This window comes from Alligator mississippiensis, chromosome 1 (assembly GCF_030867095.1).
Source record: "Alligator mississippiensis isolate rAllMis1 chromosome 1, rAllMis1, whole genome shotgun sequence".
NCBI classification, from domain to species: Eukaryota; Metazoa; Chordata; order Crocodylia; family Alligatoridae; genus Alligator; species Alligator mississippiensis.
In genome coordinates, this window is record NC_081824.1 from 256,245,970 (window position 1) to 256,317,484 (window position 71,515).

The 71,515-nt window shown below is 45.1% G+C and overlaps 2 protein-coding genes and 1 long non-coding RNA gene across 4 annotated transcripts; 1 reads left to right on the forward strand and 2 right to left on the reverse strand.

The window, feature by feature from the left end:
• Positions 1 to 757: 757 nt before the first annotated feature.
• Positions 758 to 23,669, reverse strand: LOC109280316 (OX-2 membrane glycoprotein). 2 transcript variants are annotated; one of them, XM_059720523.1, is made up of 7 exons: positions 23,410 to 23,668; positions 22,415 to 22,753; positions 20,357 to 20,671; positions 15,183 to 15,279; positions 13,381 to 13,464; positions 11,277 to 11,397; positions 758 to 4,667 (listed from the first exon to the last, which is right to left on the reverse strand). In XM_059720523.1, the coding sequence occupies exons 1-7, from the start codon at positions 23,489 to 23,491 to the stop codon at positions 4,503 to 4,505; spliced, it is 1,203 nt and encodes a 400-aa protein (XP_059576506.1). In that variant the 5' UTR covers positions 23,492 to 23,668; the 3' UTR covers positions 758 to 4,502. The 2 variants fall into 2 exon arrangements, with proteins under 2 accessions (XP_059576506.1, XP_059576507.1); XM_059720524.1 differs by lacking the exon at positions 13,381 to 13,464 and having other exon boundaries at positions 23,410 to 23,669.
• On the forward strand, positions 20,801 to 37,810 carry LOC132247700 (uncharacterized). The gene is made up of 4 exons (XR_009459012.1): positions 20,801 to 21,045; positions 23,014 to 23,060; positions 28,899 to 29,115; positions 34,111 to 37,810. It is a non-coding gene; the product is annotated as an uncharacterized LOC132247700 (long non-coding RNA).
• Positions 37,811 to 41,653: 3,843 nt separating this feature from the next.
• LOC102571194 (OX-2 membrane glycoprotein) lies at positions 41,654 to 61,057 on the reverse strand. Its single transcript, XM_059724316.1, has 5 exons — positions 60,979 to 61,057; positions 51,517 to 51,852; positions 43,238 to 43,543; positions 42,782 to 42,804; positions 41,654 to 41,758 (listed from the first exon to the last, which is right to left on the reverse strand). Exons 1-5 carry the CDS (start codon positions 61,055 to 61,057, stop codon positions 41,654 to 41,656), a joined length of 849 nt encoding a protein of 282 aa, XP_059580299.1.
• Positions 61,058 to 71,515: the final 10,458 nt, after the last annotated feature.

Consider the following 71,515-nt stretch of genomic DNA (forward strand, 5'->3'; position numbering starts at 1 on the left):
GAGTCTATGCTGACTTGATGTGTTTGATATAGGCACACCCAGACATATCTAAAAAGTAAGAGAGGGGCAATGTGCAATGCCATATTAACCCTTTAGTGGGCCTGAGGCAAACAAACTTGTGGGCCCCTACTTAATACTGTGTGTGTGTATATATCTCCACTCAATAATTATAATAAATAAAACGAGCACAACTAGGCCCCTTCTTCACTTAGGGCCCTAGGCATATGCCTAGTTTGCCGATGTGTTAATCCGGCTCTGGCAATGTGTAACCATGGCAGAGAGGAAGACTTAACACAGCATGAATTTCTGGCCACAGCAAATAACACAGCCCTGGGCTCTAGGCAGTGCTATATGTATAATTCGTGAAAAGACAGAGCTGTGCATAAACAGTCTTAGCCTTCCTGTTCTGGTTGTTTTTTTCCACAGCTCTTTAAGATAAAATATAGACACAATAGTCTGAAGAACCAATGGTAATATAAGAAGCTGTTGAGAGTCCAGACAGACACGAGATGGCAGCAGGAATCACACATCTCAGCCCTGAGCAGAAGCTCACAAGACCATGTTGTGAACCTAGAAATAAGAGCAGCAATGATGAAATAGGTCAGCTGCTGCTGGTCATTTAGGCTATTTTTTTTTGCTTTTTATTTTATCTTTACACTATATGCCCAAGTCCTGGGCCTGGGGGATTCACCACATGCCCTCTCCCTCTCAAATGACAGTCCAGACGCAGAGAATAACATGCAAACCATGGTGAGACTGCTTTTAAAATCAGTCTTTATTTTCATCAGATCGATACAATATTTACTGCTTTTTATTTATTTTTGCTAAACACTCCTCTTCAGAAGTGTTTTTATAATTTCTAGTGACATCCAAGTCTCGTCAAGTTTACCTTTACAGCACACTAACATAGGCTAACGCACCCACCCAAATCCCTTATCTTGGCATAAGACAGATGTAATACCTGCAAAAATACACTTAAAACTGCTTTTGCTAATCCCTCCTCTTAAGGAGGAATTTATGGGCATTTTTTACACGTGTTCCCAACATGGCACTGGATACTTTTAATTAGCAAGCTATGTTAATTAAAAGCATCTGCATGCCATGTGTGTCATAGCACAGCATGTTGCTGTGCTGAGAAAATGGCAGCAGGACACTTTGAATAAAGCATATCAAATGTGTTTTATTTCAAAGTGAACCGCCGCCATTTTTGCAGTGTGGAGACACTGCACCATTGATACATGTGATATGTGAGGCTTCCAGAGCATGTCAATTTACGTGCTCCAGCAGACTCGGTTAATCAAGTCTGTTCCGACACGATGGATTTCCAGAGCATTGGAGCGGGCTGCCCGCATGTGTCTAAGTGCCCTATATTTCCTTGTCCCAATTAAGTATTCAGTGTAGGGTACCAGAGGCATGCATATCCTCTTCATGGATCATTCCATATAAAGCAGCATTTGCATCTTCAGCAAAATGAACAGCGTTTATAATCTTTACATCCTGAACTCAATGGGCATCTATAGACATGATCTGGGTGTGGGAGGGGGGCACTGAAATTAGAGTGGCTCCAAGAGTGGCTTATTAAACAAACTTTAAATAAAGTGCTCTCGCTGGCATCTTGAAGCACAGGGATACTTCAAGACAAAGTCTGGTTGGAGCATGGCAATGGACCATGCTCCAGTAGACCTGATTAATTGAGACTCCTCCAATATGCTGTAATTACAGAATATAAAACGCTTCCCATGCACAGCTCAGTACAAAGTTCCTGAATTGTCTGGTTTATATACTCATCTGTCCAGTTCACACACACATGCTTTCCTTGCCCTGGTGCAGCTGGGACACAGCCCACACAGTCTTCAAAAAGTGCCTCTCTCAAGCAGTATTTCATTATACCATAAAAAGAAACATGCATAAGAGTTTTCATGAAACCCTTACGTTCTTGACATGAAATAGGACCTGTTAGTCCTATCCCTAGCATTCTTCTAAAAGCCCCATCATTATCTCTTGAAACATCAGGGCTAAGTACAGACAGTCAAAATACCTGAGGCAGAATTGATTCAGTCTTTGCAGGTTAGTCTAAACTGCAAAGATTACATCAAAACAGAAGTGATCAGGTATTTTCCTTTGATTCAGGAAATGTAGCTACGCACCTACAGTGGTTCAAGCGAGAAGCCAGGGGACGCTAGCGCACAGTTCTCTGGCGCACAGCCAGCATGGGCTGTGTGTTCACTTCCTGCTGCCCCTGAGGTCTTATCTGTAGCTCTGCTTCCTCATCAGCATCTTCTTCCCACTCAGGCTCCAGTATAAGGCCACTTCTCCCAAATCCTCAATGTCTGCTCCAGGAGTCGGGGTCTCCGGCTCGCAGGCCTGCTGCTGATGCACATTCACATGGACTTCCTGATCAGGTTCAGGCAGCCTTTGGGCTAAGGGGCTTCTCCCCTCACTGCACTTCTCAAATCTATCGCTATGATAACACCTTCTTTGCAGGGATATGATAAGTCTTGGTGGTGAAGCAAGGATGAGAGGGTACAGTTTGAATGAAAGGCAGACCTGGTAGCATGCCACCTATTACTAAAGGCTGCCAGACATTTCCCATTGTAAGGAATATAGTTGCTAACAATCACTAAACTTTAACAAATCAGAGTAATGTCTAATGCGTTGCATATCTTCCTCTGATCTGTGGTTTTGGAAGAATTCAGCCAAAAGAGCTCAGCTGTTTCTGGGAAGAAAGGTAGGGACAAACAAACTGTGTTTCAATCCCCTCACCCCCTGTGACCTACAGGCATGAGGCTGGACTTCCCCCTTTTGACTCTAAACTTGAGAGCAGGGAACTTGTCTTTTTTGAGCTCTCACTGACATATCCCCTGTCCTTCTGGCACTGAGATAATGAAGCCATATAATTCAATACAGAGAGCCAAGGTGCACTGTGGGCTTGGAGTGGGCAGTAGATTGGTAAAGGAGTATGGGGCTGAATTGGAAGCAGAAGCTGGCAAGGAAGGAAACCAACTGAGGGGGCAAGGAGAGCAGGAGAGCAGACAGCCATAACCTGGAGACCCCATAGCCTGGCTTGCTGGGGCCACATGCCTGCTAGGGCAGAGAACCAGCAGACTTGCTTCACATATGAGACAGAGGAGCCTGAGAGCCCATGTGTGATGGGCCACACGTTGTTCTAGGAGTGTTTCCTCTCATTCTCCAAGCAGTATAAATGCCCACACAGCCTTTAAGTTTCACAAGTAAGTTGATAAAAACTGTCCCATCCCCCACCTGTAATTTGCCTTGATCAAAACCTGGCTTTGCCCCCTCCCCCAGTGTTGCCCAGGGGGCAAGGCAGCTGGCCAAAGGAGCCTGCTGAAGGAAGAATATGGTCAGTTAGCAGCAAATTAACCTAAACGGGGGTGGGGTGGATACTGGTAGAACCAGTAATTTTAATAAAAACTGCAGGTCAGCTGGGGATGGGGCAGGAATCCCTGCACACACTGGAAAATAAATTAATTTAGTATGATGCCTCTCATTTTGGACCTAGACTGTTTGGACCTGGGGAGTCCTGAGAGCGGGAGGGGACCATTTGCATTGAAGGGCAAATGAAAGCACTCCAAGGTGCACTCCTTAGGTGACCGAGCAGTTATTCATTCTTTGATGGAACCAGGGGTGAATTATGGGGTGATGGCGCCACTGTCAGTAAGCACAGTCTTTGGGTAGTTGCAGGCAGCAAGGCACAGGGCGGGGCATCCATGCCAGGCTATTTTGGGGGGGTGGGAGGACGATGACCATGCAGGCAACTGTAGCTTGGTGTGGGACAGCTATGGCTTGCTGGGGCAGGGTGGGTGTGAGTGTTCTTGGAGTGAGGGGATTACTGGTTTGCTGGCACCCCCTGCTGTAACTGAGTAGCAAAGAGATCATCAGGATGGACTATTATATGGCTCTCCCTAATGGAATTTACAGGGAATTGTACACCAGGCTTAATTCATTTGAAAGCCCTGTATGTGCAAACACTGATGCAGTGCTCCAAAATAAACAAGTTCAAATGTTATAAACCCATTTAATTTAATTAGGACTAAACCTATAGCATGTACAGGTGCCCTATGGTACTATTCAGGTTATGTTCACAAACACTCATATAAGTGACAGAGAGAGGCACCTCAAACCAAGTGACAATTACTTATGAGTTTAAAAAGTAGGTTGGTTATAAGACTTTGAAAATCTGCGTTATACCATTGTGATTGCTCTTTGTTATTTTTAAATTTGGTTGCTCTGAATAAGACAGAGCCCTTTCTGACTGATTACTGAACATCAAGATTGTCCCCTATTCCCTGGGTTGCCAAAGGATTGAGTTTGTCAGCAGGTGGATGGAATAAAAAGATTATGGGCAAGAAAAATAGCCAAAGATTACTGGACATTTCAGCATTTGTACTGATCTGAAAGTCTCAGGATTTCAGGAGCACTCTCAGCCACCTTTTGCTCATTTTCAGTAGTTAAACTTCACCCCTGTCTTAATTTCTTAAAATTTAATCATCTATTTCTTTAATACCCTCCAGTGAAGTGTCATGGAAATTGGCCTCCTCATTCTTTTTCACATCTTGGACTAACGCTCTACACACGTTTCCATTGTTTTGACTCCTATTTAGTTTTTGTGCTGGTGTCCTTTTCCGAAGAGGTGTTGGGGTTTGTCCCTGTAAAGCAAGCAAAACAGTAAGGCAACATTGATGATGGTGCTTTTTTTTTTTGGACAGGGAAAGATACTGAGGAATAACACTAATAGGAAACAAATGGATAGAACTTTCAAAATCAAGTAGCTCGTATGATAAAATGTCAGGGAGTATAAACACGACTGATTAAGGAACACACTAAGAAGGCTGATGCTGCTTTCAAGATGTGAAAGTTGTATAATTACATGAAGGATACTGTCGGCCTCACTGGAACGCTGATTAATATGTATGCTGCATGCACAAAGGCTTGGCTAAACTGTTGGCCAGAGTAAATCTGATCAGTGAACCTGAGTGACGCATGAACTCTTTGCATAAGCAAAACTTGGAATGTGGCCCAGGTGTTTACTCCTGTCAGGAGATAGGAGTGGGAGATTGCTGGACATGGTGTAGAATAGACCAGAACCAGGATGATGAAGCTGGAATGGGAACATCCAGTTCAGGAGGTGGAACAAGCCTATGGTACAGGAAAGCTCAAGATATTGAAGGTATCGGTGGAGTATAGTACATAATTTGTTTGGATCACTGTATAAAAGGAGCATTAGAAATTATAGGAACTTTGTTTTGCCCTTGGGGAGTCTACATGGAGTTGTGCCAATATCTTGTGATGAGCAAACATGTGTTAACATGTTGTGTGTCAGGTCACAAGTGTGTTGGGTCCCTGCGTTGTAGACAATAAAACTTGCTGAGCTTTTGCCACCAAACTGAGACTGTGGTCATTCTTTAAGACAGGATTGGTGTTGGGAACTCTTGGCTGCGATCCTTTGCTGGCATTGCAGTCCCTGAGATTTCAGAACTGATGACAGATCAATTACATCTGACAAAGAGAGCATCAAAAACAAATGCCAGTACACATGTTATAGTAATTCAGAGTGTTGTAGCTCTGATGGTCCAGGAGATATGAGAGAAGCAAAGTCTGTGGTAATACTTTTTATGAGACTACTTGTATAGTTGGGGAAACAAGTTAGGCAAGCTAACTTTGCTTCTTTCCTAGACCTGTAGAAAGGCACTTTGTGCACAAAACCTTTTTTCTCAAAACTATACAGTGGGTCCAATAAAAGATATCACCAAAAAAAAAAAAAATGCCTTGCTTCTCACACTAGTCACATTATCCTTTTTCCTATCTATGTAACCAAAAGAGCAGAACAACCATTTTTGAGAAAGCAACTGTGGGTGCATCTAGATATGCCATTAAGGCAATGTGATAAACTCTGGCACAGTTTGCACTTGAGTCTATCACAGTGCCTTAGTGGCACATGTAGATGCTCAATCTGCTGCAGTCCAGGGCGTATATGAAAATGCTACAGCAGTTTGAGCTGGGGTGAAGCAGCCCAGCCTGGCAGGCAGTCAAGGGGGTCAGCCAGAGGCTCCAGGAGTCCAGGTTGGGCAGCAGAGGTACTAGCTGGGGCACAGGAATACCCCAGCATGCAGACCCATGTGGCTAGGCAGTAGGCAGGGGTCTGGCTGCCTGCTGACTGGGCTGATAGGCACAGTGTACACCCAGGTCCACAATGTACACCCAGAACCCACTTGGGCTTACACACAGTTCTTTTTGATGTCACAGTAATTTTTTCTTGACAGTACTATCTTATAGATGCAAAGATTAGTTTGCTCCAGTCTAATAGTATTACATATGTAGACTAACACTTTACACTGCAACAAATTAGTCTACTGTGCAGTTAACTACACATGTAGGTGCACCTGGTGATGCTAATTTTTAGTCTCAAATGTACACTCAACTCCTCCTCTTCTAATCTCTGGTTTTCCCCCACTTGCATCTGTTTTTTAGGAAAAGAAAGCCCTTTCAGGCTCAGCCTGCGCTTACTCTCCAATCCGAACTGTGACGGTGGTACATGTCAACACCCTCACAATATGCCTTACCTCACTCAGGAAGCTGCGTTAACAATGTCAGAGCACAGGCTAGCTGCTAAGGACCCAGGCTCATGGATGGGTTTTTACAGCCTCAGTTGCAGTCTATGTGCTTCAGGTACAATACTATGGATATCCAAGGGACTTGGGTTTGCTGATGTTAGCTTAAATCATATGTCTAACAGTAATACAGACGTAGCGTATTCAATAGTTCCGTCAGGACACAACAGACAACCAATTTCCTGGATCTTGAAAAAGGAGCCAATGTGCACCACTGAACCAGGTGATATCAGAGGTAGTTTCCTTTACGTGCTCTGCTAGTCATTTGCTGTGAAACCTGGGACAAGTCACTCACATTTCCACATTTTAAAACTAGGATAACAACTTTCCATTGTGGCAGCATGAGGTGTGCTACCTACACAAGGGCTTTCCATAATCAAAGGGTTCTCTGTTAGCCCTGAGCCAACGCTCTGATGCAGGGCAGGCGAGGGTTAGGAAGAACTATAATGAAGGGTTGGGAAGAACTACAATGAGAATGACTTGGGTCAATTGGTGGGGGTATTCCCCTCCCCCACCAATCAGAAGACCATAGGAAAGAGCTTGACTTAAGGGCGAGGTGAAGAAAAGGACCTGAGGGGAAACTAACCCCTCAGGCTTTCCCATTGGTCCATTCCCAATCTGGGGGTGGTGCCTCCATGAAGAATAAAAGCCCACGTGCCCAGCACATGGGCAGCTTCAACAAGGGACAACGAAGAAGGGCTGCAAGAGAGCTGACCAGTGGGGCGGAACAGTTGCCCTAGAAGCATCCTGAAGATGCATATACCGAGAGGAAGTAGCAGCATCAGTGCACAGATTGGTGCAGAGAGGATCCAGGGAATGGACATGACCTTGGTGGCTGCATGAGGCAGTGCAGGTCCCCAACTCTGTACAAGGCAGGAGCCCTCAGTGCATGGAGTGGTGCACAGGGGTGGAGAGCTGAAGGGATCACCGTGGCTGCACAAAGCAGTGCAGGTCCCCATCCCTGCACAAGACAGGCACCCTTCTGGTGCACAGGGCAGTGCACAGGGCTGAGTGCACAGGGCTGAGAGAGGGCTGACAGGCCCAGTGGATGCATAAAGCAGCTCGGGCCTTCCTGCAGCAAGCAGTAACCGGATGGGTCAACCACCCCAGAGAGGGAGGACGCCCACATCCAACCCACAGATAGAGACAAGCCTAGCCCTCCAAAGATGCATGGAGTCATGAGTTACCCAGGAAGAGGATTTCCACAGGGTAGACGTGGCCCTCCCCACTTTGGGTGATCAAAGGGAAGCACTAACAGGGAGGGGGACCATTTGCCCTTAGGTGTAGAGAGAAATCAAGGGCCCCTGTTTGTTAAAGGGTGGTTTCATGGTTACAGGGCCTCTCCTAGTTGTGTGACCTAAGAAAGGGGGATGGTGTTCCTTTAAGGTAATGGTTTCCTTTTCCGGGTACCATTTCTTCTTTGGGCACAGCTTCTGTGCCATTGTTGTGTCCTGGTTCCTCGTGTTGTTGGGATTTTTGGTGTAAACTTCCATCCTTATTATTGTATTATGAGAGGATTGTAAGCTTCTCTATTTAGCCTGCTAGTAGGGTCTGCTAGCTCAGCCTCGACTCTATATCTGAGTTCATTGTATTGGTTATCTTTATGCATTTGTATCTCATTTGCTATAATCTCACTGTGTATGTTCAGTTATTGTCCCATCACTGCCAGATTTTCCTTTGTTAATTTGCTGTCTAACCTGTGTTTTATCATCGAGTGTTCCCTTGTCTGCTGCCTGGAGGGCCCTATTGAGGGCAGGGGCCTCATACTAACCAGAAGGCCACAGAGGATCAAGGCCTGCGCCTGAGTTCAGAGTTAATACAAGTTACTGTCTTTGTAAACCTATATTTGTAACTAACACATGTGTGTGTGTATTTTATATATAAAATATGTATATAAGTATATAATATAGTACACTTAAACCTGTAAATAGTTAAGTATCACTGGGTGTCCCTGGTATCTGCTCTGCTCTGCTCTGCTCTGCAGGGAAAGGAGGTGAGCTGGTCTGCAGCTAAGCAGTCACGCTCCCACAGCATACATGCACCCACTGATATCCTTTCAATTGAAAGAGGGAGTACCAGCCACATACCACCAGGGTTACATGAAAAAGAAGCCATTGTGCTCCATTGAACCAGGAGATATCAGACTTTGTTTCCTTTACCTGCTCTGCTACTCATTTTCTCTGAAACCTGGGACAAGTCACTCATGTTTCCATATTTTAAAACTAGGATAACAACTTTCTACGCTGGCAGCATCACGTGTGCTACCTAGACAAGGGCTCTCCAAGTCTCCATAATCAAAGGGTTCCCTATTAGCCCTGAGCCAAGGCCCTGAAGTAGGGCAGAGAGGGTTGGGAAGAATGAGAGCTGACTGTCTTACTTCTGTTCTCCAGTTCCCAGGTCAGATCCGTCCTATATCTCAAAATAAGAGTTGTGTGAAAAATGGCTTAAAACCACCTGCTCCCTGCTCTCTATTGCTGCCCCATATACTGGGATATAGTAACAAAGAATCAGGTTCCATGCATCTTGCCCCTTCCTCTCCCCATCTTTGCTTCTTCCTCCTCCACGTTTTACTGAAAAGAAATAGTTACAGTGATCTGAGATAGGTACAGGACAGCTCAAGATATTTAGAATATCGGTGGAGTGTAATACATCATTTGTTTTGATCACTGTATAAAAGGAGTATTAGAAATTACAGCAACTTTGTTTTGGCCTAGGGGAGTCTACATGGAGTTGTGCCAATACCCTGGGAAGTGTGATGAGAGCTCACTGTCTTCCTTCTGTTCTCCAGTTCCCAGGTGAGATCCCTTGTATCTCAAAATAAGAGTGGTGTAAAGATGGCTTAAAACCACCTTCTCCCTGCTCTCTATTGCTATCCAATTTACTGGGATATGGTAACTGAGAATCAGGTTCCATGCCTCTTGCCCCTTCCTCTCCCCATCTCTGCTTCTTTCTCCTCCACATTTTATTGAAAAGAAATAGTTACAGTGCTATGAGATAGACTCATATGTCTTGAGTGACCGGAGCTGAAGTTTAAGCAGCCTGTCTAATGGATACTGCTACAGCAGGCTGCATGACTCAGGGAAAGGGACACTGGTCCAGTAATCAAACACTGTGATTTTGCCTGCCAATGACTCACTGGGCAATATTGGCCAAAGACAGCAACTTCCCCAGGCCTAAGGTTCCCTAACTGGTGATAAATGTTTTTCCACCTCTTGCACCCAGAGAACTGTCAGTGAGGAGCACTGGGCACTAGCTGCCTATGGAAGGTTTGGGGTCTCTACATCATAAGAGAGGTTAAAGTATGAAGCAAACGTAGGTATATTTTGCTTTTGGTCTTAATCATCACTTTGAAATGGACCAAAACCAGCTTGAACTTCATTTTCTTAATATTTTTTTGCTCTGAAACATTATCACTATACTCACAAAGACCATGGCAACTTCTTTGTTGACCTGATGTTACATGAAGATGTAACCTAAAGTTACAGTTTCTTGCAACATCACTGCAGGGGATTACCAGTCTGCATGGAATTTTTATTTTTTTAATTTGGTTTCAATCTACAGTCCCACATGGGTGGCTCTGGAAGCACAGAACTCACTTCTTTTAGGGTATGTGGCCCCTGGGAAGCACAAATATTTGGCCAGATTTGGGGCTGCAGATCAGGCTTGCAGAACTTCAAGTTCCAGTTCTCAGCTCCACAACAACAAGGTTGGGATCACTGGGTCTTCAGGCAGGACTTCGGAGCATCAAGCCTGGAAACCCTGTCTACCCTTGAACAAATGGCTTCCCTTGAACCACAGACCTTGAACCTTGTGAGTGCCTCACAGAAGGCGGGCAGGGTTCAGGTGATATCCTACGTCTGAGTTGCTGAAAATTCATTGAGCCTGAGGTGTTCCAGATGAAACTACTAATTTGTGTATAAGAAATTGGCGTCTTTTGAAACAAAAACAAAAAACCAACCAAATAATTTACAACAGGCTCTAAGCACTTAATTTCACCCAGAGCACACTAAAAACAATCATGTTTCCTTCACCTTTAAAGCCAGGTACAGACATTCAAAAAGCCTGAGGCAGAATTGGTCTAAACTATGGTTTTCTGTAAGTGGCATAGTTTAAATCAGTAGTGCATATAACACATTCACCCTTTGGTGAGGGCATGGGGGGGGGGGGGGCACCATTTTTTCTCTTCTGTTCCTGGTATAGACTGTTTTTGAAAGCAAAACTTCTGTTCTGTCACAGATATAGACTGATTTCCAAACACTTCCATTGGAAAAAGTGTAATGTCTCTAGCTGACCTAAATGTCTTCCTAGAGTTTTCCAGCAAAGACAGGAAGCAAGGTCTTGATTTTCTCTTACATTAAATGCTATGAAACCAATGGACAACCCTCTACCCCCTTCCAGAAAAAAAAAATTAAAAAGACCCTAGTACACCATATGCAAACAAGCTTACATATGATAAAGGAGTGGTATTTTTTTTTCACTCTACATCTGTAGAATATACCAGTAGATAATGAAGTCAATTTACCAGTTGAAAGAAAGTTAATTTAAAATTTTTAAATGACTATTTTAATGAGGACTGGCATATTGCAGCTATGTCAGGCACCCACTGGCATATTCTTGCTCAGGTGTTTTCTTTGTTGAAATTATTACCTCATTTTGATAGGAAACATCCTGGTTCCATGGTGTCTGCAGGTTCTGGGAACTCTTGACCTTGTCTTCATTAAAAAATGCTTCCCTTGCAGGAGTGCTGGCCATACTGGAAACTTGGGACCTAGCATATTGAGATTAGACATTTATAAGTGACTGGAAGTATGCTACACATTTAACAAAACATATTGAAGAGGCATGCCTCTTGTATCAAAGGAATTTAACATCTAGATAGAGACAATGAATACAGTAGGCTGATAACAATAGGGATAATAAAAGGGAATTAATCTCAGGACCCCTCTTTTGTTATCTAGTAACACTTCTTACAGAGGTGTTGATTTGGACTGCCACTCCCAGAAACCCCCAGGGGCTGGGGGCCAAGTATAAAGGGAAAAGGAAGCTTAAGGCTGGAGTAGGGGAAGAGAAAGCAGTGTGCACATGGCACTTGGTCAGCCCTGGGTGGCAGAGTGCACAGTGGAGCTGGAAATCTCACTGTCTTGGTCAGCCAGGACTGTGGACTGAAGGAGCTGGACTCAGACTTGTGACACTAACCCCTATGATTTTCTATATAGAAGTGGGACCTCCCCTTTGCTTCTTGTGCCAATTTGTGGGACTGCAGACACAAAACGATGTGCCACAAATTGGCACAAGTTAGTGACAGTTGTGGGATACTGAAGGGGGCTATCCCACAAGTGAGGCAAAAGGGAATTGGAGGACACAGGCCATAAGGCTCAGGGCAAACTGCTTCAATGAGAGTATAGATGTTGTTTGTTGCGTGGGCATTTAATCAGGGCAGATGAGTTGCATGGAGGGGGGGGCACCCCCCCCCACCTAGTGTCTCAAGGCCTACCTTCAATCCAGCTCCCTCTAGTGGGGAGCAACAAGAACGGGGTGACAATTTGAAATGGCAGCTGAGTTAAATGGGTGGAATGAGGATACGAAGCCAAAATTCCTGAGTCCGTTGCTAACAGGGAAGGCCAGGGACCGCTACAGTAGGCTCAGCGGTGAAGCCAAACAGGATTAACAAGCACGTGACAGGGGCCCTCAGGAATGTTTTGGGACCAGGCACAAGTCCTGTCTGGGACCGTGCAGCTTTCTTTAATTGTAAGAAGACTTCAGTAGAACATGCATTATATTCAGGTTAAACTGTTTGGATTCAGCTAGATCAAAGCAGATAAGAAAATGAGAGTTCTGTGAGAGAATTACAGAAATCCAGGGACAGACATTTTATACATGATTTTTTAAACTTATCAGAACTGTTGGAAATCTACATATTTCCTATCTGACCACAGTAATCCAGGAGACTGGCTCAATTACGCACTAAAGGACTGAAATACTGAAACTAAAGGCCTAGAAGGAGCCTCTGACTTTTCCTGAAAGGAGATGAAATACTGATAAGCACTGAGACTCTCTCCAGTTTCTTTTCAAGATCTGAGGAAATCCAAGTGACACCTATTGCGGTTCGCTGTTTCCCAAGAAAATCAGCTCTGAACAAAAAGAAGAAATGCAAATATTTGTGTGCGTGCCTGCACTTAAGTTTAGAAGTATGAATGTCATGCACAAACTTTTTCACACATAGCAGATGCTTTAAATCAAATTTTCATACCATGTACCTATAGGAAATAAACAGAGTAGAAGCATCTAGAGGAGGGAGGACAAATTTAATAGTGAATTCTTTTAGTTCTAAAAGGCACTTAAGAAGTATTTTAAGTGATGTTACTATCTGGGGAGACAAGTCCAGTAAGTGTAAAGAAGGAATAGATTGACAAAAATGGTGACAACTCTGTACTTTCTTATGCACATTGTGACATAGCAGCAGGTAAGCCCTGCCATGAAGAACTGAGAGATGAACAAATCCCTGGAGGGGGAAAGTGTCCACGTGATCAATCTAAGTGTTATAAAGGGCATGAAGCCCAGGAATGTAATTTTTGGTGTCTGCTGTGGCGAGGAGTTGCAGTGGACTGGAAGTTCCACTGGTAGGGACAGACAGACAGCTGGGGTGAATTTAAACCCTCCTGAAAGGGGAGACCCAGAGGGCTGCACAGAGGTGCAGTGTATGTCTGAGCTACCCAAGACTGTGATAAGTGCTAGAGCAGAACTGACTTACTGAGGGTGGGGCTTCCTGTGGCACAGCATCCTGGAAAGCTTAGCAAGGGTCCCATTGGTGAGCCAACTTCCCTGGGGTGGTAGTCTGGAGGAAGGAAGTAAAAGGGGGAAGTAAACACACAATCAGTCACATGGGAGGCAGCTTCCCTGAGAAGAGGGAGTTAAGGACTATGTTACTTAGGGGACTATGCTGGCTAATATACGCAGAGCCTGTCAGGGTGGTGAGTTCAAGTGAACTGATGGACTTGAGGACCTGAAGGAGAACTTGAGAGGAGAGTGTCCCAGGGTTATGCAGATTAAGTAACATTGAGGCCAAAGACACTGAGACAACTTTTTGAGCATGACTAATCAACTGAGGAAATTCAAAACTGCAAAGTACATTGGTCTGGATGGTAGAAGACTGGATTTAGGAAGAATGAGGCTTGTAATCTGAAGGCACCATAACACCTGGAGTGGTAAGGGCAGGGGATGGCGATGGAGGAGACCTACAAAGAGAGCAGGTGACCAGTTAAGGTGCAAAGAGGACCAGCTGTTCTCCCTCCCGAGATTTACATCTTTCTTTGGCTTTCTTTCTTTCTTTTTTACATAAAAGATGTGGCCAGTGAGTTCCAAAGATGGACCAACTGGTCCTGGCAAACTAACTGTAACTTACTGCTTGGAGGAGCAAGGACTTCTACATATGTAAAGTCACAGGTAAAGTCAGTTAAAAAGTCACAGGATTATAGGAAAATAGGGCTGTGAGGGAACTCGTGGAAGCTCTAATCCCTGCTCAAGGCAGGATCACCCCTGGCTAAACCATAAGTGCTGGCCTACGTAACCTTCTCCTAAGAAATTCTGAGGGTATTCCAAAACTGAACCATCATCACTATTAGAAAGCTCTTCCTAACATCCAAGCTCAATTTGTCTTGTTGCCATTTAAGAAAGTTACTTCTTGTCATGTCCCTGCAACTGCAAAGAATGTTCTGTCACCAACCTGCCTGTGACTGCCTTTCAGCTATTTGAAGACTGTTACTGTATCTGTGAAGAAGCCTTCTCTTCTTCAGACTAAAAAGGCCCAATTCTTTCAACCCCTTGTAAATCAAGTTTTCTAGACCTCTAGTTATTTTTATTGTTCTATACTGGACCCTTACGATTTAGTCTACATCCTTGCTGAAGTGCAGTACTCAAAACTGCAAATCGTACTCTACGAGAGGTCTCACCAGTGCTGAGTAAAATGGAAAAAAAACATCACTTGACTTGCAAGCAACACTTATTAAAACAACCCAATATGCTATTTCACCTTTCTATTTTGCAGTGTCTTACTGGTTGGTTTATTGCAAGGGCCTGTTTACTGAGCCATTGCAGAATAATGTATGGAAGCCAATAGTAATTACTAACACAGCATTCAGGATTTTGAAAACTCCAGCCTGGGAGTTTAATTTTGGGTAAACTCTGCAAAGACTTGTCTACATGTTGCAAGCTGGTGCAATGCAGAAACATATCAGGTAGTTTTGTGCATGCCACTCCTGAGACAGAACCAGGATAGCCATATTTGTACAATGCAGTGCCTGGGTTATTTAGCTCTGCTGAGAGGCTGGCCTCAATATTTGGGGTACAAAGCAATGTGAATACAGCTGTACACCTACTGGGAAAGCTAGCTCAACTAACACTGCACTTCACCGACTTATTTTGGATAGAGCCACCAAAGTCCTGAAGAGCCACAATCTTGGCCTGTGCCTCATGACACAAGCAAGCTGAAGTGTAGGAAAAGGGATTGTAAGCAAGCTTTGTAACACAATTGTATTAAACAGTCATTTTACTTACTTTTTCCCATTTATTTTCCTTAGTACTATGATCATAACTCCTAAGCCAAAAAGTGTAGGAACTAGAAGAAAAAGAATAATCTTCTCCCCAGGAACACCTGAAAAACATTTCAACAAACAGACAAAGGTCACTCATAGCCCCCCACCCGCTTTCCCCCTGTGGGATGCCACGGCTTCATGGTGGCATCTACACAGCCCAGAATTGACAGGGTTAGTCCTGTGGCAGTCACTGCCAATTAAGGGTTTTGTAGCCTTGTTCTGCCACCCGTTCTACATCAGCTGCCATGTTCACCTGCAGATGCTGGCCGTAGGTGTGGCTCATGGGACTCCTGCCCCGAAACTGCACAGCCTCCAGCCCCCCACCAGGTTTGCCTTTGGGGGTGTCTGTGCTGTGCAAGTAAGACTCTGCCTTCCCCTCTGCCTCCTGCACTCAGTGCCACCCCCTCTGCACCCACCCCTTCACTCTGCTCAGAAGGCCAAAATACCAAGCTATGTTCCTGTTATAAACCAAACCTGATTTCATAGCATCATAAATAAAAACCTGATAGTCAACCCTGAAACAGCACAAGACACAACATCCTTTTCTGCCACAGGTAAAACAGGGGGACCATGGCAGCTTGCAGCTGCAAAAGTTGTTAAAAATATGCTTCAGACTTCCCAGGAAAAGGGGCACACTCCTTGCTTTAGAGGAAGGTCCCCCAGAGTCCATACTAATTAGACCAAATATTTCTTCCTGACCACAAATATGGCAACAGCTCTGACCCTGAGCCGAGGAGCAAGACTCTCTAGCTAGAAACCTCTGGATTTAAATCCCATCAAGGGCACTGACACACCCTAGACAAAATCGCTAGCCATGGCTGCAGCCACCACTCACTGCCTCTGAGGTAGGCATAAAAAAACCTTGACATGTGAAGCAGCAGGGAGATAAAAATATCCCTCCTGGCCTCATGCAGCAACCAGCAAAGCCCAGAAGCTTGGGAAATAACCATAGCAGACCACAGGCATAGGTCTGCCTAGATCATCTTTGACCAATGCCTGTGCAACCTCCTCTTGAACACCTCCAATGATGGAGGGTCTACAACTTTCCTAGGCTGTCTATTTTGCTGCTTCACTTTTCCAGCTGTGAAGAAGTTTTTCCTGATATCCCATCTAAACCTACTTTGCTGCAACTTCAAATCATTGGTCCATGTTCTACTCTCTGCAGCCAGAGAGATAAGATGTTTCCCTCTAATTTATGGCAGCCCTTCAAGTATCTGAAGGGTACATTGCATCTCCTCTTCAGCATCTTTACCACAAGCTGAACATACCTACCTCCTTAAATCTCTCCTTGTATGACTTTCCTCCCTAATCCTTCATTATTTTTGTTGCCTACCTCTGAAATCTCTTTAACACTCTACAGTGCCAACAAGAGAGACTCTATAACCTTCTATGTCTTACACGCAATGCTTCTATGGATGCATCCCTTTTGTGTGGCTGCATCACACTGCAGATGCATATTGAGTCTGTGTTCTAGCTAGACTCCTAGATCCTTCTCTGTAGCACTGCCATCCAGCCAGGTGTCACTCATTTGACATTTGTATTTTTTATTGTTCCTCCTGAGGTGCTGCACCCTGGATTTATCAGCATTGAATTTCATTCTGTTAACTCCAGCCCAGCTTTCTAATCTGTCAAGATCCTTCTGAATTGCACTCCCATCCTCCAAAGTGTTCACAAGCCTTCCCAGTTGCTTGTCATCTGCAAACTTATTCAAGAAACTTTCTATAGTGGCATCTGCATCACTAATAAACAAACTGAACAGCACTGGGCCCAGAACAGACCCCTGTGGGACTCCACTTTAAACTTCCTGTCATTCTGACATGGAGCCACTGATAACTGGATCTTTGCCCTTTGAGACTTTGCTTGAGACTGTTGATCCAGTTCTCTATCCACTTTACAGTAGTTTTCTTCAGGCCATATTTCTCCAATTTGTTTATAAGGGCATGCAGCACCATTCTAAAACCTTGCAGAAATCCAGATACACTATGTTCACAGTATTCTCCTTATCCAAAGTAGTTACTTTGTGAAAGGAGATCAAGTTTGGTTGACATAATTTGTTATTAATAACAAATCCAATTCCCTGGGATGAAGTTCAGCAAGCCCTACTGACTTAAATTCATCCTTGTCACGGGATGGGGGTCCTGCAGGATGGCCATGATCTCCCCAAGGCCCCTTACTGTACCAAGTTGGGCCAATGGGCACCCTCTATTCTTGCCCGCCACATCTTTGATGGTATGAATGATAGGGAGGCTGCCTCTAAGTCCTCTTGGACATGGTCTTGATCAACTCTCTGGACTCCATGGGTTTCCGGACCCCTGGTGCATCCCGCTCCAAGATAGATGTCACAATGGGTGTTTTGGGGCACCCTAGCCTTATGGGGTATGTGTGGCTCCAACCACCCTCTTTACTACGCCCCAAGCCTTGCAGATGGTACCGACGTTGTTTGGTCTGGGCCTTGTTGTAATTTGGCCCCCTTGTCCTCCCTGGGCCCTGCACAGCCCTGTCCTGTTCTGCGCCTCCCTGGTGCTTGGGCTCTCCACAGCCCTGTCCCACTCTGCGCCTCCCTGGTGCTTTGGCTCTCCGCAGCCCTGCAAAGTGCTGTACCCCCTCTGGCGCTGGGGTCTGTGCACCCCAAATGCTGCACCTGCTCTGGCGCCAGGGTCCCCATGCTGGCCGTGGCCCTGCCCCACCCCACCGCCTATGAGGCCTCCTCCATCCCCTAATAGCCTCACCCAAACCACCAGTGTTATACAACAATAAACAAAACACAAGCCCCTGGGCTGTAACATAAATTCAAGCCGCCCAGCTATAACATCATTCAAACCCTACCAGGGAATACTCCGTTCCTCAACAGTATCAGAAGCTGTCCCTGCAGTCAGGCCTCTCCCCTTTGTTTGCTCCAGGAGAGCTCCTTCTCCCTTGGCTATCGGCAGGGAACTGCCCTACCTGGTCCCAGCCCTAGGGTTTATATATGAGCCAGGCCCTGCCCCTTCCGGTCAGTTGACCGCTGGCAGGTGTGGGCCACTAGCTTGTTCTGGCTGCCCTTGTAACCAGCAGCTGGGGCTTCCAACTCACTGATAGGGCTCTTCCCCTAGTGTTTTCAGCTCTTTAAAGGAGCAGGGAACCCTAGTGCCCTGCGACAATCCTGATCCTGATCCATCAAAAGCTTTCTGAACATCTCTTTTGTCATCTCATCCCTCAACATCTCCACTTTTTTATCCAAATAATCTTTATGAAGTAAGTATCTGGTTGCAGTCAACATTTTTTTTGTGAAAACTGAGGCAAAGTAGCTATTGAGTAGCTCCACCTTCTTTTACCTTCTGTTACGAGTTCCCTGTGGTTATCTAACAGTGGACCCACAGCATCCTTGGCCTTTTGTTACAAGCCAGCATATTTATAAAACCTCTTCTTGTCATCTGTAGCCTCCCTCACCAGGTGCAGCTTCTTCTTTTTCTTAGCCTTCCAGATTTTTCCCAGAGGGCTCTTGCTTTTTTGTTGTATGCTTCCTTGGTGACCTTCCCATCTTTCCATTACCCATATGCTTTCCTTTTTCAATTGAGGCATCCTAGAAGCATGTTTTGCTGCCACATTGGTCTCTTACTATTCTTTGTGTGATTCCATTGCATCAACTATTTCATGCCGGGCTTCCAATACTGTGTCCTTCAGAAGCTCACAACCCTCCTGGCCACCATTATCCTTCAATTTGTCTTCCCAGGGCACCATGGCTGTTAACTCCTTGAGTCAGCTGAAATCCACCTTTCTGAAATCTGGCCTCCTTGTTCTGCTGGCCTCATGTTCTCCCTGTCTTGGGATCTGGAATCCTATAATGTCATGATCACTTCCTCGCCATGTTGTCCATTACTTTCACATCGTCCACCAATTCATTCCTATTGGTCAAAACAAGATCCAAGATTGATGATCCCCTAGTTCTGGGACAGAAAGTTGTCTTCCACACAGCTTAAGAGCTGACTTGACATTTTATATTTGCCTAAATTGTTCTTCCAGAAGATGGTTGGAAAACTGAAGTCTCTGATCAGTATCACCTTATAGCACACATATGCTCTTTCTAGTTCTGGTCAGATGCATCCCAAATCTTAACAGAAGTCCTTCTCCCCAGATCCCATTGTCAAAGAACATCTGCCATTTCTGTCAAGTTTTTTGTTATTCCCAGAGCAGAGGGATAAGCTTCAAATAACAGGTGATTTCTGAGCTGCTCGCTTGCCTCATCAGCCCCTCTAAAATGTGACTTGCCACCTAGGATGCTATTCTTTCTGTTCACCAAATGAAATGCCAATGCCAAGGCTTGGTAAACTGCAGGATAAAAATTGATGAGCTGCAAACTATGAATAGTGAATAGCCTTACTTATCTGCCATTCATTGCCAAGTTAAACATGGTAGAGTAAATGTGAATGCTTACTTTGCAGTACTGAGCTATCAATGTTCACAGATGTGTTTTGAGAATTAATGAGTGGTCTTATCGTGTTTTGAAAGAACCAGATAGGTATTAATTTTGAAGGTTCTTGTTAGATATGAAGATCCCATGAGCACTCAACATTACTGGTGTTTGTCTATTATAACTGGAATAAAAATGGAAAACCTTCTGAGGGGTTCAACATTGTATCTGTCACAGTATTCAATTTGTTTTTTTATCAACTCATAAATATTTTATTTTCAATCCTTTTCTTTGCATCTTCCTCTAAGAATCATTTTTAGCAAAAGAATATTTTGTTATTTTGATACAAATCATATGTTGGAGTAGTCACAAAAAATAGAAAATAAATCCACACTGACAATATTAAAAATGATTTCTAAAATAAAGCTCTTTGTGGAAGAAAACCAAATTATCATGTGAAAATCTTTCAGAAATCTAACCACATCTTTCTAAAATCCTTTTGCTATGACAGAACAGTTAATTTAAGAAAATCCCAATCCCAGTATATGCCAGACTTGCACCCAAAGAGCCTTCAAGTCATCTGATCTGTGCCCACTGTGTCTGTACATTAGGGTGTTTCTGGGTCTGCTAACTGGAGGAAAACCAATCAGGTGGTAGATTCCATTTTGGTCAGTGTCAAGCAGATAGTTGCAAATACAAGCCTGCAACTACATTGTATCCTACCCCACTTTATCAGTCCAGCCTACCTCCATATTCTTGTTCTTGTCTGTTATCATCTTCTTGATAAACTATCTTCTCTTTAATTCTCTCAGGATGGTCAGGCTGGTCCATTACACAAGTCAGCCTTTTGAGGTGTTCCAAGGAGAAGTTGCAAACATTTGTCACCATAACTGTTCCATCTGCATTGTGAACACTGCCAACCTGAGGGCGATGATCAGTCAGGACTCCCTCAGGTCGCCAGGTGATTTTGGGGGCAGGCCTTCCAGTAGCCGAGCAAATCGCAGTGAGGATCCCCTGGCTAATGAAATTTACGAGGAGCTTGGTTCTGATTTCTGAAACAGCTAAAAGCAGAAACAAAGTGTGACCGATATGAGAATGTTCCTTTAGAGCTTGTTAAATAGTCTTATAGGTTTGCTTAAATGTTACTGGCATTAATGGGCATCTTACCTACTTAGTTTCTAAAGGTTCCTTATTGGCTTCTGTACATTAATCAGGAATAAAAAGCTCGGGTTTTGGAGGTTTGGAGACAATTCCTCTCCCATCAGTCTAAGTGAAATCTTACTCAGAAACTGCTGCATTAACTTCTAAGTAAAAATTCTCCACATCAGGGGAAAGTCCCTTTGGAAACTGGATGTAGAATCGAAGGCAAGCAGAGAATGTCCAGTCCATCTGGCTGAATTAAGCTGATCAGCAATGTATATATATGTTAATGCTGGTAAGTGACAGTAATCACTAACTGTTTAAATTACATAAGATTTTCCATTATCAACACTTATATTTATGTGCTCTAGGACCTCTATCATTTGCTGCTGCCTTTGAAATTCAACCATGCAAAGGCTCTAAGAGTAGTAAAATGCATTGTTCTTTTTTCCAAGAAACATGTTTAGTTTTTTGAGTTATCAGCTGGCAGCAATAACTACTTCTCTTTTCCTGCTCAGCAATGTGATAACCAATGAACATTAACAGCAGGGTTACATCATTGCCACAGGAGACACAATGGAGTAGGAATATATGTGAGCAAACACAGGAGGGTCTGGAGAAGAGTTAAAACAAACACAGACCGCCAGACATACTCCTAGACCAGGTTCTTGGCTTCCAGGCACCCTATACTCCAAATCCCTGCCCCAATACATAGTTCAAAACCTTACACTTCATAAGGAAAAATAACAGAGAAAGTTGGACCAGGGGTGGTATCTACTCTCTGGAAGTGGCACATGGTACCAGCATTATTTTCTTTGCAGAGGCCGATAGGTGGCGTATGCTGCTGGCTTATGTAGTTCCTATTGTTCAGTGGTTTTCAAACTTCCTGAAGTTACAGAACTCATTCATATTGCTTTGTCCGCTGCAAATCTCTCACTCCTGGCTCTGTGGGCAGTGTTACCTATTGTGGAGCCAGGTAACATGGCCCTGCAGTGCTGGCACACTGCCTCCCAGCCCTCTCCACCACTACCTCCAGCCTTTTTGCAGAACCCCTGGTGACCTATCGCAGAACCCCACAGTCCTGCAGACCAGTTTTAAAGCTACTGCCAGAGCTGAAGCAATCTGGGCTGTAACAGGGAAAGCTCACAGTTTAAATTCTACTGACCTGTACCCATTATAATACTATTTCTATTAAATATTTGTATTAAACCATATTTTCAATTAAATATTTTTATTAAACAAAAGCCATTTCCTCAAAAACTTCATTGAGGGACAGCTGCTTATTCCTAATTCTGTGTTAAATTTCCAAATGAAGCCTTGCAAAAGAGATTTTGAATACTTGATTCATGGCACAGATCAGATGTCCAGTGGAGCAGGAAATATTTTATCTGGCAGCAGTAAAGGTTGTTTCCTAACTCAAGTGTCTAGCATTGCAAACCAAATTTTGTGTAGGTACTTTTTATATGTCTGTATCCAAATCAGTTGATAGAGGTTTATGAACTCAGACAATATACTATATTTCATGTCTAAAAAGTTATCACAGAGATTATATAGCAAACATTTATTTCTTAATTAATGAATTCACAAGGAAGGCAACTCCATGGATATTTCCAGTCTCCTGCAAAAAGGGACTATAACGCTAAAGAAAAAGGGGACAACTTTACCTTGCACAGTTAGGTGGGTGTTTCTACTGAAAGAACCATGTGGAAATGCATTGAAGAGGCATTTATAATCTCCTTCATCCTGCAGTGTCACATTGGGGAGAGTGATGGATGATGCATTTAGTCTTGTATCTGTAAATAGGACTCTGTTCTGAAGTAATCCCACAGATTTAGGTCTGTGTCTCTTGCTGTAGGTGGCTATGTTCTGGAATGAAGGTCCTATCCTCTTCTGCCAGGTTATTTGCAGAATATCTAGAGGAAGGGTGAAGTTACAGCTGAGGGTCACATTTTCACCGATGGCTACTGCAGGAACCATTTCACACTGCACTGCTTCTTTAAAACCTGGAAACAAGCCCAAATCAAGGATCAGAGAAAGAGCAAATGGATGTATTAAGAGATCATAGAAATACTTGAATTAGTTCACAAACCCACAAAAACATGTCAGTTTTGCAGCCTGTGGTCAATGACACCCTTCTCTATAAACTCCTGCACAATTGATATCTCGGTCCTCAGTAAAGCAGAACATGTACAAAGCAGAGAGATGAGAAATTGGTTAGTGGTTGGGGAGGGATTTTGATACTGCCTCTCTTTCTCTCGCATAGGCACCTGAGTAGACACCCTTGTCTGCTGGACTGCTCTATTTCATTAGGTAAGTACAGAAAGAAGTTTGTGCTGTAAGGGTTAGAAAGGTTGAATTTCATGTTTTTTATTTAAAAAGTGAGAAAGTGCAAATGATATTTCATTAGGTAAGTACAGAAAGAAGTTTGTGCTGTAAGGGCAACTGACTGTTGCCACTTCCTTTCACAGTTTCTGTACCTACCACCACTCTCACCAGTCAGTCGTTCTTCTTGTTATTGATTGAAAATGTTCTGACAGAACAGGACAACTCCTCTCAGTTGATGTACCTTATTCTCTGCCCTTTCTGGGACCAAATTTACCAGTGATCCCAGTCACATACCTGCAATATAAATAGGAGGATAAAAGGAAAAACCACTTACCTGTAACTGCAACCCAAAGCAGGCAAACATTACAAAGAAGAGGCATAGAGAACTTAAAGCACAAATCCCTCTGCAAACCCATTGTATGGAATATTTAACCTTCCTTTCCTGCAAGGAATCTGCAAGGAACGTCACTGTCAAAGAGATGGAGTTGAGAAAATTGGCGCCTTTTTGCCTGTTGGCGCCTTTTCCCCTATCATTTAGTACTGACCAATCAGGAGAGGCATGACACTGAAAACACTTGCTACATTATATCCTGTATTATGTCATGTGAATGGCTGTGGCGGGAGCCGCCTTGTACTTTGCTTCCTTCCTGTACTTTGTAACTGAAGCCAACTGTCACCAGAGGAGCTGGAATAATCATTAACCATTAATCAAACTACATAAATCAGCACAGTGTGATGCCTATTCCCTTTTGCTTCTGAACAACAAACATTGTACATGGTTTCCCAGACAAAATAACCCCAAACCATGTCCACAATCAGTGTTTCCTAACACCACCTGCTATGTCGATAGTGTCCCAAAAGGTGACAAGTTTAAGGGCCGGGTGTCTGTGGACAACTAACTTAATGGAAACAACTTGCCCTTGATTCATTCCCAGCTTCCCAGTCTCCTGACTTCCTTCTAAAGCTGGAAAAGCTGCTCTGTCAAACATTCTTTATTTGGTTTAGTAAGTACTCACTCAGTGAAAGCTAAAGACATTTCAGACAGAAAAATGGCAAGCCAAAGCACTTCAGTTTTCAGGGGGTAGGTTCAAAATGTCTTTCTTATTTGAAACTTTATTTATTGCTGTATTATATTGTACTATATTACTTAGAGCTTCTATAGAAAAAAGTACCAACCCCATGAGGCATTCAGCCAGCATTTCTTAATAGAAATAGCTTGGTTTACTGCACTAGCTCCTAGTATTTAAATTCCAGGCTGCCACGCGTTTGAGGGGACTGAGCCCCGTTAGCCCCAGCTTTCTGCCACCTATGGCTGTGTGCATGCCTGCCACACATGTGCAGGTAAAATATCTGTTTTAAAGGAATATTCACAGAAGTACCAGGACCCATTTTAAAGATCAGTGGTAGTTCCATGAATATTACGTGAAAAATCCTATTTTACCTGTGCACGTGCCGTGAATCTTTGACAAGAAATCCACCAGTTTCTCAGGGCCCTACTCTGGAGAACTGAGGAAACTGAGGCAGGTAAGAGCATCCCAGGGTGTATTGCTGTGCCTTCATCTGTATCTTTTGTGCCCTGCCTCAAGGAGAGGGGGACAGTTTTAGAAATCCTCTTGAAACATTGCAGGTATTTGTTTGCATGACCATATATCCAAGGGGTCAAAATGCAAACATAGAAAGAAAAGCAGTTCTGGGAAAATCTCAGCTGAATACTGGCTTGGAGGGTACAGCATCAGATGTGTGGGATCCCACAGCCAAAAAGGGATGTTTGACACATTCTGGACTCAGGGAACGTGCCAGAGAGGTAGGATCTAAGAGAACTTTCAAAGGCTTTAAAAAGACAATCAACTATGTTGGTCTCTACACAACCATCTGGTGAGTGGCCAGCAAGAAGGGTGTGATCACAGCTAGGACAGTATTAATTTTTCTTGGTTGGAAATGTGCATTTACTTAGCAGCTGTACAGTACCCAGTTCTTTAAAAGCTGACTGACAGCTCTTATTAGCACTGCAGTGAAAACTACAGCCTGGCATGTTAACTCTGCATAACACTTCTCAAGACTCCTTAAAAGCAAGAATATTTGTCTGTGCTTCACCAAAGGCATGAACAGAGGGGAGGGAACAGGGCTTGTACTGGACCGTTGTAAGCAAGTTGATATGAAACATTTATTCTACTTATTTTTTTCGTTTTAGTTCCTTTAGAGCCAAGATCATGGGAATGAGTCCTATAATAATCAGAATAATCTAAAGTCTAAGAACAATAACCATCTTGTTTGCTTCAGAAACACCTGAAAAATACAAAAAAACCCAAACAAAGCAGGTCATGGAGCAATGCCAGTGGGGGTCCTAGACAGTCAAGGTTCTTTGGCTAAATCTGTTATCTTTTATTAGACTGACTCAAATAGTTGGAAAAAATTATTCTTTGCAAGCTCTCCATATAAATGATAAAGATTTTATAAACTGACAAAAAGGACTGATAAATTGTGAACTATGAATATTATGTAACCTATTAATACTATGTAACCTAGTTTCATTCCATGCTTGCTTTTACATGCACTTTATTCCCAAGCTATGACTGGTATCAGCGAACCTGAATACTGACTTTGCAGGATTCAGCTAACTACAGTAACACTTATCCATGTGTAGGTGTAGGGAGGGGAAGGTCCCAGGCTTCTGCCCCAGTCAGCTGGTGGGGCAGTTAGCAGCAAGCTCCTGGCTGGGCAGGGATTCCCTGCCCAGTTGTGGGCTCACTGCTAGCTGTCCCACTGACAGATCAGAGCTGGGGGCTGGGACCTGCCCCACCCCTGCAGCTCTTTCCAAGCTCTGTGCCTTGATCAGCTAATTGGGGCATGGGGCTGGGACCTGCCCCTGACTGGGACAGTTGCCAGCCCCCACTTGATAATCATAGGGTGGGGGCTGGAGAGCCTTTTCCCTGCCAAGCTGCGCACCTGTTCCCAGCCAAGTCTGTGATCCTGAAGCTGAGCAGGGAACAGGTTCCCCAGCCCCTACTGGCAAGGAGCTCCCTGCCTCAGGGAACTGCCTACTGCTGGGATGGGCTCCTCCACTGCAGCCCAGGTGGGGACTATGTCCCCCTGCCCTGGCAGCAGGAAGCTCCCAGATCACAACTGGGGTACGGAGGTTGAGAGATCCTTAACTTCCAGCTGAAGCTCCACAGTCAAGGGCATGAGCTGGGAGATCCTTCTCTCCCAGCATCAGCTCTGTGACTGCAGGGCCAGCACTGAGAGAAGAATCTCCCAGCTCGAGCTGTACAACTGCAGAGCTGGCGCTGGGAGAGTAGAATCTTCCAGCCCAAGCCCCATGACTGTGGAGCTCAGGCTGGGAGATAAGGATCTCCCAGCCCTCTCTCCTCTATTGTTATCTTGCAGCAGGGGCTGAGAGCTCCCTGCTGCCAGAGAAGGGGGACATAGTCTCTGCCTGGGCTCCGATGGCAAAGCCCACCCCAGCAGCAGGCAGCTCCTGGGGGCAGGGAACAATCTCCTACCCACTGCTGCCTGGCTGACACGGAGCACATTTGCCCTCTAGAGCCCTAGTGCAATGTGTCTACGTGAGCACTACTGTGCAGTAACTAATCACAAGTAGATTTGGTACTTGCATTTACAGATGGCAAATTTACTTGCAATTAGAACAAATTGCCTCATAGTAAGCATGTGCACGTGTAGACGTGAATGTTTACTGCTCAGTAAGCTGCTCTAGTGCACAGTATAGTTTCTCATGTAAATGCACCCAAACACGATTACTACAATTTGGAAGGCAGTTATTTATAAGCTTTGTAATTTTGAAATTGTATGCTAAAACTTCCTAAGTGAGACTATTTGATGAAGAAAAAAATTAGTGTGAAATTCATAAATTCATAGATTGTAAGGCCGGAAGGCACCTCAAAGATCATCAGGTCCAGCCCCCTGCACCAAGCAGGAAAGATAATTGGGGGTCAGATAACCCCAGCAAGGTGACTGTCTAGTCTCCTCTGGAAGATTTCCAGGGTAGGAGATTGCACCACCTCTAAAGGGAGCTTATTCCACAGTCTGGACACCCGGACTGTGAAGAAGGTTTCCTAATGTTGAGCCTGAATTCTTCTATCCTTTGTAATCTCTTTCTCTCTAACACACTTTCTCCAAAAAAGTAACAGTTCACCCATAAGAATACAGGCAGTCCTTGGATTTACGACACAATTGGTTCCTGAAATCCATGTCTTAACGTCAAAACGTTGTAATTGGGAACTGATTTTCCCATAGGACACAAATGGGGGATTGGTTCCTGAACCAAGGCTCGGGTAATCAGGGTTAGTGTAGACCCTTCTGTAGTTAGTTGAAGTAGGTGTTCTGCTTTAGGTTCGTACCCTACCTTTTTCTTTCATTCAAATGTGTAGACAAGTCTTAGGGAAAAGTTTCTTACCAAGTGTCTGGCAGGAACTCTGAATGAGAGGGAAAGGACATACCTTGATGCCGGCACCCACCTGGGTTTCTTCCTGTAAGCCGGGTGGGTACGGTCATAAGCTGTGGATGAGGCCGGCATGTTCCAGGTTGGGGTGGGGATCAGAGCTTGCTTCCCTTTTGGGCAGGGGCAGGGATCTGGGCATGCTGTCTGCCTCTGCTCCAGGTAGTGGTGGGAATTGGGGCAATTGGATAGAGATTAAAGTGTGGCCCTGCACTTGGGGAGTGTTGGTGAGCTGTTGCTGGGGGTAGAAGGGGATGGGGTGTTGATTTGGCTCGTAACAGTTTACCAAAACTCCCTATGTTGCCTGCAGGCCCAAATAATTGCCCATCCCTGATAGCTGTTTGGAGGAGGCTGCTGGCCACTCACAGACAGAGGATCCAAAAATATGGTGGGGGTAGGGGGGGGGGGAACCAGGTTCCTGAATTCCAATTTTTTATCTACAAGGTGATAAATGCTTGGCTTACATACACCCTCACCCACATCTCAGTATAAAAGAGATTATTTCAAGATTCGTCCCTGAGAAATGTGAGAGAATGATGGCCAGTGCTGGAGGAGATACAGGGGAGAGTCTATACTGACTATTGCTGTGTCTGAGGTAGACACACCCAGAGAGTTCTAAAAAGTGAGAGAGGGGCGACATGCAGGGCCAGAATAACCCTTTAGTGGGCCTGAGGCAAAGAAACTTGTGGGCCCCTACTTAATACTGTAGAGATATAGCCACTCAATCATTCTAATTCTAATATTATAAAAGCCTTACTTTGTCTGTCCATAATGATTTATTTGCACTCTGATTGTTTGGCTGAAACCAAACCTTGAAGGTGGTGGTGGTTGGAGTGGGCCCAGACCACAAGTGGCGGCAGGGGGGAGGGGTGGAGATTCTCTGGGCCTCAGGCCACTGGACCCTGGGCAGGTGGGGGAGGAGCAGGCCAGAGCCTGATGTGGTGGGAGGGAGGAAGCAAGGCCCAACTCCAAATGGCAGGGATGGAGGGGGAAGGGGCAGAATGGGCCCAAACAAGGGATGTGGGGGTGGAGCCGGACACGGGGCTCCATCCCGCCCCCCTCCCCGCCATCATTCTTGATGGGCAATATGCTAGTACGTAAAATAAGCACAACTGGGCCCCTTCTTCATTTAGGGCCCTAAGCACATGCCTAGTTTGCCTATACGTTAATCCAGCCCCGGCAACATGTAACCATAGTAGAGAGGAAGACTTAATGCAGTATGAGTTTCTGGCCACAGCAAATTACGTAGCCCTAGGCAGTGCTATATGTATCATTCCCAGAAAGAGAGAGCTGTCTGGGCATAGTCTGTTGAAGTCTGTTGAGAGTGAGACTGTTGGAGGACTCACCCATCTGTTCTGGATTTCTTTAAGAGAGACAGCAGTCTGAAGAACCAATGGCAATATGAGCCAGCCTGAGCCTTCCAGTGCAAGAGGAAGAGCTGAAGGAAGTGCTGGAGCTGGAGCTGGAGCTGGATCTGAGTACCATAGCAAAAGAAATTCTGAGGAAGGAGGGGGAACCCTCTGAGTTTGTGCTCCACACTCCTCCCCAGAAGGTGCTTTGGAGGAGGTTGAGGTAGAGGTTGTGGAGGTAAGAGCCTCATTTGAGTCCACTCCTCCTGTTGCTGTGCCTCTGCCTGTTGAAGTGGGCACACATGCACCCACACCCAGAAGCAAGTAGGTTGTGTCGTCTGGTATCATTTTGAGCTGGCAGATGATCTCACATATGCTATATTCCTGCACTGCTGAGCCAAAACCAGCCGGGGCAACGGAACAAAACAAATGAGCACCATGGGGATGCTGATGCATCTGGGCAGGCACCACCCCCTTTCCCTTGCTCCTCCTCATCTTGGCACCAGTGGGATTGTGCCTAAAAAGAAGTCCCCCTCTCATTCAAAAGCCCCTGTCCCCCCTGAAGCAGAGACAGGCCACCCTGGAAGAGTGCGGGAAAGGCGGGCATACAGGGGGCTGAGTGCTCCACCCTCCTCACTCCATCCACACTTCCTTCTTTTTTCTTTTCACTTGGGTTTCACAACCATTTAGTGCCCACTCTCAGAGCTGGAGGGTGCACTCACTATATCACCAGCCAGCAGGGGAAGAACATGTCCCTGCTGAGCTCTCATGCCAGGACAAACTTGGAGGTATGATCAGGGGCTATGGGGAAGGAAGAGGCCCTAGGTCATGGGCATGACTAGTAAAACTGCACCCTGCCAGGGTTGGGAAAGCTGGTGGGACTATCAGTGGTGCTGCAGCCCCTAAGAAATGCCAGGACCAAGGACCACCCTGGTGAAAGGTGGTAGGAGGTGCCTTAAAACCTCCAGCCACCACACGCACGCAGAATCCTGGCTGGGGAAAGCCCAGACCCATCACATCTTTGACAGGCCTGAGGCTTGCTGGTTGCCGTGGAGTTGTGAGGCTCCAGATGAGCTCAGCTTAGCTACTTGGGATGCCAGCTTTCGGGTTGATAAACCCTTCATCAGGCTGAGGAAGCACCTGCAGTTGGGGTGTATATGTGCTGTTCATGGATGGAAGGAATACTAAACAAGCGAGAGGCTGGCATGCGATGCAGGCAAGAAAGCCAGTCAGTGAAAATGGAAATGGAGGCCTCAGGTGGGGAGGGACAGGATGGATTGATGGGGGCGAGAGGGAGGTAGCAGGTAAAAGTGGAGAAGTACCTGGGGAGACAGGTAGTTGGGTGTTCTTGTCTTTGATAGATTTTCAGTATGCTCTCATTCTGGTGCTCAGTTCTTGCTTGGTGTCTCCACCTTTTTTCCATCAGCGCATGTGGTGCCCTGATGGAGACATGTATTGTGAAGATATTTCCATACTGGAGATATTGTTGGCAGGTTTTGCATGTCTTGTCATGGCATGGTCTGGATCCATTTGGTGTGTTTTGGGCTGTAGGAAGTTGGCTTCTGGTGATGAGGTTAGCAAGGTTCAGTGCTTGTTTGAATTTACAAACCACTTTTTACAGACGAGCCTACGAACTGCACTTCATCAACCTCCTAGGTACAGAAAAACATGGACTTGATATAGACATTGGAATTCTGATGCACTACAGCCTGCTGGACATCTGACTCCCTAAGTACCTTTCCACTTTTACCTGTTACATCCCCATTCCCCTCTATCCCAGCCTGTCTCTCACCCCCTGACGCCTTCATTTCCATTTTTACTGACTGGCTTTTTTTACCTGCATTGCATGCCAGCCTCTGGTTTCTTTACTATTCCTTCCATCCAGGAACAGCACACACATCAACTGCAGGTGCTTTCTCAGCCTGACGAAGGGTTTCCAACCAAAAAGCTTGCTAAGATACATTTCTCCATTTATTCAGTTGGTCTACTAAAAGATGTCAAACTGACCCAAAGAACATTGTCTGCCATGTCCTTAGACCAAAATGACTACAACCTACATACCTAGCACCTGTCCCTGGTCAGCTGACTGGAAGCAAGCAGGGCCCTGGGTACATCTAAGCCCCAGGGCTGGGCCTGGGGCTGGCAGGGAGAGTTCTCTGGCAGCTACTGGAAAAGAAGTTCCTGCAGAAAAGGAAAGAAAGGCTCTGTGAGCTTGGCTACCTGAGATGCTAGTGCTGCTGTGCTGCTTACCTGCTGTTATTTCAAGTGCTGGACCCGACTGAGGCTGTAGGGGAGGAGGAGACCTCACTGGGGCACACTACCATGTTGTGTAGAGGCCCCAGTACCAGTGAGGGCGCAGCAACAGGGGCATAGAGAGCCCAGTGACAATAGAAAGTAGAGTGAGACCGAGACCTCGTTTCAAAGACGATATCAATATACTAGCTGCATGGTATGGGGCATGATAAGGGGTAGTTGGAGGCATGCATCTAGCCCATAAGGCTTAGGGTATCTCGAGGCACTTACTTAGAGTGGGTCCCAGCAAGGGGCCCAAGAACCTACACCTGGGGTTTAGTGGGGTCCATTAGGAGCATGACTGAGCTGAAGCTTGAGGGCAGCCTCCCTATTTATCATCTTTTCCAACAAGATGTGGCGGCAGGAGGGAAGAGAAGGTGCCCGCAAGGCAGAGCTGCCACGGTCACAGGGCTCTAGGGGTATCATGCCCATCTCTAGGGACCCTACTCCATGACAAAGTGCAGTTTCCCAGAAACCCCTGCAACTATCTTCTTGAAACTTGACAGGCTTTGTGGCCTCAACAGGGGCTACCATGCCTGCTGCTTTCACCCCCCTGGATGTGGGTTTGAGACAAAACCAGAAGGAAGCATAGGTAAATCAGCACAACTTTCTTCAGTAGGGCTCACTTCTACTCTGGGAGGGAAAAGCCAGGAGCTACCATTTAGAGATGGAGTTGTTTAAGGGGAAAAAAGTGGTGAAAATCTGAGAGACAGTTCCAGAAACTCCATAGATTTGTGGTCCACTGCAGGTCTCTGAAACTGGAAGTAGCCTTCACTGTTACTGGTTCTGGTCAGCACAGTCACCTTGCAGTATTATAGGCTAGATAATGAGCTCTGCTGAGAGGCACAAAGCTATCTCCTGGACTGGAAGCAGCAGAGCCTTGTATGTGGTACTGAACCTGCACCGAATAGCTCTCTCAGTAGCATAATGAAGCAGGAGCAGCTGCAGCACCAGCCCAAGGCACTGACCCTTAGGTGGGGGAGGGCACAAAAATAGTGTCACTGTGCTGCTGGCAACACAGCCACTGATGCTGCCCTGTGCTACATCATCTAGTTATACCTCTGTGCTCTGCCTCTTGGCAAATGCAACATAAAGCATCCTGCAGCCATGGGAATGTTAGGGAAGCTGATTATGAGTGAGTTTTCTTAGTCTTATTTCAGGGTTTCTTTGAGACAAACTGGGACATCATTTCCAAGTTCAGGACAGTCCTGGTACTTTTGGACTGATTGGTCCTTCTATGGAGGCAAGAAAAAGAGGACTGGAGTGGGAGCCAACAAACAAGCATGCAAATGTGCAGAAATAGATTAGGAAAGAGCAGGTGATGAATAGAAGCGCAGTAGATACTGGCAGTCATTATTTTTTCAGCAAGGATTCATTGCCTGAGAGAGCTAGAAATGCTTAAAATACTCTATTCCAATATAAGAAATATAGCAGTAGCTGCCATCTGGAATCTCTGTGACAGGAAATGTGAGTCTTACAATTGGATGTGACCAATCAAGTGCCTCTTTGCTCCATCTCTGTGAACACTTCCTTTATGATAAGCAATTGGGGGAAAGAAGGAAGCAGCACGTGTTAGACTCCACCAAGAGTGTAATACTTCTGCAGACCAACTGATTTCAGAAAACTGTGTTGTGTGGTTCCTCTCAGTGCAAAAAACCTGATAGCTTTGCTTCTTGGGGCTTTCTTTTTCTCCACCTATTTTTAGGCTCACTTCCCTTTATCAGAAGGAAAGACCATAGTTACTGTAATAAGTTTAGAAACAGAAAGAGAACAATGAGGGGGTGCATACTGCCTTTCCTAGGCCTTATTTTGAGCATGGTGACAATCAGCAAGAATAGAGGATCATTTTGAAAGAGCCCAAATCAGCAGGGCTGTGTGTGTTAAATTAACAACTGCCTACAATACAGTTAACCACCAGCGACTCCTCCACAAGGCCCTGGAAATAACCAAAGATCTACACCTCACAGAGCTGACATGAGCCCTGCTCAAAAACAGACTTTTTTTGGCAAACTGGATGGGAAACAAAGCAGATGGGTCTACATTGCCACAACAAGGATCGGGCCCCTCATGGCTCCCCCACCATTGCCCCTGGTTCACCCACATCTTACAAGTCGAGACTGCGGGTGTTTTTGGCACTTTGCCCAAAAACATTGCTGACCCCTGGGCTATACCATTGGTTCAAGCACCTGTGACTGCAACACAGAGCCTTAGACTATGCAACACCTGCTGCAATGCCCACTGCTCAAAAGCACATGTACAATGCAAGATTTTGCAAAGTACAGTAAATGAGCACAAGCACGTGTAACAAAATGGTCACATGTGGTGTAGAGACACAAAATGATGATGATCAGCAAGAGCAATTAAACATGCTAATTTAATCCAGAATATCACTGAAACCATTCTACTCTAAATGCTAAGAACAACAGAGCTTTAAGGTTGTTGGTTGTAGCTGTGTTGGTCTATGGACATAGGCAGACAAGGTTCTTTGGGTAGATGTGATATTTTTTATGAAACCAAGTAAATAGTTTGGGAAATTGTTCTTTGTAAACTTTCAGGCACAAACACCCTTCTTCAGGCATAGGAAAAGTCCGTACAAGAACAACATAGCAAAACAGAGGGTGGGTATGGGATGTTCAGGAAAACAGCCCTGGGCACCAGCCTGGGAGAAGGAGTGAAAAAATACCTATCACCGTAGCTGCTAACCAGCCACACCGCTGCTGCCAACATCCCAGCAGCCAGCGCTGCCCCAGGTGCTGCTGCTCCCCAGGGTGCTAAGCTGTGCTGTAGTACCTCTGTAAGAATATGTCCGTAACCTAACTCAGAGGGGAATGTTTGATGTACAGTCTCATCTACTTATTTGGTTTACAAAAGTGCTCATTAACTCTCGTAAGAGTAACAGACCTTGGATTTTGCCAAAACTGACCTGACTTACTTTCACCAGAAGGAAATATGTCATCCGCCACACTGATGAGCTGCAATAAAGACTGGAGCAAAGGACCTCTCCATTGTCATGATATTGGGGCCTGCAACAGTGAATAAGAAACCAGGATAGTCCAGAACAGGGAGCACACAGCTTTGGGCTCCAGTGTCAACTCAAACATCTTGGAGAATGCAACTGGTACTTTGTTGCACCTCTGCAAATCACACACCTCCCAACTGGTCATTCAGCAACTATTGGAGCTGTAGGAGATATCAAATCAGGTGGCCATTTTCAAGGCAGCGAGGGAACACTAGCTAAAAATTGCACTTTCATTATTGGTGCTATTACTCCCCATGTTATTTTACTGGCACTTTGTAGGTTATGACAGTGGTGAGGTTTTTATGCCTTGCATCATTTATGCATTTTTTTTTTTTTGGAATATCCGTTCATTTCAGACCACAAGCTAGACCATCATGTTCCACACACTGGGCAATTCTACACAAGATGCTAACTGCACAGTAGCCAAATAATAGTGCTAATACACTACTGCACAATATTTTTAGGCTACTGCACTGTAATGTCACTAAAAAGGCGTTCGCTGTTGCTACTGCACAGTAACTCTGGTTACTGCATATTGTAATACTTGATTACACAAGTACTAAATAAATGCACAACCACTGCGCAGTAGCATCTCATGTAGGCCTGCCGATTGTTTCTTTAAAAGGAAATACTTGACCCCCATCAGAAATGTAGCACTGAAAGAGGCCAGTTACCCATCAATATGACAGCCGTGGCCTGCATTAGATCCCAGATAGGAAGATGAAAGACACCCCAAGTAGGCAATTATGGTATCACATACCCATATTATAAATTTATGCCTCACACCCCTTAGAGCAAACTTACCCCTTGGAGGAGAAAAGTTTATATCTATTTTACACCAGATTATTTAAAAGCCAACTATTATTGGCTATTTTACTTAAATATAAACATCCCATCCTTTAAATTCAGCTAAACTCTTGGCCTCATTTGTGCAGCAGTGTATTCCAGCAGTCAACTGGGTTTGATGCTTGTTTTACCAGTTTTAGCTTTCAATTTCTTGCCTTTCTATTTTATTTGGTATCCTCTTTTTCTGGCACTTGGGATAGTGTTTGGCAGCACATGCTTTACCTTTCCTTGCACAACATTCTCCTTTGTAACCTATCATATCAATTTCCCTTTGTAGAGCTAGTTAGTCCCCTCAAAAATGGCTAGTTCATCAAAACCAAAAGTTCCCACAAGGAAATATCCATTATCAAAACTTTTCTAGTTTTGGAAACAAGTTTAAGAAAACAATTTTGAAATCTCAAAAAAGAAAATCCAAATGGGACTTCAGGACAACAACAACAATCTGGGTTCCAGAATGACATTTTCTTTCAAAATTTGGTAAAACAGTACATGACAGTAATTGTAAGTAACCAGCTGTAAAAACTAAAAGATCAAAATGCAATATTCCTATCAGTCAAAACCAAAATGATTTAAAAGTTAGTTGTCAAAAGATTTTAATACCACAAAATTCTTCAGGAGGGAAGTACACTTGCCCACTGAACTCTACTTACTTGACTCCTCTCTAGATATTTGCATTCATTATCCAGGGACAAGCCCCAACTATGTCTGTAATAGGTAGTAAGAAAAAAAAGTAATTCTATTTGCCTGAACTGTAAGAGAACAATATTTTAATCAAACGAATGAAGTGCAAGTCAAGCTGAAACTAGTGTCTGACTCAAATCACATACACAGCTATTTTTTCAGTCTTTCTTCCAGTCAATCTCCAACAAGGCAATCCAACAAATTTTCCTATTTTGGACTCTCACACATCTAGGTGTGTCATCATGTACCAACTCTTCCCCTCATAAGAACTGCTTTTGTTCTTGTTAACTCACCAGGAAATCTGAGCTGTTAATACTGGAAAGACTGGATAAATTAATTCCTTCCCCCGCCTCTCCCCTGCAACAATAGAATTACAGTTGGTAAAAATGACTAATTTTCTATTGTGAGGAACAGTTCTGTTGCATTTGGTTCCTCTTTCCCTGCACTTGCCAAGCTACCCTTTCATTAAACTTTACGAGTCTGATACAAATGTAAGAAAACCACTCCAACTTTAACCCTGGAAGAAATGATGTTTAAATTGGAGTTGTGTTGCTATACTGGTATGGCTCCCACCCTTCCACAAGTAATTGCTGGATCTTAATAGCTGCCATGCATTTTGGAGCAAGAGACCCCTCCACCTCTCTTCTTTTGAAATGGCTGCAAAAGTACATGTGTCCATACACTGACTTGGCTTCTACCAGAGCAAGCTGACAGCCAACAGAATGTATCGCTCATCTTCTCCCATCCCTGACCAACATGCTATCCCAGGTCAGCTCCAGGTATGCCTTGATCCAAATGAAGACTTGCCTACAGATCCTATCACAAGCATCACATGATTAGATGTGCAGTATTTTATTTCCTAAATGTGCTGCTTGGAAGAGGAAGGAAGGAGGGAAAATTTTAGTTTTTTTATGCTGTTGGTTCTCTCTTTGAAGGAAGCAATAGTCTCTGGAATATCTTCTACCTCAGCCCTCCTTCCAAATGGCATGAATTCCCATGTCAACTACAATAACACTTCCTCCAGAAACCCAGCTGTCTTATGTATGTTCCATTGCTCTGAAAATATGTTCAGTATTCATTAAGTTCTCACTGCCCAGACCCCATCCTCCCAGCTCTCCCCACAAGCATCCTTTCAGTCCCAGAAATTTCATCTTCACAACCCACCTGGAACCGGATGCCCACTGACCTTCCTCTCCTTTCCCATTGTTCAGAACCCTCCACCTCCCGAATAACCTCTCAGTACCTGCTACCTTCCTCACTCCTTAGGAACCTCCCAGCTGCTTTCCAACTTATAATCCTTTCCTCCTGTCCAACTGCTTAGAAGCCGTCATGAAGACCCCCGTGCATGCCCTCTTCTCTACTGGTTCCTTTGTTCTGCCAAACTCCACTCCTCTTCTCTGGGTTCAAGCATCAACCCTTTCTTTTCTCCTGTCCCAAAAAAATCATTGCTGTTATTCTACTCTCCAATGGCTCTTCCTCTGTTTTAGCCCTGTACTGAAGAAAATGTCAAGTTTCTCCCCCGTCAGGGGAGACCAAGCCCATGGAAAAACCCTGAGCCAGGGTAGGACCAAGGGAAAGAAGAAAGTCATGGAGAACTCTGGTTTTCCTCTTTGCTCTTTCATCACTTCTTTCTAGGAAAATGCTTCTGGGAATTCGAGCTGGTAGTGTCCCCATGACTGACAGCTCATTACTTCAAGCCTCCTACTCCTGGCTTGTTTCCCCCTCCCTCCCACCCAAGCTCTCATAGGCTAGGGACAGACATTTAAAAAGCTGGAGCCTGAATTGATTCAACCTTTGCAGATGAGTCTAACCTGCCTAGGTTGAACTGGTTTGTAACAGCGCAGACATTTTCTCTGGACTGAGAAAATGTGGGCGCATGCCTGCAGGTGCACAGGCCAGGAGCTGAGGAGTGCTAGAGCGTGTCCTCCCTTTCAGGGAAGCTGTGCTGGGGAGGAGGGGGTTGTGGCCAATCTGAGGCGAACTTTAATTCATCCCTCCCTGTCCCACTGGCAGGGACCTGACCTCGGTCTGCTAGGTGCTCCCCCCTCGCTGCTGCAGCGGGGGTCACCTTGGGTCCCTGAGGCAGAGGGGTCGGGGGGGGGGGTTATTCTCCCCTCTACTTCCACTCCCCTGGAGGACTGCAGCCAGGTCTGCCTGCCCCGACTGCCACTGCTCAGTATGTGCCTGGGGCAAGCAGCAGAATAAGTCCCATCCTATCCCCTCCCTCTGGTGTCTGGCAGAGGGGGTTTATTCCACCACTTGTCTCAGGCACACAGCAAGCAGTGACAGCAGTGGTTGGGGTGTGCAGACCCCACTGTGGTGCCCCAGGGACAGAGGGGGGAATAACCCTGCTCCCTGCCCACCCCCCACATGGGCCCTGCCAGCGGCATCTGGCCTCACCAGGTTGGGGCTGGCTGGGAAGTGGGCTTCCCAGGTGAGCTCAGAGGTGCCAGCAGGCCCCAAGCCCAGCAGCCACCACCACTGAGCCCCCTAGCCTGTGCAGGACCTGGGACTGGGCTGGGGAGCTGTTTGGTCCCCCCAACCTCCAGCTGCCTCTGCCATGGCCATGCCATGCTACCCTGGGCGGAGGCAGGGAAACTTCAGCACTGCGGCTTCTTCCCCGTGTGTGAAGCTCCGGACACCTTGGAAGGTGGAAGATGTCTGGGGGGGGGCTGGAGCTGGAGGTCCATATGCAGAGTAGAAGCCTCTGGGCTGAAGCTTTCTCCCAACTCCTGGAGCAGTGCAGGAGCAGCAGAAATGGGAGGAGGAGTAACCACTAGAGGCAAGGGGATAGTGGCTTGGCCCAGCAGAACTGTTTTTCTCTCCTCACCTCCAGCTGCAGCTCCTGCCACACTGCGCAGCACCACTCACAGTTGGGGAAGCTTCCCTCATCCCAGTGGCATCTACCTCACGTGTGGAGCTCCAGCTGCAGCTCCCTGGATGCCTTCTAAGGCATCTGGAAGTTAGAGCCAGAGCTCCATGCATGGGGCAGAAGCCATGGGGCTGAAGCTTCCTGCCCTGCAACCCAGAGTCACATGTGCCGACACCCCTGTCATGGTTTCCCAGAGCTTGAGCCTCTTCCTGGTGAGGGGACCATGCTGTGGGGTGGAGAAAGCTGCTACAGACCATGGTGTTGGGGGGACTTGGAGAGCTCTGGCCCCCTCTGATCCCTGGTGCTGCTGCATGCAGTCCACTGCAGCTCTGTCTGCCCTGCAGCACTGCGTCCCCACCAGGAAGGGGCTTGCACTCTCCAACACTATTACAGGGGCTGCTGCCTCCATTCAGGCTCCTGCCTCCCACTGCAGTGGTGGGGCGAGGGCATGGCCAGGCACCACCCAGACGGGCCCCTTGGGGGTGGGGCAGGGACAGGGGTTAGTCCTCCTGTCTTCAGCTGGGGGGACAGGAGGGGGCTTATTTCATTGCTCAGCAGTGGCGGCAGTTGGGGCAGGCAGACCTGGCTGCAGTCCCCTGGGGGCAATGGGGATAGAGAGGAAAATAACCTTGTCTCCCTGTCCCCTCTACCTCAGGGGTGGCCTGCTGTTGCAGCAGCAAGCGGGAAGCACCCAGCAGATCCAGCTCAGGTCCCTGACAGTGGGACAGGGAGGGGGAAATTAAACCCCACTCTGGCCAGACCCCTGTCCCTGCCTCATCAGGAATACAAAAACCACTCACAGAATTGAACCTTTGGTCTGGGTCACTTTACTGCTGTGGTTAAGGTGACCCCCAGTCATACCTTTCATATTGCAGTATAGACCTTGCAGTGTGGACTTTAACTGTTCAAGAATAAACATTGTTCTACATCAGGGCTGTCCAGCTGGTGGCCTGTGGGCCCCAGCATCTGCTTCTCCTATTGGCATGCAGTGAGGGAGGATCTAGGGGTCTGTGCACCTGTGCAGTCTGTGTGATAGGGGGAGATGGGAGGACCAGGGGCTGCCGCCATCATTTGGTGATGGAAGGGGACCAAGTGCATCTGGTATAATAGGTACGGGGGATTCCAGGGGTGCAGCCCTTTTCCCCAGCATGCCAAAGTCAGACAGCCCTGTCCTAGATAACTCATTTGCCTACCCTATGAAAGAAGCGGCAAAGTCTCCTCTTTGCAGCCTTCTGAATGAGCTGGACCTGCTCAATTGAATCTTGTGAGAATGCAGCCATTTGGATTTCCCTGGGGAGCAAGCGTACATAGTTAACACTTCTTCACCTTTTTTTTCACTTGTCTCAGTGTGTGGCCTTCTGGAATACCACTTCCATTTTCACAGGGCCATCAAGTTCAGTTTTTTCTCTCCAACTTGTAGTGGTCTAGCATATTGACAGTATTCTTCCATGTTCACATCTCCAAGCTCAATGAACTCTCACATTTTCAGTACCTTTTCAAAACTTTATTTTCTTGATCTAATGACAGAAACACTTTCCATACATTTATAACTGGACTGATTGATAGGAGGCAGCTCACTGAAGGTCTATCATTGGAACTTCTCATTCTTATGTGTAAGAAGTTGATGTCACACCACTCAGAACCACGTTGTCTCCTGATTGGAATGGTAGTGTCTTGTCATAGGAAAGACTTCCTGCCACGCCTTTGATGTTATGGGAGATATGTCTAGACACTCTTGGGAGACACCAGCTATTCATCATAAACTCAGGATGTTGACAGCTCTTTGCAGGGCTCCACTATTCCCATACCCTGCCCTCACCACACCTGATGTTCCGGGCATTGTTATGTGCCTCTGAGATCGAGGTTTCCGCTCACACTTGAAGGATCCTTGCCTAAGGCTTTGGCTAATTGGCTGCTTGCCCCGTTCTTCCTTGCATGGGTCCCAAGGAAGCTATTTCTCTCTTTTGGTCCCCTGTTGTCCTCCTGGGACTGGGGCTAACTCTCTCTTCCTACCACCCTCCCGGGGAGTAGTTCTGTCCATACCTTCTTCCTTTCCCAGGTCCCCAAAGTGGTTCTCTTCAACCACCAGTACTGGATTCACTGGTCAATTGGCTCTCCCTGTTGGATCATGTTCCTCACTGGGTCTCACCAGGTAAGTTGAGGGGCCAGAGTCTTTCCTTAGGCTCTGGGGTCAGTCTTCTCCTCCCATCTGCTTTCCATTCTCCTCTCTTGCTCTTTGCTGTCTTTCCATTCTCCTCTGACCCTGGATGCTTCCTCGGCATCCCTTAAATCCCCCTCTTTCTAGCCGGGTCTACAATGGCGCCTCCTACTCACTGACCGTCTGACCCAGCTATTCTTCTCTTGCTCTCTGGTGTGGTCTTTTCTTTTGCTGCACCGTTTTCTCCCTCCCAGGTTCAAATCCTGGTGTTTGAGTTTGCTGCGGCAGCCTTTGATCTGCCATGACTCCAACTGACTCCCCGATCATCCAGAGCACAGCATTTTCCTTGTCCCAGCTTGCCGCAGCTTCTCCTGTGTCCTGAGTTAAGTTACTCAGGACACAGGAGTAACCCTTTTACTCCCCCTTGGTGTCCCTTTTACTTCCTCCTTGGTGTTCCCGTGGCAGTGCTTCAGTCACCCTGTCATATTATGACTGAAGTATGTACACATTTTTGAGATACCCTTCTTCCACGTGATTTAAGATTCTTAGCTTCACAAAATACAGCACATATTTGAATTTTTAAAAAGGCTAGCAGCTTGTGTAAGAAGCAATAACCAAGAAGTCTTAATAAAAAGATTATAGAAAATACAAATCTTGCCTTTTATTGTATGCAGCTGTGCAACTATAATTTAATAAATAACTTCATTTCTATATAAAAATTGAATGTATTGGACCATGTATAAAAATAAATAGATATTTAAAACATCTCATTTTGCTTCTTTCTTCATAAAAAGTGTAGTAATGGCATGTGAACAAAACAAAAGTCCCAGGAAAAGTCAAATTATGGGTGAATGCTCCTACTTCACTACAGATAGGCAAAGGTCTCCTATATTATACACAACAAGCAGTCAGCTATCTAGTAAGTCTTCAGAGGCAGAAGGTGTGGTAGGGTGTGGTTGACCATGGTCTGTGCACCATATAGACTTCTTATCTCTGGTGCTGATGGGCAGTACCTACCAAAAGAAAAAGACATAGCTTTTTAAGCAAAAAAAGGGTGAATTATTTCAAGGTTGGAGAAGAACTCCAGACTTCTCAGAGGCTAAATTACTGCTTCTGCCTATATCAGAGGACAAAGGATAAATTTCTCCCTGAGAATATGATCAAGGGAACCCAGCTTTGACTTAGAGAGGATTGTGGAGAGGCAGTAGAAGAGCCTCCATTAGCCAGTTCACTGGTGGTGGCTTTGCACAACACTGCTTTTTATAGAATGCTGTGCTGTTTTCAAAGCAAATACTTTCCAGTGAAGGTTTACTATAGTCTGGTACTGAGAGCTGTCCAAAAGCCAGACTGCTGGACATATCATATTTAATTTCTGTTTTTGCAAACATTGCTGCAACTTCTTTTCCTCCCAGGGAGGGAGTTAGATATGAGCTAATCACTTTGTGTCTTGGTGTCTCTATTATTTTATCCAAGATGATGTTAATGATGCCCACCCTCCTTTATATAATGTTTTGAAAATACAGATGGAAGTCTATCAGGATCAGCAAAGAACTTGCATTTTTCTATTTCCAGACATGATGTAACAGCACTGAGAAGATATTCAGTAACTCTTAATAAATTTTGTGTTTAATCTTTGGGTCCACTGCACATCAGCCATGGGCTTATTTATAAGAATAGCCCATACATAAGACCAGCCATTTACTGGGTCAGACCATAGGTCCATCTTGCCCACTATCCTGTGTCATACAGTGGCAGAGAGTGGATGCTGAAAGGGACAGCGAGCAGGGTATGACCATAGTTTTTCCACTGTTCCTCTCCTGCTTCCAGCCTCCAGCATTTAAGTTCTAGGAGGTTCCAATTCAGAGGTGGTGCCCCTAATCCCCATGGTCCCCTGGTAACATGCTTCTGGAAGGGCTCACCCAGCACAGATCTTGATTTTCTTTTCTTTGATGTTGCCGTCTCCAGCAGTGGCAGAAGCAGCCAAGAAGAACCAAGAGAACCAAAACAGTGGACACATAGATGGGTACGTCTCTAACCTTTGGTTCATGTAGACCTTGGCCTGCAAAAGAATCAACAAACCTTAAGAGAAAGGCTAAAACTACCTCAAGAGCTGCAGTCAGCTTTGCCAAACTCCAGAAGAAGGAAAGGACCAGGTGCAGCTGTACTGCCAAACAAGCTGTCTGTCACCAGGATCTTAATGTAGCCTTCAGTCCATAACAGATATTGCTTTGGCCTGTTCCAAGTGAGGGCATCGCCAGCCATATATTTTGTCCCTCACTGTGTACACACTCGCTTCTTGTTCTCTTAGCTGTCCCAAAGCATCCCTATTCTCCTTTGCATGAGAAACCCTATCTTTCTCTCAGCTATGCTAAAGGAGCTTTTGTTTGACAACTAGTCCAGGACCTCCTACTTTGCATTGTCTCAGAAACACTTGTATCTCATACCACAGGATATAGCTCCCTCCTCCTCCCCAAAACAAATCTTATACTCACTCTGTTTCAAACTGTCCTTGGGCAGGGCTAGGGTAATGTTCAGAGATGGATGTTGGATCTCACAGGCGAGAGATTCCTCCAAGAGTATCCTGGAAGGGACGTGCGTGAAACTGCTTATAGCAGTCACAGTCTGGTTAGCATGTTTGATGAAATACTCTGTTGGTCTCTGCTGAAAGTGGCTGGACAGGATCCAGGAGACCTTTGGGGTTGGTTTTCCTGTTACTGAGCAGCTCATCTCCAGCAGCTTCTCCCCTGCATTGTCAGGGCTGGACACAAGCTTGGCCTCCACTCTGGGTTCTGATATTGCTGTAAAACACAAGATAAGATTAATACCTCCAGCTATATCAGTGAAGAACTGTATGCTTGGAAAAGAGAATCTTGGTGCCTGTTTCTTGCTAAGTCATGAAGACAAAGCTTCTATTAATTTTACTTTCCAGTGCTGTCTGCCATGTCAGCCAACCAGGACACTCAGCGTGATAATACAGGCTTTCACAATATTGGAACAAAAATGAAGAACTCCATAAATACAGACATGGGGAAGTAAAAGCACGGGAGCTGCAGTATATTATCACAGCTTGACATAAGCAAGAATGAGTGGGTTAAAAGATAAAAAGTAACATATCTGGGAAGTAAGAAGCCAGGTAACTAAAATGAGCAAGGCAGATGTCTATTACTTTTCTTTTTTGTTTTTGTATAGTTTTACTAGCAGATGGTAGGTGCTGACCTAAGAGCCCTAGGACTGACCCAAGAAACTAATAAAGTAAAGCAGGAACAATGCAAGTTTCCCCATACAGATCATTTTAAAATCAAAGCACGGTAACATTATCTGTTACGTCTTTTCATCGTTGTGCAACTGAAGTAAATGAGCATATGTAATTAATGCACTCCCATCAGTTTTGTTTCCTTTATATAGCTGTAAAGTGTGCTTATATTTTGAGTTATAAAATTAAGGACAAAATGTATAAAGGAGTGGTTCCTTAACTACACACCCTTAAGAACTGAAGTGTGGGCCTCATTTTCACATGTGCTGAGCATCCAGAAGCTCCCATTAACTTCAACACATGCTTGGGTCATGCAAATATCACCACGTCCTTAGGTGCCCTAATCATGCCAAGATTTACCCAGACATACAACTGTACTTTGGTGACTTGAGCTTCATTATACCATACATGTAAGTTAAATTATGCATCTGTGTATGCCTTGGAAGGACCTGGGTCTACAGATGGATCAATAAGTCTAGGTACTTGTAATAAAATATTAGTTTCCTTGGATGTTCCCCTGAGTCTTAAAACTGGCAACTATAGTTTTGTCATTTGATTGATACAAAAAAGGTTTTAGATTTTGTTGATTCACTAATATTTGTGTGTTCTATCAAAGCATCTCTTTTTCCACTGTGCAGGTAAATGGTTTCTGCCGAAGGTGGCTGGACAGGATCCAGGAGACCTTTGGGGCTCCATTCCTGAGCAGGATATTTCTAGCAATAAATAAATAAATAAATATACTTAGAATTAAAGAACCAGGATGGATAAAAGCTGAAAGTCAAATCAACTGAAAGTCAAAACAAAGTTGAAGGATAAAAAGTGGCATGTATCAGTTTGGCATCTACATCTCTCCTGAACCATTAAGTATCTTCCCTTAGCCCTATGCTAATTTTCCAAGCCAAAAATAAGACACCATGTACCAACCTTAACCTCAGAGAAGCTACAGCCACTCCATACTTAGGTACAAAATAAATAAATAATGTCAGTTTAGGGTTCTTTTTTCAGGAGGTCTTTGATTCCTAGTTTCTACAATAATCCTAAAGTCCATTAAGTTCTATGTTATAACCCCAGACAATGTGTTTATTATGGTTGCACCTGCTTTTGTGATCTCATCAGAAACATCTCACTTCTCTCGTCCCCAACCAGACAGAAACTCAATATTATCCAACTGCAAGGACTGATGAATTACAATACTCCTTCCTCTTAACACTGCAGTAAAAGCAGTCCTGGGGATTTCAGCTGAAACTTCAAAAAAATCTCCCATCTGAGTTTGGAAATTGAGAGAGGAGTGATTACACAAAGAACATTACGTTTCAATTAGCAAATCATTACTTGAACTTTTTCTTTTACTCACAAGATGCACAAAAATATGGTTTTGGTTATCACCGCCCACGACATTGGCCTCAAATATTATTGAAACTGACAAAAAAGAAACAGTGAGTAAAATCTTCCCAAGGTCACATGGGCAGGTGTTTCCACTGGGAGGTCTTTTACAGAACGTCAGTGTAAAATAACTCACATGACTGGATATTAATACTTCACACTGTTCAAGTGGGAGATCAATGCTTTTTGTAGACGAAACTCTGATGGAAGGCTTAGAGAAATGATCGAAATTGCCCTGTCATGCAGTGAAACTGTGACAACATGGAAATTCATATTTCTCAAATCTCACAACCCTGCTCTTTACATTGGGCCATATTTCCCCACCCGTTAGATTTTTTGTTAAATGTTGTAATCCTGAAGTATTATACAGCCAAATTCACCAGTTCTGCCCTGAAACAGCTCTCCTGATAGACAGACATTTGAATCTTACATTGAATCTATCCTTATTCACTGGTTATGTCTCTGTTTTTAGATATTAAATGAAGCCACTCAAATTTCTTTACTTTCATTGTTCTTTATTTTAAAGGGCTTGACCATGATCCCAGTAATGTCAGTGGGAGGCTAAGAGTGGCACTGGTATCTAATGTTTATAGAAGAGAGCCAGAATTTGCTCTGCCCCTGACTCACTGTATGAGGTTTGGCACATAAGTCTTCCTGAGCCTCAGTTTCTCCATCTAGGAAACAGTGTCAGTATTTATCCACCTTCCTTTGAGATCTCCATTATATTATTCAGAATGTATCTGGATACACATGAATACAGCCATAAAGGGTCCTGTCAACTGGCCAGTCACCATCACTGTAACAGACAATTGCCTCTCTCTCAGGTTCCAGCTCCAGCATCTGCCACTTACTCTTCAGAAAGATCTTGAATTCAGAAGTACAAAGGGGCAACACTCAAATTCTCTTTTTGTCATCATTTCTTATTATGGGAAAATCCATCCCTATTACACCAGTTTTTATAGCATTTTCCCCCACCCCCTGTTCCAGCAAGACAACTCTAAAATTCCCTCTTGTGAATATACCTATTCCTGCAGTGTGTCGTTGCTAGGCCTTATGTGTGGTATACGATACTAGCTGTGGTTTCAGTTCCCTTGAACAATTATAAACTAGTTATGGTACCAATGCCAGAATAACCCTCCCGTAGAATATGAAGACTGTAAAAGCTTGTCAACAACTGCCATGTAATCTCCCTGAGAATCCCCAGTTATCCTTTCCTCCTTTCTAGGGCAAGCAGATAATGATTTCCCTTCAAGCAGAAATTTTTGCAAGTTGAGTTGCACCTTGGAGTGACTGAGGGGTTCAGACAGTCTTTGGGGTGAATTCTTGTATCACAGTCTCAGACAGTAGGAATCCTCTATTTGGTTTAGCATAAGTTACTCCCATAGTCAAAATAGGAATTTAGGGCGGCCTATACACATGCTCATTGGTGTTCTAATTCGAATGCTGCAGTGTCATGTGTATTAAGCTCCTGCGTGTTTTAAAATGGCTGCAGGGCACTTTAACTAAGCTTTGCTGAATGAGGTTTAAATAAAGTATCCCACAGTCATTTTTAAATATGTGGGGGCTTAATATATGTGACGGTGAGGCACTCCAATTAGAGCGGCTGCCCAGGAACCACACTAATTAAAACACCTTCCCCTCCCCCCATTTCTGATCATATGCATCAGAAGCCCATCTAAATCAGGAATTTAAGGGTATGCCTGTATTGCAGTGGCAACATGTCCCACATGGGCCATTGCCAATTCTATCCCATGCACTTCCATGCCCCAAACCCCAAAACATACCAGTGAGGCCACTGCAGGCTGGTCTCCTAGTGCTGGTCTCTGGCTGTTGCGGACAACCCTGGACTGGCCTCACTGGAGTATTTCTATGCCTGATGCATGTGCAAGAATGGCCCATTCAGGACATGCCCTAAAGTAGCTTCGAGACTGAACCAGAATAATCATTCAAAAATAAATGCACAATTTAAAGCATTCACAGTACAAATTAAAATATTTTATAGTTAAAATGGGTCAGAGGGATTGAAAATGTTTCATTTGGTGATATCATTTGGTGAAAATATAAGATAAAAGCTAGTGTAAATGTTTCAGAACATTTCCCATGTCCTATGTCTCATTTAATTTTCCAACGAGTAAGCTCATTTTGTAGCTGTATATCATTTATGGCCACAGGGGATTACCAGATTATGTCATCTGACATCTTGTTTATCCCAGGCCATTAAGTTTTACCCAAAAATCTCATTTCAAGCCCAAATACTTAAATTAGACGAAAGCATTTCAGTCTACACAAAACTAAGCTGAAGTGTGCCAGAGGTTAGGAAAAGAATAGACCCGAGTTGCCACCTACAAACCCAGTCCATGACATGGCAGAAAATTGTTTAGGTGAGATATATTCAGATTATCATAGCAGGGGGTCCACACAGCAGAGGAAGACAACCACCACCTCCTTTCCTCCCTCCCCAAGGTCCCTGACAATCTGATGAGAATGACATTTCTTTTCCAATCCTAAAGTTAATAAGAAATATGACCCAGAGTGTATGAGCAAATCAGCAAGCCAGGAACTTAAGAAAGAGGATATCCTATACCTCAGAGCATGTGTCCACTCTCACCCTGGACAATTTTGGATCCATTAGAGGAAGGTGAAAATAAAAAACAGAATAAATATGACCAAATATGCACTGGGCAAAACTGTGCAAAGGGGATGGAGGGAATTTCTTCCTAACCTTGGCAGACTGACCAGGTGAAACTGGGAGCTCTGCTACATTTTAAGAGGTTAAGAATCTTGAATTATTATTCAAGGAAGGGATACAAAGTATATCTTTTATATATATATATATATATATATATATATATATATATATATATATATAATTACACACACATTTTAGTGTTCAGGAATATAGACCCACATTGACAGAACCATTGTCAACTGTCTCCTTCATTCAGTTCAGTTAGCAATGTTCGGGAAGGTATTTCTGTTGTTAGAACAGCAAAAGAAAGCTTTGAAATGTTATTGGAATTATCAGAACATCACTGAGGTGCAAGAAGCTTGGAGAAGTACATATGGAAGAATGCCGTCAACTTGCAATCTGGAGAGAAAAAATATTGAACCTGATTGCCCTGTGAAATATATGCGTAAGCAGCATTCTAGGAGGCCACACGCTGTGACAAGTGAAAAGAATTGGTACATGCTATGTATCAATGCTCCTAAGGGAAAATCCACATTGCATGCTTACAAGATTGAAATGAGCAGGACAAGCGTTCAGTGTATTATGAAGGCGGCAAAAGGAAAGTCTGCCTCTGCCCTTACAGGGTAGGCAAATGAGCAATTCAAGGTAGGTCTACACTGCAATACAAAGAGTATGTCTGCTGCTGAGCTAGTGTGGATACTGGTAACAGGGTAACTGTGCCAGCAAAGACTAGGTATCTGAGTATTTGTCCAAGGTTCTCACTGGATCTCATGATGTTTCAGCTATCCTGTTCTTTGTACACAGGGTAACTTGCTTACAGCTAGATTGGGGATGTGTATACAAGATGCAAATGCACCTTTGGATTGCAGTGTAGGCATAAAGTCCCACCAACAAAAATAATGCTTCTTCCTTACATTAGGAAATTCCCCATACCTTTTATAATAAGGCCGTATCTCACTATATGGGATTCCTAACTGCTTTAAAGGCTACATGAAGAATTAAGTCTCCCCTGGCTGAAGGTAGGGTTGGGTGGTACCTTAGAAAGTAACTGATTCAAAGAGGCATAGGGAACAATTTACTTTGTCAGATGCAAGTCAGAAAAAGGGTATATACCTTCCTCCAGAAGCATCTGGTACCAAATACCACCAAATGGAGTGCAATACCTGATTGAATATGCTAAGTTTCATAAGGTTATTCATTTAATTAAGAAATGCTTAGTTTATTTAACAGTCACTTTTCAATGCATTTTATTTCTCAATGTATTTGATATAAACACAGTAGGATATTTGAAAAAAAACTAAAGCCCTGGACAGACATACACAGAACCTAGTATAATTTACTTTGGTTTTGTATATCAATAAAATACACTAGAAGCAAATGCTGAGAGATGTGTAATCCTCATAAAAGATGGTTATTACAGCATTTAGGTTGTATTCCATTAAGGCATGGGATCTCTGTGTGTTTTTATACATGCTCCAGGGGTGGGGCAGAGGAAGATGGGGGAGCTTTAACAAGAGTGACTCTGAGAGCTGCTTTAATTAAAGTGCCTGCAGTGTCTTGTGTATCAGCATCCCCACACTTCAAAATGGTGGTAGGGGTGCTTAACTGAAGCTCGTTCAACAAGCTTTAGTTAAAGTGCCCCCGCTGCCATTTTGATGTACAGGAATGCTAATATACAAGACACGGAGGCCAAATGGAGTGCACAATTTAGCACTGTCCAGCAGACTCAATTAATTAATTAAGCAGACTTAATTGAGTCTGCTCTGACACGCTGTAATTACAGCATGGAGCAGCCTCCCCACATGTATACAGGCATCCTCTGTGACCGACAAAATCTGAACTCATGCCAGTAGATCTTCACCTCTGATTCTTTAAAGAAAGAGGGAAACCTTTGAAAGACTCACGGGAACTGCAAGCAATAATGTCTGTCAACTACAGATATGCTTGTGCAGATTATTGCATAGGTTTGGATTCAAGAAACAGAAATGGCTGCTCCAAAAAGCATGTGTACTGGTAGAAAAATATTTTTTTTAAGTTTGTTCAAGGCCAGGAGGAATCATAATAGCAAGGATTTGGGTTGCCTTGGGAAAATTCTTTTCCTGCTTTAAATGTTAATGGTAAAAGCTATACTTCTGCATTGCAGGATGCATGTTTGTACAAAATGTTTCTCTTTGTTATAAATGATTTATTTTAAGCAAAACAAAATAAAGTGAGTCCCTTCTACTACCCAGAAAATTACATTTAAATTCTTTCTGTATTTTGTCAGTTTTGATTTAGGATCTAATCATGCCTTAATTAAGATTTCATTCCCACTATCTGTTCCTAGACACCTGTGCTTAGCTATATGATCCACTCCATGGTTGCTTAAGAAATTTATCACATGAGAATTCAGAGGATTATCCTGAACTTTGGGCTCTAGTCGCTTAGATGTGAGCTTCTTTTGGAAAGCTTTGATATTAACAGATGAGCAAAGTTGCCACAACACTATAGGCTGCACTATGCCTCTATTCTGTTGTTCCAAGAAATTGTATACGTGGAAAACACCTTCTGCTCAAACTCCTTAGGGCACAACTTAATCTGCTTGAGTGTCCAAGACAGCGAGAATGACAATTGATAATAGTGGATATTGAAACCCTTCTCATATCCCACCTTTCTTCTAGCATTAAAACTGAAACACCCTGCAAGACATCTGAATAGCTACACATTCTCATTTCATTTCCAGGTAATCTCCCATCCCTTTCTTTTTTATAGAATCTCTATTTTAATTGAGGATTTTTATTATGTTTGATTATGAAACCTGACATCTCATCTCACACTGTTCTTTCCCACTCATTTCTCTGAGCCAACATAAGCTGATCTCTATGATGAATTCTTAGTCACCTACCACAGGGTAAAAACAGCATCCATACTGAAATTCTCTCTGCCTCCCTTCTTACCAATTTCTTGAACTCAACCTATCCACTGTTTTCTAATTGTTGCTCCATAATTCACCTCCAGATATGTTCAATGTTGAATGTCAAGATTTAAGCTTAAGGTAGAAGCTTAATTTAAACACTTCAGTGGCACAGAAGTACCACGCTGGGGAGGAGAGGTCCTCAGCTTTCAATGCAATGTGCAGTTGGAATTTCTTCCTACAACTAAAGCTTCAAAACTGGAAAAATAGGGAATGGTAACCTATCAGGTACTCTGAGTAAGCTGCATATCAAAAGTCACCATTTCCTGATTTCTTATTTTCTTAATGATAAAAAAATTTAAAATAACCATTAAACACTACTTCCTCCCTATCAAAGGTACAACTGATGAGGAAGGATGGAAGAGCAATTAGGAAAACTTTGCCTTAGGAATAGAGAGATTTAACAAATGTTGCAACTAGAGATCAACATCGTTCTTTCCATGAGAATGGCTAGAGTTTCAAAAAAGTCCCCTGAACACTGATGATGTCTTACCGTAGACCTCGAGACACATCCTGCCAGAAACGGACCCCAAGGGAAATGTGTTGAAGATGCATTTGTAGCATCCCTCATCTTCCATGGTGACTGCATGAAAGGTGATGGCAGAGACTTTTAAGTCGCGCTGGGTAAAGTTTATGTGGCCAACATAGTTATCCAGGATCTTGTGACCATTTATCTTGCTATAGGTTGCTATGTTGTTTTCTTTCTTCCCGCTCTCTTTTTGCCAGGTGACTTGAAGCACATCATGCTTTGAAATCAAGTGGCAGAGGAAAGTGACATTTTTTCCTTCTTTAGTGGATTGGACTTTGCTTGGTGTTACCTGCACAGAGCCTGTGGGAAATCAGAAGGTGTAATTCAAAGATTGTTACATCTATTCATGAAACACATGCAATAGAGAGATCCCAAAATCTATTACATTAATATGCTAAATGTTCCCCAACAATTTTTAAAATTTGCTGCATGCTTTACCTTTAGACTTTCCAGAAAAAAGTAGCCCTGGAGAAATTCACTGGAATGTTAAACTGCTGAAAGTAACAGGGACACTCATTAAGATAAGACATCTCCCCAGACTATTCAGTTGCCTCTCTCACAAGATTGCCAGTGAGACAGCCAGTTCAGATCCCAAGAACAAGTGCTCATGTGTTTTGTGATGCGAATATTTGTCCAATGGGATCTGTAACAAGGACTCATAAAGCCAATGAGCAACAGCCACTTTATTAGCAATTTTTGGTTGCTACCAGTCCCTATCCTACTGGACTTGAATTAGTAAAGCTGAAAATTGCACTTTAATGTATACTTCTACATACAAATTTATTGGTGTAGAGCAAATGCTTCATATATAACTTAGTCTTAAGTTATAGTCCATGGACAAGCAGTCATCTTAATTGCAGCACTTTTTCTGATAGCTCACAGAATAAAACATATTAAGAATTAGTAGTGGGAAGGACAGGGGAATGCCCATACATGACAGCTTGGCCTCTGAGGGGCCTTGACCAGGAGGCCTGGACCCCCATTCCCATGCTGGAATGAGACAGGATCATGAAAAGTTATCTTTCAAAATCAAAGAGCCACAGTATTGAAATGCTCCATAAAATATTAATGGCTTTCCCATTAACAAAGGCGCATTGAAGTACTATTAAAATGACTGGTGAACCCTACTTCATTCAGCACTGATTCTTCTCTTAGAATAGAAGCTAAAATTAACTTGGTTGGTTTATATCACTACCCCCCAAAGTAAGATATAGACAAACCAGGCACAAACAACAGTATTTCCTTTCCTAACCAGGCTTGAGTCAGTATGATTAAGTCTACGGCCAGTTGCTGACCAGAAATAAGATTTTGCCATGCATACCGCTATGACAAGGATATATTTTGTTCACATACAGAATATTTACGCCATAGTCACTCCCATAACTGCAACATAGTATAAACATGTCCAAGTTTGTTCACATACTGCTACTAGCATAGTTGCAACAAGCACAGAATCCACCTAAGCAGAAGAATCAATGCTCAAGTGCTTAGTTTAGTACTGTGCTGAGCTCTGTTATGGATAGACTGCCACTGGAACCTTTTTTCTGGCAGAAACACAGTAGTCTAAGTCAGTCATCCCAGCCTGACTAGAAGAAAACTAGTTTAATACCTGACAACCATAAATTCAGCCAAAACATAAGATGGAATCAAGTTGGGTGGGGTGTTGGAAAGCATATTAACTATTTTCATTTAATATTTTTTAAAATAATCTATGCACAAACATGTAGCAGATGGACACACTTCTTTTAGAATTAATTTGAAGGTAAATTAATTAAGCAGTCTAAGTATGAAGTGTCAGTAAAGAAAGAGAGGAGTAAAACCCAACTCCGTCCCCAGTGGACAACATGGTTGTTTGTCTACCAGTAGTGCTTTGCTACTGAAGATGCTTATCTGGGATGGTCAGTGAGAAGCCAAACTGCAGCAAACATTTCTTTGTAGCCATAAATCATCAGGTCAGCAGGTTGTTTTGTCAACAAAAGTTTTATAAGTTTTAGCCAAAAAATATAAAGTTTACCTGAAGCAACAGTCCAGACTCCAGAAAAGAGGAGGAATTTGAAAATCATCTCAGCTGTGAGAACAGAAGTCGACTGACTGGTTCACAGAGCTTTCAACTTCTCTTTTATATTCTCAGCGCCTCCCAGGGACTTCCACGTCAAACTTATGGTAAATAAACTTCTCTAAATTTGTGAAAAACCCCAGTAGAGCAGTGAAAGGCTGTATATTCAGGGAAAGAAAACAATACCATCACGCAGTTTCTTAAACAACAAACAAAAATTCTTCAATTTGTTGAACCCAAAATATTTTCCTTTATTGTCTTAAATTTGTCATTTTTAAAAGCGAAGTCCTACATGGATTCCTAGTGAGTCTGCCCTTGCACCACAGGTGTTAGGAAATAGGGGTAACTGCTCTAAGGTCAGGTAAGCCTGACAGGTCAGCTGCCTTCCTGTAGATTCCCTACTGACTGCCAATATATAGACAGTCTTTTTGCTCTCACATATTAACAGTGATGTTAATGAGAGCTTAACTGTATGCATAGGGACCTACCAATATCACCATTTTGTGGATTTCATGAAATCTGACGTTGCCCGCAAAATCTTTGAAAAAAAAAAATGTGCTGAAAACAAAATGCTGGTCCCTCAGGGCAGAGGAGGAGGAGGCATGGGAGGACTGCCTGCTCGAAGGGCTGCCAACAAGATAATTGCCTCCCCTTGCAACCTATCAGAGGTGAGGGGCAGAGCCACTAGGGTCCCATAGCCAGTCAGAGGCGTGGGGGGGGGGTGCCGTGTTCCCCCCACAAAATGGCTGCTGGGCCCTGTGTTCTGCCCGTGAAATCAGCGGGCCGCTACCTCAATTTAGGTAGACCGCTATCCATGAGGCAGCTGCAGGACCTAGGGATGTTTTGGTTCATTGGAAAAATAATTTTTTTTCAGCCTAATTAAGATCAAAACCAATTTTCTTATTAACCCACCATCCCCTCCCACTCTCTAAAACCAAAATTGACAGTGAATGGAAAATCTAGCTTTAACAGTATTGAGTATGATCATAGCTGTACAGACAGAAGACAGTTTTGAATGACATAAAGCTGCGTAACATTTTTTCTTTTGTCTTGGTATTTCTTGGAAAATACCAAATCCAAGAAAATCAACACAGGAGGTACTTAACATTCTTCAGTAGTGTCACAACCTATGCATCACTTGAAAAGCATTTCAAGTGATCATTTGTTTGATTCTTTTCTCTTCAAGTTTAGCTGTTTTATGCAGAAGGCAAGATAAAGATGCACCTTATAGACTAATTGAATCAGAGATGCATAAGTGTTTGTGAGCAAGAGCTCACTTCATCAGATGCTGTGAAAAGACATGCACAAAGCCCAGTTTCCTCAGCCTCCGCCCTCATAAATCATGTACCCCAGCCCCCTCATCATTTTTCTCGCCCTCCACTGGCCTCTCCAATTTGTCCACATCCTTTCTGTAGTGGGGAACCCAAAACTGAACACAATACTCCAGATATGGCCTCACCACATCTGTGTGGCCCCAGGAGTGGCATGAGATGCATGGGTGTAAGCCCATTGTGCCCCCACACCCCAAGGCCCTTCCAATGACCATGGAGCACCCCAATGACCCCCAGCACTGCTGGAGGTAAACGGGGCCCATGGTGGGTGAGGCATAGCCCAGCTGCGGGGTGGCTGAGTGGAGCCAAGGAGGGCCTTGCTCTGCCCTGGCTCCTACTTCACCCAGCCCCTCAGGGAGAGAGGGGAGAGAGAAGAGGGGAAAGAGGGTACTTACTAGTCCCTCTCCAGAAGATCAGGGTCTCCCAAAGCTCTGGGTAGGGCCCCACTTGACAGGGAGCAGCACTTTGCCAGCAGTGGGCCCACTGTGCATACGTGGAGTTTAAAAGTGCCCGCCAAACAGAAAAAAAAGCTCAGTTTGGCCCCAGGAGCAGTGTGAGATGCACAGGTGTAAGCCTGTCATGCCTCTGCACCCTGATGCCCCCTCAGTGACCCCGGAGCATCCTGCCAACCCCCAGCACTGCCAGAGGTAAGCAGGGCCCATGGCGGGAGGGACATAGCCCTGCTGTGGGGTGGCTGAGTGGAGCTGAGGAGGGCCTCTCCCTGCCCCAGGTCCTACTTTGCCCAGCCTCCCAGGGAGCCATGCAACTGGAGACTTACGAACATGATGTGCAAACAGGCATGCTTCTGGGCCCAGTGCACAAGTTAGCATGGGAGTTTGCACAGGAGGGTGAGCGGGAGGGCCTGCAGCCCTGCCTGTGAGCCCCTAGAGTAGGCAGTGCCAGCTGCAGCCGGTTTACCAGTTGCATCATGGGGATGGGCTCACGCCACAACCCAAGGCTCCCATTGGGGTCTGCGGCCCCCGCCCTCTGGTTCCTCAAAGGCCTTCACCCAGACGGAGCCCATGGTTCGGGGCTCCACGCACACAGAGCCTCTGGATCTCAGCTGTAGGAGCTGCCTGAAAATTTTTCAGGCTCTGGAGTCCAGGAGCATGGCCACTTCCCCTTGTGGGGTCTTCTCCCTTTTGGGGTTTCTGGTGCCCCAGCTGGAGGAGCTCCAGGCCACAGTCCAGAGACTGCATGCCATCAGGTGTGGTGAGTGGGAGATAAACTTCTACTGCCAGGCCCTTCTTCCCCAGGAGGCAGAGGGTAGAGCACGGTCACCCTCCAGGACAAGGGAGGACTCGGGGACCTCCCTTGCTGTCCAGCCAAGGGGTTGCACCAAGGTGATCAAGGGACCCAAGGCCTGACACACAAAGGTCCCACCCCACTGGAGCTTTCCAACAGGTACGAATCTCTTGCAGCCCCAGCAGAGCCTGCCAAGCTGCCAGCTTCTGCAGGCAACACAGGCTCAACTGTAGTTACTGCCCCCACTCTCCCTAAGACAAAACACAAAGTGTTTGTCATGGGAGACTCCATCCTGAGGGGGATTGAGGGGGCAATCTGCTGCCCCAACCCCTTAGCCCAGGAAGTCTGCTGCTTCACAGGAGCCCGAATCCGAGACATTGCAGAGAAGATCCCTGAACTCTTCCAGTTCACTGACCACTACCCTATGCTCCTTATCCATGTGGGCACAAATGACATGGCTTGGAGTGCTCCCAGCCAGGTCATGAAGTGCTACAGGGATTTGGGAGCAGGGCTAAAGGGGTTGGGGGTGCAGGTAGTGTTTTCATTGAGCATCTCAGTTTCAGGCTATAGGCTGAGGAGGGAGAGGAGGTTTGAGGTAGTGAACCAAAGACTGTTGCACTGGTGTCATCGGGAAGGCTTTGGCTTCCATGACCACAGCCTGCTCTTTGGTGAGAGAGGCAGTGAGCTGCTAGAAAGGGACAGCCTCCATTTCTCTCCACTGGGGAGGAGGCTCTTCTTAGCCAGACTGGCTAACCTGCTGCACCGGGCTTTAAACTAAGCCTGCCGGTGGATGGGGGACCACTGTCACTGCTGGCCCACTGAGCAACCTTTGCAAAGCCAGCAGGCCAAGGCACTTAAAGGAGCCCACTCTTGACCCAGCCCTGGAGTGAGCTGTAGGCAAGGCAAGGGCCCCTATAGGGACACTTGCGTGCCTGTACACAGATGCCAGGAGCTTGGGGAATAAACAGGAGGAACTTGTCCTCCTGCTTAACACAAATAATTACTATGTCATAGGGATAACGGAGACCTGGTGGGACTCCACCCATGACTGGACCACAGGTATATACCCTGTACTGGAGGGATCAAGTGGACAAAAGGGGCTGGGGTGTAGCTTTCTATGTCAAGTAGAGCTACGCATCCCTGCAAGCCAACATTGGCACCCAGGGTGGATGACTGGAGACCCTCTGGGTTAAAATCCATGGGGAACACAGCACAGGGGACACAATGGTGGGAGTCTACTACAGACCTCCCACCCAAAGTCAAGAGTTTGACCAGGAGTTTGCCAGGGAATTGGCTGAGGCTGCACACTCCCGGTGCATGGTTGTCATGGGAGACTTCAGCTACCCAGACATCTCATGGGAAGAGCGCTCGGCTAAATCCAAGCAAATGCCAAGCTTTCTCTCATGTGTCAATGAGCTGTATCTGATGTAAGAAGTCTACGGGCCAACGAGAGGTAAAACACTGCTTGATCTGGTTCTGGCAATGGGGGATGACCTAATCAGCGACCTAATGATTGAAGGGAAGCTGGGTGACAGCGACCACGAGCTGATCACCTTCACCATCCGCCATAAAGCTGGCAAGTCAGTCAGCAATACAGAAGTCCTCGACTTCAGGAAAGCTGACTTTGACAAGCTCAGGAGGCTGGTCAGTAAGGCCTTAAACGGCCTCAGCCCAAAGGAGAGGGGAGTTCAGGATGAGTGGTTGCTCCTCAAAGGAGCAATCCTGGATGTGCAAGCAAAGTCTATTCCATCTCAGAGGAAAGGCAGCAAAAGGGCACAGCAGCCCCCTTGTCACTCCAGGGAACTAGCGGACCTCCTGCAGCAAAAAAGACAGACCTACAAAGGATGGAGGACTGGATCCACCTCCAAGGATGAATATTCTGCACCGGTCCAGACCTGCAGAGAGTGACCCAGGAAAGCCAAGGCTGTGACAGAACTCTAACTAGCTACAAGTATCAAGGACAATAAAAAGTCCTTTTTTAGATATGTGGGGAGCCGGAGGAAAAGCAAGGGCAACGTTGGACCCCTGCTAAACCAGATGGGACAACTGACAACTGATGCCCAGGAAAAAACAAACTTTGTAAATGGGTACTTTGCGTCGGTCTTTCACCAGTCCCATGGGATGCCCCTGCTCATTATGGGACAGGGAGGCCCGGGGTAAGGAGATTCCTTACCCTCCATCAACGCTGATCTCATGAAGAAACACCTTGAGAGGCTAGACACCTTCAAGTCAGACGGCCCTGACAGTTTACACCCCAGGGTACTTTAGGAGCTGGGTAGCATCATAGCTCAACCCATGGCACGGATCTTCAAGAACTCCTGGCACTCTGGTGAAGTGCCCAAAGATTGGAAGAAGGCCAATGTGGTGCCTATCTTCAAGAAAGGGAGGAAAGTGGATCCAGCAAACTACAAGCCCATCAGCCTGACCTATATCCTGGGGAAGGCCTTAGAAAAGATCATCAGAGAGGCCATTCTTAACAGACTGGCTGATGGCAACATCCTGAGAGATAGCTAGCATGGGTTTGTTGCAGGTAGGTCCTGCTTGATCAATCTTATTTCTTTTTATGACCAGGTGACCTATCACCTGGACAAGGGAGAAGAGATTGATGTCATATATCTTGATTTTAAAAAAGCCTTCGATCTGGTATCCCATGATCACCTCTATGCAAAACCAGCCAACTGAGGCCTAGGCCTCGGCCTCACCATGATCTGATGGCTGGGGAATTGGCTCCGTGGTAGGACCCAGAGGGTGGTGGTTGATGGAAGTCAATTGTTGTGGTGCCCTGTGACCAGAGGGGTCCCTCAAGACTCTGTCCTTGGGTCTACACCATTCAACATCTTCATTGACCAACCTCATTGCCTTTTATGATGAGATGACTGGCTCTGTGGATGCAGGGAGACTGGTGAGTGTGGTGTACCTTGATTTTAGCAAGGCTTTTGATACAGTCTCCCACAACATTCTCCCAAGCAAGCTAAGGAAGTATGGGCTGGATGAAGGGACTGTAAGGTGGATAGAAAACTGGCTGGATCATCAGGCTCAGAGAGTAGTAATCAATGGCTCGATGTCTAGTTGGAAGCCGGTATCAAGTGGAGTGCCCCAGGGGTCAGTCCTGGGGCCAGTTTTGTTCAATGTCTTCATCAATGACCTGTAAGATGGCATAGATTTCACCCTCAGCAAGTTTGCAGATGACATCAAGCTGGGGGGCATAGTAGATACACTGGAGGGTAGGGCTAGGATTTTGAGTGACCTAGACAAATTGGAGGATTGGGTCAAAAGAAATGAAGATTGAGTCAAAAGAAATGAGGTTCAACAAGGACAAGTGTAAAGTCCTGCACTTAGGACAGAACAATCCCATGCACCAGTACCGGATGGGGGCTGACTGGCTAGGCAGCAGCTCTGCAGAAAAGGACCTGGGGGTTGCAGTGGACAATAAGCTGAATATGAGCAAGCAGCATGCCCTTGTTGTGAAGAAGGCTAATGGCATCCTGGGCTACATTGATAGGTGTGTTGCCAGTATGTCAAGGGAAGTAATTATTCCCCCCCTAGTCAGCATTGGTTTTTCATAGATTTCATAGACATTAGGGCTGGAAGGGACTTTGGAAGATCAAGTCCAGCCCCGTGCCCAAGGGGGAGGAAGTCAGCTAGGGTCATAGGATCCCAGCAAAATAAGCATCCAAATTTCTCTTGAAGGTGTTCAATGCAGGCGCATGAACCACCTCTGGTGGCAAGCTATTCCAGACCTTGGGGGCTCGGACTTTGAAGAAATTCTTCTTTATGTCCAGCCTGAAACAGTCTTGCAGGAGTTTATAACCGTTCAACCTCTTCTCTCCTGCCTGTCCTTCCTGAACAGGTTGTACCCATCCATGACAGTGCTTCAGTCATGTGAACTATCCCAGCAAGTCTCTGTTATTCCAATCGCATCACAATTCTGTGACTGTGAGGACCTTCAGTTCCTCCTGTTTGCTTCCTAGTTTCCGTGTACTTTTGTACAGGCACCTAAGGCAACTATTTGATTGACCTAATTTCTCAGGAAGTATGAGAGCACCTCCCCTGTTGTCCCCTCCTGCTTGTTCTTCCTCCAGGTCTCCTGCTTCCCCACTTACCTCAGGGCTTTGGTTTCCATCCTCTGGTGAACCTAGTTTAAAGACCTCTTCACTAAGTTAGTGAGCCTGTCTAAGAAGATGTTCTTCCCTCTCTTCATCAGGTGGATCCCATCTCTTGCTAGCAGTCCTTCTTGGAAGAACATCCCATGGTCAAAGAAGCCAAAGCCTTACTGGTGACACCACCTGTGCATCCAGGATTTGATCTGCAGGATGCACCTGCTCCTGCCTGGCCCCTTTCCCTTCACCAGAAGGATTGACAAGAACACAACTCAAGCCCCAGATGCCCTCACCCTTGTACCCATAGCCCTGTAGTCACTTTTGATACATTCAGGATCTCCCCTGGCAGTATCACTAGTGCTCACATGGATGAACAGCATGGGGTAGTAGTCAGAGGATCAGATGAGCTTTGGTAGACCCTCTGTGACATCTTGGATCCAGGCAAGCAGAAGACTTCTCAAGATGACAGATCAGGTCAGCAGTTGGCTCCCCTCCATCCCCCACAGAAGGGAGTCTCCAACTACCACTACCTGTTGCTTCTTCTTGGTGGCAGTCATCTCGATCCTTCCCACCTTGGTGAGCCCTGGCCTGTCTTCCTTCACCAATGGAACATGCTCCTCCCTCTCTGTTGCTAGGACTGCATATCTTTTCTTCAGATAAACCACTGCAGGTGGGAGTGAAGATCTCTGCTTACTGCCATAAGTCACAAGCCTCCAGCTTCCACCTTCTTGGGTGTCAACGCCCTCTCTGTTCTCTAGTGCCTCCTCTGCCATTTCTTCCTCCACAGTCCCAGAGGTCTGCTCCAGCATCCAACTGAACTTCTCATGGCAGAAGCCTTGCCACCTCCTCCTGTAGTTCTCTTGCCTGTTTCCTGAAAGACACCACCAGGAGGCACCACTCACACCGCAGGTGCTCCCTGATCTGGCCGTCGCTGAAAGGAACCTGCAAACTGCAGTTTCCACAGGACGAAACCCGCGCCTGGGTAGAAGCATTGATGGTGAGTGGTCCTCCCTGGACAGACATCTCACATGTGGAAGCAGTGGCAGTGGCTCTGGCATTGCAACATTCTCCAGTCATTTCCCTGGGTATCTTAATCTGCCTTCTCTCTTACTGTTCTTCTTCCAAGCACACTTTCCCTAACGAACTCACGTGCTTACACCGTTTGCCGCCCCTGCGTGCTTATTTGATCCATAAGTGAAGGAAGCTTCAAGGACCTAGAATTCCAGCTTTAGAGCAAAGGGTGTCTATACAGAAGTTCACAATTGTGCTAGTGTCACAGTTTGGTTCATGGTGACTTTCAGATGTATACACAAAACAAATGGTTTATTCTGGGTCACAGATAACACTAGAAACATTTTTGCCAGCTGCTGTTTACAGTTGGTTGCCTTCATTAACAGGTGCTAACACAACATAGCAGTGCAGACCCTAGGAAAGCCATTGCAGAGATACCTCTGACCACCTGCAAAGCCACAGGCTTGCAGAATGAAACATGCGCTGTGAAGGGACATCTAGACAAAGCCGGTCCTCTGGTTAACCACAAACTGCTAATTTATGTTTCAGTCATTATTGTTGCCATTTAATCTTACCTGGGTTTTTCTTTTCTTCCACAAATATATATCATAATGTATTGGCATGTCAGATGCATGGGCTCCCTGAATTGTCACCACTGACAGATTTTATTTCTGGCTCCTCTATGTTGGGGATCTCTTACTCTTTTTTGCAACTCTTGACATACCAGGCCAACACATAAGTGGGGAGGGATTCTGTGAAATCAGACACAGGAAACAAATCTCTCACAAAAACTCGGTAATAAACATTCTGGGGTTTTTTTCTTTCTTTTTTTGCAGTAATTTGGTCACATTGTTTTTCAGAATAGCTGACTGGCAAAAGATTGTGGTTTCTGTTTGTTCAGAAAATCATGGGGCTGACATTTCAGCCTTACAATCCTAAAGGGAGTTCACGATACATTCCAATCAATATCAAACTAGTTTCTTTCACTTCTGCATCTCAGGAAGTGACATCAATCATTGATCCCTCCCTTCTTCCTGTACAAACCCCCACTTACCAAAAGCTGTCTACAGTGGAGATTTGCTGCATCGTATCTGAGTGCATGCAGATGATGTAATGCAATGAACTCACCTGCTTATTTGAGTTTTAGCTTGTAAAACTACTATTACAGAATACAAGAGGAGAGGAAGACAACCAAAAGACTTAACAGAGCTGAAGTGATCCCTTGGAAAGATGGGAAACTGCATCCACAAGACAAGGTAGGGCCAACATTAGGCTATGTATTTTGAAGACTGGACTGAGACACAGAGGAAAAGGATTAAAAATAAATATTTTAGGAATTAAACAAGGGTAAGTGGCACCCATGATGTGTAACCCCTTAAGGGACCAAGAAAAGTCCATTGATTAACAAAAGCTCACTAATCAAGGTGAACAAAATCATAGTGGGTATGTTTTAGGGTAGGCAATTGCTCCAGATTTTGGCTCTGAGGACTTGGCTGATGTGGGTATCACTCTGTTGCACAAGTAGAGTAAACAAGGTACAAGCGACTTGCCCAGAATCACACAACAGGTCAGTGGCAAGTCCAGGAATGAACCCAGGTCTCAATGCTGTGCCAGTGCTGTGTCTTGGCTATTGAAGATGTGCAGAATCCCATGCCTGTATTCAGTCAGGACATACTCTATTTAAAGCCACTAAGAACCACACACAGTATGATTTGGCAGCTGTTCTAATGCCAACAGGTTGCAAATACTGCACTGTACCAGGGCTTCAGCTTGGGCAGAAGACTGATGAGAGTTCACTGGGTCCAAAACTCTTCACCAATATCACCTACAAAAGGGGAGGGAAACGGCCTTAGACATTTACCTTTCTGTCCCAGAGACAAGCTCATTGCTGGAGTTTGTTATTCATTAATAATTATTATTTCTGGAAGTCTGTTCCTGCTGTATTTGCAGCACCACCTAAAAATTCTTTGGAGGGGGAGGGGTCAGTTATACTACAGAGCTTCATTCAGTGCATAGTAAATAAGTTACTGAAATTCACTGGAGAGGGAAGTAATTTTTTAAATTTTTTTCTACCACAAAAGAGCGTTGCTGTGAAGAGAGGGGAGTTGCTCTTTAGTTGGCAAACTGTTCTGCATGGGGGCAATTTAGGGTTTTCATTTTATTTGAAAATTAATTGCAGTTTTACCATTATATATTTGATCTTGCTGTTCACTGTACATACCGTTTGCCTTTTCCTAACCTAATCATTCACTAGGGTGTCACTCTGGAAGACACCAGAATTCTAAAGGTTATTGAGTAGTTCCCACACATAAGCTTTCCATCTATCATCTCCCATTTGCCATTGTGGCTATTAACTTTCCAACCTGCTGAATATTCACACTTGCTGAATGCTATCCTAGTTCAAATTTTCTGTCCTTGTACTCTATGCAGAAACTGGTGGGTTCTGTCTAATAAGCTATCTCTGTACTAGATATCTGAGAAACAGATGTAAAGGACTGATAGGTATATCACTTCCTTGACAATGGAAACAGTTTTTTTGTAGTAAAGAAACCGTTTCTTGCAATGCTTTAGTTAGAGTGTCTTAGAGGGTTATCGCTCAATGACTCACTGCCAGGTCATGTGTCTTGTAGAGCTTAAACGAGCCTCTTTATTGTATTTCCTAAAAAATATGAACCCAAATTCATCATTTTGTTTATTTTCAAAATCAGTGACCCCTGCAACTGGCTACAGTCCTGGGAATAACCAGAGGACTCCAAGGCAGGGTCACCTAAAAGCACTGCATATCCTCCTCGAATATTAAGCAGACAGGATAAAAACTACCAAATCAGTAAAATTAATTTTTCAAGACAGACTTAGGCTCCCAACTCGATGGCTATGTCTATACTACCACCTTGGTAAGCCCAAGACCACTATTGTGGAAAGAGGCCTATCCACTTGCTCCTGGCTCTGCTTGTGCCCAGGCTCACCATTTAAGCAATGTAGATGGCCCACAGCACTTCCAGGCTTTCTGATTAAGGTGCATAATCAAGACTTCCCTAAACTGTCTATGGTGCCTAATACCAAGCTTGGGTACACATAGAGCAGAAGCTTATTTCTTTTGGCAGTGGTCAGTGACTTGGCAGAGAAGAGTTAGCTAGTCAATTAATTTCATTTTTGGGTGGGGCGAGGAAGATTATCCCTCAGAGGGGAGCTAAACCCCAAATGCAGCAACACATCCCAGCTCTTGCCTATATGAGACATTGTTGCTCATGCCTGAGTGTCCACCGCACGATTTATGAAATCTGTTACAGTGACCACACCTGCCTATTTGACTTGGTATGCCCACTGGGGCAATTCAAATTGGTTTTACGTGTGGGAAGGAAGGAACCCAATTCTGATATGAGTATCATTCCTCCCTTAACACCTCCTTCATGTTGACAAATCCACGTGTTTCTTATACATTCCAAGACTTCCCCTCCATACTGAGGAATTAACAGGAGAACCAGAGGCAATGAGACAGACCAAAGTCCTAGATCAATAAATTGAGATTGTATTATGTTAAATTTTGCTAAAAATCATCCTATTTGGCAGTAGGTTGCAAGGTTCTGTAGTTGCCTGAGTTCAGGGCCATCAGAAAAGAAAGAATGATGGCTTCCTGGCATTGAAACTAAGAAAGCTACTATTCTGGGGTAAAAAATAATCCCACATAACTCTATTGGGATTAGATTTAGTGTGTTTGTTTTAGAATGCTGGTCTGCAGACATTAACGTTGTCATAAACTCTTAAAGGGGCTAGGTGTTCCAACCCATCCAAAATCAAGCCTATTGTAGGATTTGCAGACATTACTAGCTGCCTAATTTCCACTGATTTCTATAAGAGCTAAGAATCTGAAAAAGTTGTACAAGTAATTTGCCCCAACAGCCACTGATAATCTTGTCACTTCTGAAAGGATTCTGCGTGGCTACCCGCCTGCTACTGTTAAAAAATAGTTTTTCCCTGGAGGAAACAATGTACTTCTGAAACCCTGAACCAGACTTTTGAGAAAGTTAATCTGTTAGGACAGGTACCTTTACCATGAACTCTATCCTAGTGCAGGCTAATTTAATCATGACCTATGATGACCAAAAGAGATACCCACTTCTGACAGGACTAGAGACTGAGCTCCCTTAAAGAAATTATATTCAGTAGATATATCTGCTGTAGCAACCCCCACCACCAATGTACTGCATTCTTGAAAGAAAGGCCTCCTTTGTGAGGAGAAAGGGCAAATTAATAATTTTAGTCTATTCTGTCTTTGGTAGTGCACTGTCATGAATGCAGTGTGTGTCCAATTTCTAACTGAAGCAACTTTAAGAACACTGTCAACTAAGGTCCCTGCAACATATTCAAATTAAAACTGGATAGAAACCAGCTATAAAGTTATTGCACATTTTCAAGCATTAAATTAGTAGCTGGTTGGCTCTTTTTACAGTTGGATGGACATTTTTATTTATAGTGCAATAATTACTTTGTGCATGTGCCCAGTCTAAATGTATTACATCAGTGGTCTCCAACCTTTTTAAATAGGAGATCACCTTTGGCATTTAAAAGCAACTTCCAGATCTACCATGTGCTGCCCCCCCCCCAGCCAGTAAGTCTATGGGAAGGGAAGATGGGGGCAGATCGAGGCAGAGGGAAAAAAATTTATTTGGGGGCAAGCCTTCCCAGCAGATAAGTCTGTGGCAGAAGGAGAGGAGGGAGGGAAAAGGGCCTTGGGGAGGGGTGGGGCAGATCAAGGCCCAAGCCCTAGTCCCGCTTCCTTCCTCACCACTGGGGCCTCGATCTGCACCCCCCCTCCAATGGCGGAGAGGCAGGGAGGGGGGCTGGAGCAGGGGCAGCCCCTGCACAGCTGGGGCGGGGAACTAAGCCACAAGTGGCTTGTCTGGGGGCTGCAGGGAGTGGGGGCCATGCAGCCTGGCAGGGCATGTGCCCCCTGGATCTACACATAGGCCATGCTGGCTGCCGCTGCAGGCTGTGGCTAGGGTCGTGATGGGTGGCACTGGGAGCAGGGCTATGTGGGAGGCTACAGGCACCTGAAAATTCATCGTAGCCCCTGCTCCCAGTGCCACCACCTGGCCCAACCGCAGTGCAGTGCAGCGCAGTCCAGAGCAGACCACCACTGTGAAGAGCACAGTGCTGCCTTCCAGCCCCATCCTGCTCCCCCTGCAGATCCGGGGGATTGGGAAAGACAGCATCATGCTCTTCACAGTGGTGGTCTGTTCTGCACTGTGCTGTGCAGAGGTCAGGCTGGGCGGAGGTGCTGGGAGATGAGGCTGTGGAAAATGTACAGTGTTTGCAACCCCCCACATAGCCCCACTCCCAGCAGCACACAGTGCAGCCCTGGCCCCAGCCAGCAGTGGCAAGCAGCCTAGTCAGCAAGCAGATCCAGGGCCCTATGCCTCCCATGCCCTGCTGGGCTGTGTGGTCCACCCTCTCTGTGGCCCCCAGATGAGCCAGTTGTAGCTTTGTCCCCCACTCTGGCTGTGCAGGGCTTGCCTCTGCTCCAGCCTCCTTCCCTCACCACTCCTGCAGCTGCCCATGCTGTCCAGCATTTGAGGGGGCACATGCCTTCCCCCCCATCTGTGCATGGTGGAGGCAGCTGCCGTTGCAGGCTGGACTTTGCTCCTGAGCCCAACTGCAGCTGGCCCAGGAGTGACCAGATGCCACGTGTCCATCTGCTAGGCAGAGCATCACCCCTTGCCCTCCCAGCAGTAAGACTCACATGGCATCGGGCCACTTCCAGGCGGGGTGCAGATGGGCTCAGCATGTAAAGCCCAGCCTGCAATAGCAGCAGCCTCTGCTGTGCACAGATGAGGGGGCACCTGGGCCTCTGCCAGGGTATGCACAGTGGCAGGTGCCCCCCCTGTGGACAAGCTGCCTAGACTCGATCCTCCTGCCACCTGCTCGGCTGGCTGGGGCCCCACTCAACTTACCCCTGCTCTTGCCTCTACAGCACAGTCCTCGACTGTGGGGAGCTTCAATCTGGCCTCTACCCCTTCCCTCCCCCAGGGACTGACCTGCTGGGCTGGGGGTGGAATACACACATGCATGAACATGTGCTCAGCCCCCAACCCCAGCCTGGGATCAACTCCAACAGGGTCCGAGATCTACCAGTTGGTGACCACTGCATTACATGATTGACCAGTTGATTGCATAAAATATGTAGTGTGGCAGGGGCATAATAATAAGAAGCGTTCAGCAGTTTTATGCCACCTTAACAGCTGTCTGGTCACCAGAGTAACAAATTCTATTTGGTGCTATCAGGAGAGAATATTTCTCTCCTTGCCCCTATATTTTTTCCTTTTGATTTGCCCCCACCCAATTTATCTTCTGGGTATCACCAAGATTATTTCTGTGGCAATATGCAGAAATATACTTCTATATTTGTCTTAACCACTTCCTGCAGCTATAAGAGGCTCCTATAGTTTTGTTGGACAGTGTAGTAGACCTATAAACAGCTTCTAGCACAAAATTACAGCCCCCCTCTGGGCATGTTTTTAAAATTATTAGATGCTTAAATAATTAATAAAAACTGCATAGACTTCATCACAGTTTTTCCTTTCATTCTTCTGGGACTGTTCCCAGCACTTTTTTCCTCTTCACTTTTCCATCATTGATCTCCCTGTTTAACTCAGTTCTCAAAAGTCATAACTAACTTCCTTAGAATGAGGGTTGCACAGCAGGCCTCATTCAAAGTGAAGCTGCCTTAAAAGACAAGTGCCACTTCAGTTACCCAGTAAGTGAGAACTGACAGAGATCCCTCTGGACAGAAAATTATTTTCCATCTTGTAGGAAATTTTAACATTGCAACATGCATCACATCAGGATGAGCCCAAGACCTTTGCATGTTAAAGAAAAATATAAGTTTCTGCCTTTACTACCACTAGCTTTCAAAAAATATTTCTCAGCATTCAACACATTACTATCCAGGCAGGAGTCTAGGAGTCTCTCTCTCACATATTCCATACCCCTTTGGTATCAATTAGAGAGAATTGGAAATCTCACTCCAACACTGAGTGTGAGTTTTTTTGATGAAGGATGCAACAATAATGCAATAATGATTCTTTATGAAATTAATCTGGTATTTGCCACTTCCTCTATCAGCTCGGTAGACAAGATTGGCTGCTTCTCCCCTCCCCCCCCCAATGCAGCTACCACTGTGGAAGCCATGATTTGCCCCCAATTTCTTTACCTTGCTTAGACCCACTCACAGTCTTTTCTTCTTTCCTAATAGTGCCATGCATCAGGAGTTAATTACAGGGGAACAGGGGCAGGCAGGAGGAGAAATACAGAGAGAAGCACCTAGATAGAATGACCCATGTCACCCTATTTTGGAGAAGAAAGAGTGAGGTTTCCCTGTTGAGTACAAGGATTTGGCTGTAAAGTAAATGCTGTGGGAATATCAATACCAGACCTAACGTACATCCCCTTATTTCCATTTTCCAGGCAGGAAATCTGTACCTTCAGGAAGGGGCAAGACAAGGCAGGTAAATATTTGCCCTTTAAGCAAAATGTGGATGTAGAGCGGTGGAGGCTGTAGCTCTGGTGGGCTGAGCAATAGTGAAACTGGCAGGAGCATTTAACCAGTACTATTGCAATGCCTTGGTCAGAATGGCATAAAAAATTTTGATCATTAAATCTGACATTCAGGGTAAGGCTCTTGGGTGTTTCCTGTGCCAGTCATAACAATCCACTGTGCAAACTTTCAACTCGGTAGGATACGTAGCTTCAATCCCTCATAATGAAATGTAGTCTTATAGCTCTGGGGAAAAACAAAACAAAACTAACGTACTGCCTTATTTAGGATGATTTTTTTGTCATTCTATACAATTTCTATTCCATTTTTGCCTACCAAGTTCTCATGTCAGACCCCCAATTTGACGTGTTTATGCTGGTGGCTTAGATGAAGAAGCATTAAGTGGCATAACCCAAATGGATTTGATATTCTATAGCTATACACATAGCTATAGAATAGTATGGGAACAACTAACAGAGAAGCTGAGATGAAGGAGGAAGCTCCATCATAAATCCTCTGCATTGGTTAACCACTAGCAGTCATATCAGATTGAATTAGTCTTTTGCCACAGAATACAAGTTATTTTGCAGTATATGATGGCTTGCACCATTTACAAATTTATAACTTGCATGTAATTTCCATTAACAACATGGACAACTGTTGTAATTCAGTTGTATTAGTTAATGTAATTCAGTTACAGAAGTAATGGTGGTACTCTGTAGGCCTCAACATGAGACCGCCACAAAAACGTAGCTCCTATTTACAGTAAATCTTTCATTCCATGAAAGTCATCTTACAACCAGATAAAATGTTCAGATATTAAAGATTCATTGTGCAAGATATTCAAGGAGGAACTTCAAACTGATAAGGATCATGCGAGACTAGGGGACAGATTTTACTGTACTGTTGAGGCATGTAAATGGATTTAGGTGCCTAAGTGCAACTCTGTTCCCCACTCTGAAGACCCTGAAAAAATTAATACAAAAAGAAGGCGAGTCCTCCTCCTGCTCTTGGGTTTTTTTGTGACCTGGTCTTAAGGGCAACATGACTGCATATTATAAAAGTAGGTGCATTCATGGATTTTCAAGTCTTGAGCAGGATGGAATAAAATGACATGTAGGTGCTTCAGAGATGCCTAACGGATGGTATAGAACCTGTCCCCCAGGGCCAGCCTGTCTGTACATGTGGCAATGGTATTTTGTAACTGGATATAACTACCCACTAGGGCTGTGCAAAAAAGCACCATTTTCTTTTGACTTCTATTTTGCCATTTTGAAGGGACAATGTTTCATTTTGTCGTTTCATTTTGTTTCGAAACGCTTCCACTTTGTTTCATCAAAACCGTTTCACTACGTTTCAATATTTCACCCATAGACTATAAAGGAGAATCATGAAAATGCCTATAACTTTGTCATTTCTTGCCTGATTCTGAGGGCATGAAGCCTGCCATGTTTCAAGGAGATGGGTGTAAGGGAAACTACACCTCAAGTTGGTTACAGGTAAAACTCATGTCACTTGCCTGCAGCGGCAGCCTCCTGTCATCCTGCATGCAGATCTGGGGGCCCGCACCCCCAGGAGGGCTGTGGGATTGTGCCAGACCCCTCCCAGGGATGTGGACCCCTGGATCTGCATTCAGGATGACAGGAGGCTGCCACTGCTGCCTGGGACTGGAGGTGGACACAGCCCGCACCCAGCGCCAGGAAGACTGGTGCTGCTACTGGCCCCAGGCAGCAGCAGCAGCAGCTTCCTGTCATCCTGCACACAGATCTGGGAGCTCACACCCCCGGGAGGAGTCCAGCAGCACTGGGAGGGCAGGTTGAGCTCCATGAGGCTGGCGGAGCCACTCAGAGTGCAGCCCCAGAGTCTCTGCCTCCTGCTGCCGGGCTGCACTCTGAGCTGCTCCACCTGCCCCGTGGAGCTCAGCCTGGTGGCAGGAGGTGGCGGGAGAGCAGTGACAGAGCTGCTCGGAGCACAGCCCTGGCCAGTGGTTCTCCCCTGCCTCCTGCCCCCAGGCTGAGCTCTGTGGGGCTGGCAGAGCTGCTTGGAGTGCAGTCCGGTGGCAGGAGGTGGGGGGGACAACCAGGGCTGCACTCTGACCAGCTCTGCCAGCCCCATGGAGCCCAGCCCAGCAGCGGGAGGTGGAGCACAGCCCTGGCTCTCCCCTGCCTCCTGCCACTGGGCTGCTTCGAAACAAAATGTTTCCAAACTTTCAAAACAGTTTGAGTGCCCGCGTACTGTTTTAAAGCCTCCCATTTTGTTTTGATTTCACTGTTTCAAGCTCAAAACACATTGAAACAGCTTCAAAACAAAACACTCGTCAAAATTTCACACAGCCCCACTACTCACATACAGAGTACATGGTAATACATGTAGTTGCATGCTTATGGTTTTAAAAGTGTGCATGGGTACTCGCATCAATATATTAGCATTACAATACAAATGTGTGTTAAGTAGGCATGTGAGTTTCAACTGTGTGTATGTATATAGGTAAGTCTGCACATCTGTAACTGATAACTCTTAAAAGTAAAGTCCAAACAGGGCACAAGTCACTGTTTTCACAATGGAACTGGAACTCCTATGGGTATGCAGTTCTTTTATTTAATTTACACTGGGTTTTTTAAGGAGCCCAAGTCAAGTTTCAGCTCATGAAAAGAAACGTATGGTCTCTGGTGAAACTAAAAAGAAT

Bases quoted from the DNA above. Each gene is read 5' to 3' on its own strand.
- LOC102571194 (XM_059724316.1), bottom strand. From the start codon at position 61,057: ATGGCAGAGGAGGCACTAGAGAACAGAGAGGGCGTTGACACCCAAGAA. The intron at 51,853-60,978 runs GTAAGCAGAGAT...GATTTCCCACAG, and splicing joins GAGGCTTGTGACTTATGGCA to GCTCTGTGCAGGTAACACCA. The intron at 41,759-42,781 runs GTTAGAGACGTA...TTCTTTTGGTAG, and splicing joins AAGGTCTACATGAACCAAAG to GTACTGCCCATCAGCACCAG.
- LOC109280316 (XM_059720523.1), bottom strand. From the start codon at position 23,491: ATGGGTTTGCAGAGGGATTTGTGCTTTAAGTTCTCTATGCCTCTTCTT. The intron at 13,465-15,182 runs GTAAGTAAAATG...TCCTTCCTCCAG, and splicing joins AGGAAAATAAATGGGAAAAA to ACTACCACCCCAGGGAAGTT. The intron at 11,398-13,380 runs GTAAGTCAGTTC...TCAATATGCTAG, and splicing joins CACAGGAAGCCCCACCCTCA to GTCCCAAGTTTCCAGTATGG.